The following is a 68715-nucleotide window of genomic DNA, read 5'->3' on the forward strand; positions in this document are numbered from 1 at the left end:
GCTCAAAATAAATGAAAAAATGGAGGAACATAAATGCAATATAGAGTCGTCATGTAGTTGTGTAAATATTATGGTTACCTAGAAACTGAATTCCCACTATATTGACAAATGTCAACACTAGGTGCAGACAAAACCTGACGCGCCACTTGAATAAATAAACCAGGGTTATTTATTCAAAGGGCACAGGGCTCAGTCAGAGAAATGAACAAATTTTCCAATTTAGACAGAAGTATAAACATCTTCATTCCAACACGTTCATCAGAAGGGTGCATTACTACTGAAAACTCCTAAGTAAGTGAGGATGCTCTATGCAAATAATCTCTCTTGGTCCAGCCTATCTATATGCATAAACAAATGTGACTGCAATTAAATAAGTTTCATACTTTGACAGAGTTGGTGAGACAGTAACAATGTTGGTAGCTATGTATTATTATTTTGGGAAGAAGTGAAGATTAATGTAGTGAGCTGGAATTGACATTGGACAACCTCCGATGGGTGAAAGAAATCAAAATATTTTACCCTAAAATATATTTCTATGACATATTTTGAGATGGCTGTCAGAGAGCCAGCAAACAGAAGTAGCCCTGTAAAACTATCTTTTGTGGGGGAAATTTGCATCTGCAGAGAATCGGCATTGACACAGCCAGGTCCTTCCTTGTCCAGATCTAGGAAAGATTCACGGAGAGTCTGATACCTTAAAGATCTGAAAGAAACATTTACCATCTATCCTCTCTGAGGACTGTTGCCTCTGAGGTTCCATCTGTATAACAAGACCACCATTGCTAGCCAATCCTCCTCTTCTCTCCCTCCCATAACCTGTCTTGCCAATTACCTAATTTACCACTATAATCTATTTTGGGTCTCTGAGCCCCCATTCTTTCTGTAACCTCAAGACCGTATATAAGCTGCTGAACGCCACCGAAGGATTGAGCAATCACTCTGTGGTTCTCCCCATATCCACATCAATCAATTTTGTTTGCTTCTTCTCCAATTGATTTGCTTTTTGTGAGTTGATTTTTCAATGAACCTGTTAGGTAGTTAGCAAGGGATTCTGGGTCTCCTAAGGACGAAAGTGGGTGCTAATGCCTTGGTGCAATTGCCCCACCTGGCAAGAAGGACAAGAGTGGGCCCCAGGCCCCATCTTGGTCCTACCCCACTTTGATCCTACCCTGAGCTACTGCCATACCTAGGGGAGGAGGGAACACCCTACAAATCTGTCAATCAAAACTTAGCGCACCAGTCGCAAAAGAATACAGAGGACTCTCTAGCCCACAGGCCAAGCAGCAAAGGTATCATAGAGTCCGGAAGTGACCTAGAACAGCCCACATACATAATCAGGTCATGCAACTTCCAACTGTCCGGTCAAAGTGGTTTCATGGTGATGTCTGAGCCACAGACAGTCCCAATCCGGACACTTTATAGCAAGACTGAGACCATAGCCAGATCCTTTTTGCACCCTTCCTTTTGCTCTCCCTTTGCTTCAACAATGGGTTGGTTCGTCACCTGTGGCGTTTGTATGACGCTTTGTAAATCTATACCTTGCTCTTGCTCTGTAGTCCTATCTTTCTCTCCTCAATAAACCTCATTCTGGTGCTTGCCTTACTTTGGTGTGTCTGGTCTTTCTTCGGCCATTAGCACCCTAAGAACTGACATTTCAGACTGGAAACTGACAAACCTTCTAAGGTTCCATATGGATAAAAAGAACACTTGATAAAACTAGATCAGGTCAGGGTACACATAGAGTAGTACTATAGCCTATGAATCTTTCATTAGAAATTATAGCAGGAGCTCAGGTACAAGCAATTCAAAATAAACTAGGAAAAGAAACAACCAGGCTGGTGCGGTGGCTCACGCCTGTAATCCTAGCACTCTGGGAGGCCGAGGTGGAAGGATCACTCAAGGTCAGGAGTTCAAAACCAGCCTGAGCAAGAGCGAGAGCCCCGTCTCTACTAAAAATAGAAACATTCTCACCATCCATGGAGTGAAAAAAAAAAAAAAAAGAAAAAATAAAATAAAATAAAAATAGAAACAAATTAATTGGCCAACTAAAAATATTTAGAAAAAATTAGCCGGGTATGGCGGCACATGCCTGTAGTCCCAGCTACTCAGGAGGCTGAGGCAGAAGAATTGTTTGAGATTGCTGTGAGCTAGGCTGACGCCACAGCACTCTGGTCCAGGCAACAGAGTGAGACTGTCTCAAAAAAAAAAAAAAAAAAGACAAAACTCAAGGCCAAAATCAAATAGGTAACAAGTGAAATGACATTAAAAAATATAAATAACAGGAAAAAAAGAACAAGGAAAAAAGAGATTGACAAGTGAGATAAAGTAAAAGCTTCCTAGAATGAACACAGAAAGGAAACAAAAGTGAAAGCTCAGTGGCGTAGAGTTGTGTGACCTGAAAACAAGAGAACAAAGGCAGATTAATCCCAAACAGTGTCAAATCTTCTTTAGGCCAAAACTAAAAATCAGGCAAAAAGATTAAAGATAGGAAAATTTCCATTTTTATTAAAAATTTAAATTCATAATAACAGAAAAACTAGGCAGATAGCCAGTGTTTGTTTAATGGTTTTCCTTAGAAATAAAATGTTATTATGAAATGCAGAGACCTATTTTACAAGAGAAAAAGGCAACACAAATCTAAGCCAAATCAAATTTAGACAGAAGACACAGTACAAAATGAACAGCTGTCTTTGCTGTACTTTCTTGCTTTAAAGGGGTAGCAGGTAGCATTATCTCTTTGTCTCTATTTTTTTTTTTTTGAGACAGAGTCTCGCTTTGTTGTCCAGGCTAGAGTGAGTGCCGTGGCGTCAGCCTAGCTCACAGCAACCTCACACTCCTGGGCTAGAGCGATCCTTCTGCCTCAGCCTCCCGAGTAGCTGGGACTACAGGCATGCGCCACCATGCCCGGCTAATTTTTTTTTATATACATATCAGTTGGCCAATTAATTTCTTTCTATTTATAGTAGAGACAGGGTCTCGCTCTTGCTCAGGCTGGTTTTGAACTCCTGACCTTGAGCAATCCGCCCGCCTCGGCCTCCCAGAGTGCTAGGATTACAGGCGTGAGCCACCGCGCCCCGCCTCTTTGTCTCTAATCTTATCAGTAATCAACAAACAGACTGGGAAGTGGCTAAAAAAAAAAATTAAGACCATATTCTTTCTTTGCTTCTAAAAAATTGAGGCGACAGACATGTATCCTTGTCGATGAAGGAAATCAAAATATTTCACCCCAAAATATGCTTCTTTGACATATTTTGAGATAGCTGTTCAGAGATCCTGCAAAGATCTCTAGACCAGCAAAACTATCTATTGTGGAGATTTCCATCTGTAGAGACAATGTGCATTGATGCAGCCAGATTTTTCCCAAGGCCTGCCTTTGTCTGGATCTAGGAAAGATTAAAGTCTGACACCCTTAAAGGTCTACAAGAAATGTTTACCATCTACTCTCTCTGAGAATTGCCACCTGTGTGATTTCATCTACATAACAAGACTACCTCTGCTAGCCAAGCCTCCTCTTCTCCCCCTCCCATCACCATTTTGCCAGGATCCAAGCCTCCCATTCTTTCTGTAGCTTCAAGATGGTCTATAAGCTTCTAAGTCCCATTAGGAGTTTGGGGGTAATCACTCTCTGCTTCTCCCCTGTGTGCATGTTAATAAATTTGAATGCCTTTTCTCCAATCAATCTGCCTTTTGTCAGTAGATCTTTCGGCAAAACCACAGAGGGTGAAGAGAAAGTTTTCCCTTGCTCCCTATAACAGCATTGACCTAAATTATCAAGAAAGCACAATTACTTACTGATATGAAAAGATCAACAAGATATAAATTAAAATAAAATAGCAAGATGCAGAACAGTATATATAAAACATGCTAACTTTCATTTATAATAAGAGAAGAAAAAACAGAAATTGTATTTGTGTGTATTTGTACAAATCCTGGAAGAATGTCAAAGAAACTAATAAAAGTGGTTACCAGTGGAGTGGGGAAGGAAGGGTATATGGGACACAGGATGGAGGTGAGACTTTTCACTGTATACATTTTATGTTGCTTAATTTTTGAGCTATGTGATTGTATCATGTATTCAAATTTTTAAACTGAAAAGGAAACTACTAATTTTATGTAAGGGTATATTTTTATCTCTGTTTGCACTTTGTCTTTACATCATATTTTTGACAGTTTATTCTTTTTGCTGTGAGCTAGGCTCACAGCTAGGCTCACAGCAACCTCAAACTCCTGGGCTCAAGTGTAAGGCCCAAACTAGCCTAAAGGCCCAAACTAGCCTAACCAGCTTTTCGCTTCTGTAACTATGCTTGCTTATAGGTAATTAAGACCCCTACCCCTCCCTTTCTCTTTATCTTTTCCCTAAGTGTCCCTTGCAAGTTCTCGGAATTGGGTAGTGGTCGTGCAACTGGTTGTGCAAGATGGAGCTACTGGAATTTCCCCACCCTAAACTCCCCGGCCACCTGCGTGTGGTCTTGCCCCATAAAAACCCTAAGCTTGAGAGCTTCGGGGCGGCAGCCTTCCCATCTTGGTGATGCTGTTTAGCCCCTGCGCGCGCTGGAAATAAATCCTCTTGCTCTCTTGCATCAAGCCTCTGGACTCTGAGTCTTTTTGGGCGGTCGTCTCTCTCCCAAACGGGCTGTACATTTCTACGGCCCAACACAAGCAATCCTACTGCCTCAGCCTCCCAAGTAGCTGGGACTACAGGCATGTGCCACCACGCCCAGCTAATTTTTCTATATATATTTAGTTGGCCAATTAATTTCTTTCTATTTATAGTAGAGACGGGGGTCTCTCTCTTGCTCAGGCTGGTTTCAAACTCCTGACCTTGAGCGATCCGCCCACCTCGGCCTCCCAGTGCTAGGATTAGAGGCGTGAGCCACTGCGCCAGGCTGGCAGTTTATTCTTTAAAACACTACAAAAGCCCTCAATCTGGCTAAAAATTAAAATTTTAATTTAATTTGTAAACACCAACAATTATGCTATTCCGTGCAGTTAATTTGGGGTGAAGGAATTCTAAATACCAAAACAAGCCGTTCTGCTTCCAGTTAGGCTTCTATCCATCCAAACGCTACAATTTCCACCTGTCAGTCCTTAGTGTAATAGCCTTCAGTGGCTGTCCATCTTGCCTAGAGAATAAGATTCTCACTCCTTGGCTGGAATCACAGCCCATCTCATCTTACTGTTAGGTAGGGATGAGGGGTATGCAGATGGCAGGGCAAGTGATAGGGCAATGTGGTCAAGGGCCAATGGTTGGGACCAATAAAAACAGAGAAAAGGAATGACAACAACAGGAAATGGTGGTTCAGGGACTTTCCCTCCTTTAGGGCATGCTACAGAGGAATGAAAAGCCTGTCCCTGGGTAACCTTTCCCTCTAACACAGTGAAACTCACACCCCCTAGTGCCATGACAGTTCTGGAGGGAGGGTCCATGATTCCAGGAATTTCCACCCACTTCCCCAGAAAGGCATGAATATTCCACCCCCAGCTTAACACATAATTAGGGATTAGCATAAAGGACAGATCCTCACCCTGGGATGGCACTGTTTCTTACTGGAGCAGTCTGTTCTCTATGGACTTTGAGACTGTACTATACTCTCTATATTCTGTCTTTAAACTCAGGTCATCTCCACTCATGGGGACAGAACTGTTCTTCTCTCTGGAACTTACTTCCTCGCTTTGCAATAAAAGCTGCTTCTGTGGAAGTGCTTCGTGTCCGTCATCACTCTGTCTCACTGGCCCTGCTTGCAATTCTTCCAAGCAAGGAGCCAAAGAACCAGGATAACTCTCCCTACCTACACCTGACTTTACCTCTCACCCTTCCATTCAGTTCTTCAATGTAACCATTTCAGTCTGTTAAATGACTAAACATACCTGGATTCACCTGCATGTAGAGCCTACTGCCACATCCTCTTCGCCTGTCTTTTCCATAAGGCCTAAATCAAGTCTCAGCAATCTTCCTATTCCAACTCCAGCCCTGGTTCTCTCCTCTGACTTACTATAGCACACACCATCATACCATACTTTTCGCATATTACTGTATTCCTTTTTTAAAAAATTAAGCCTTACTCTTCACAATTCAGTGGAAAATGCTGATTCTAAACAATGACAATGTAGCACATGAAAAGACTAGTAATAGTCTTTAGCAAACAGATAGGGCACAACTAACTCAGCCTAGTTATTTATCTTTTTATGCACATATCCTGTTTCACATCTAGATTACGGGCAGTTTGCCTTATACCAATTTATGTTACAGCTTTTAGAACAATGTTGTATACATAGCACATGATTAAGAAACATTTATTGATGGTGAGAAACATGAGGATGATGGGTCAAGGAAGAAAGCCTGACTTGAGTGTGTGTTTTGACACTTACCATGAGACACAGGAAAACCAATTTTGCAAGTATCCTGCAGGCCCCTCTAGAAAGGAATAGTTTCATTACCAGTTTTTTTCAAGAACAGTCTTTCTCTAGGGGGCCCTCCCAGACCTACTTCCCTTAACTTTGTGCTGTTACTCTCTTGCTCTTATGAAATGATACACCCAGTTTTGGCTGGGTAGGTGGGTACTTGTGAATTGAAAACACCTGATAAATAAAATGTGGTGTACGCATATCATGAAATATTATTTGGCCATAAAAAGGAATGAAGTACTGATCTATGCTACAATTTGGATGAACCTTGAAAACATTATGCGAAATGAAAGAAGCCAGTCACAAAAGGCCAATTCCACTCATAGAAAAAGTCCAAAATAGGCCGGGCGTGGTGGCTCACGCCTGTAATCCTAGCACTTTGGGAGGCTGAGGTGGGCGGATTGCTCAAGGTCAGGAGTTCGAAACCAGCCTGAGCGAGATCCCGTCTCTACCAAAAATAGAAATAAATTAATTGACCAACTAAAAATATACATATACAAAAAATTAGCCAGGCATGGTGGCGCATGCCTGTAGTCCCAGCTACTCGGGAGGCTGAGGCAGTAGGATCGCTGAGCCCTGGAGATTGAGGTTGCTGTGAGCCAGGCTGACGCCACGGCACTCACTCTAGCCTGGGCAACAAAGTGAGACTCTGTCTCAGAGGAAAAAAAAAAAAAAAAAAGAAAAAGTCCAAAATAGTTAAATTTTTAGAAACAGAAAGTAGATTAGTGGTTGTTTGGGGATGGGGCAGGGGAGCAGATAGCAGATAAGGTTTTTCTTTGAAGTGATGAAATGATCTAAAATTGACTGTGCTTGAGGAGAGGAAGGGATGGGTATATTCATACCTAGTGGGTGTGGTGCACACCGTCTAGGGGATGGACACGCTTGAAGCTCTGACTTTCCTGGGGCAAGGGCAATATACATAACCTAAACATTTGTACCCCTGTAATGTGCTGAAATTTTAAAAAATTAATTAAAAAATAAAATTAAATTGACTGTGGTGATAATTGCACTTATCTGTGAATATACTAAAGGAGACAGAATTGTACACTTTAAATGGCTAAACTTTATGGTATGTGAATTTTATCTCAATATAGCTGTTTAAAAAAAGAAACTGAAGACAGTTTATATCTTCATATGAGTAAATATGAATTTAGTAAATCCAGTTACTATATCTAAAAAGCTAAAAATGTTCCTGTAGATCATATTGGGCAGAAAAAAAAAAAAAAAGGAAAAGCTAAAAATGCCCTTAAATATTCTACTCAAGGAAAAAAATACCCACTCAAGTTAACTCTAGGGCATATTTTTCAGGTGATACCATTCTGGTTCTTGATCAATCTGATCAAAGGGCAGATGGGGTAAGAAAGCCAAGCATCAAATGTAGCCCTCCTCTAAGCTCCAATTCCCTTCTGCCTGCCTCACTAGAGACTTTAGTACCATGGCGTCAGCCTGGCTCACAGCAACCTCAAACTCCTGGGTTCAAGCAATCCTGCTGGGACTACTGGCAATCACCATCACTTCCACCTAACTTTGTTTTATTTTTAGTCGAGACAGGGTGTCACTCTTGCTCAGGCTGGTCTTGAACTCCTGACCTCAGTCCACCCAACTCAGCCTCCTATAGTGCTAGGATTACAGGCGTGGGCCACTGTGCCCGGCTTCTTACTATAGACTTTCATGTCCTGTTCTAGACACACCAGTTTTGACAATGACTTATGAACATATCTAGTATTTTTCACAGCTCTGTGCTTTCGCTCATCTGGATGTGAAAGCCTCTTCCTCCCTTCCCAACCTTCAAGACTAAGCTCAGTTTTCTATGAAACTAACCAACCCAGGTAATCCTCACTGTACTGTGTATACAATCAGTCTCTCCTTCAGGCTCCTACATGTGACTTGTACCTATTTTATACTAGCCTTTTACCAACAGTGGTTTCGCAAATGTATCTTAAGATTGTAGGGCACTTAAGGACCATTTTTATATTTTCAAGTTAGCATTTTCTTAGCTGAGAGAGTTATACAAAGAGATGTTCAAGGCCGGGCATGGTGGCTCAAGCCTGTAATCCTAGCACTCTGGGAGCCCAAGGCAGGCGGATCACTCAAGGTCAGGAGTTCGGAACCAGCCTGAGCGAGACCCTGTCTCTACCAAAAATAGAAAGAAATTAATTGACCAACTAAAAATATATATACAAAAAATAAGCTGGGCATGGTGACACATGCCTGTAGGTAGTCCCAGCTACTCGGGAGGCTGAGGCAGTAGGATTGCTTGAGCCCAGGAGATTGAGGTTGCTGTGAGCTAGGCTGATGCCATGGCACTCACTCTAGCCTAGGCAACAGAGTGAGACTCTGTCTCAAAAAAAAAAAAAAAAAAAAAGAGATGTTCAATAACTTGATTAAAGAGAAATGTCTACAAGCCAATGCATTAGATGAACAAGTTATAGTTGTGTACATCTAAATGATGCATAGTACTTCCCTCTAAACCAGCTCTCAGAGACAAATAATAGATGCTAGCAGATTGCCTAAAGGTCCAGAGAGGGTTTTAGTGGTGGATGAAGATATTAAATAGAAAGAACTGATGAAAGAAAGAGTAGTGACAGAGCCACTCTGGGATGCTCTTTCTTTGTGCTGAGCTGAGCTAAGTAGGTCAGTTAACCAAACAAAGGATGAGTTGAAAGAGTTCTCAAAAGTTGCCTGTCCAAAATAGCTCTTCCATATGATACCACTAACAACTGAAATGTCTTCAGTATTACAATCATATCCAGCACTATCTTTTCTCAAAAGGCACATAGACCTGGCAGGATAGTGTGGTTTTCAAACATGCCAGCCAGCTGAATGCAAGTTGATAAGCAAAGAAAATAGTGCAGTGAGCCAACAAAGGGCAATGCCCGGATGCTGCGTCACAGGAAGGTTCTGACCAAGCAGAAGTGAAGAGAGAGACTGTGGCCCAGAAAGGAAGTAGCAGGAGGAAAGGAGGTGCTTAAAGAGAAGAAACCAAATATGAATCAACTTCACAGGTTTACCTATGGCTGGCAGCAGAGAATGGGATATTTGCCACTGCAGTATCAGAATGGAATGAAGCAAAGTATAATTGCAGAAATCCAAAGAGTAGAGGAGAAAAGGAAAACAAGAATATGATTAGGGCCTTAACCCTTTGCACTCGCTTGCTTTTTTCTCATTATCCACTCCACATTATTCACACTCGACATCCTAGTACAAAGGGTTAATAAGTGGCAACTAAGAAACAGAAGCTGAGATCGATGAACTAATTCAGAGAGATATTCATGATTGAATAGATGGGGTGCGGAGGGTGTGAAACAATCAGAAGGCAAGGGATGGAGGCATACCTGGTCTGAGGGATGTGGTTTTCAAGTGCCAGAAATCAGCTTTTCCTTCTCATCTCGTGATGTCTTTCCCCATCTTTCACCATTGTGCCTTTCCTTCATCCTCTGCTGCATTCATACCTCATCTCCGCTCCTAGCTACTTGTCTGAGAATCAGAAGTTACACAGGACATGTGGTTTCTTCATATCCTTTAATGTTATTCTTGATCTGTGCCTCAGACTCACCCCATAACTGCACAACAAATTCAGAAAATTATTTCATCTTTATCTTTATTCTCAAAACATTATGGTGTTAAATAAAGTCCAAGAGGCATCGGGCTGGTCCTTGTTTGGTCTCTAGCACTTTAGGTGAGGCATAACTGAGCCCCTAGGAATGTGAGAGTATTATCTGAAAACATTAGTAGCAGCTACTGTGCAGAGTCCGAGGGCCCAAGACAAATCCTGGGCATATCCACAAATGCATAGTAGGGCACGAGCTCCAGCTATTGGGGAAGAACAGGGGTGGAAGCTGCTTTGAGAAGACAGCTGAGCAAAAGAAGACCTGGCACCAGAGGGTCTGGTGGGAAAAAGTAGGGAAGGTGAAAGATAGGGATAATCTGCTCCTTTCTGTTACTACCCAAGCCCAGAGGCATGTGACCCCTGCAAGCAGCCAAAGTAGGTAGCAGCTACTTGGAACTCAAATGGGAGATGACAGAAGACTCCAGGGCTGGTCAGCTGGCATTCTCAGGGAGTGGAATGCTGGCCATAAGAATGGAGACAAACTGTTCCAATTTCTGTGCAGCTTGTTTCCCAGCCTCTAATACTTCCTCGTGATTGGCCTTCTCAAGGGTTTCATAATCCATGATGACCTTGTTAGTGATGAGTGAAAAGCCAAAGACTCGAAGTCCACAGTGCCGTGCAACTATAACTTCTGGTACTGTGCTCATGCCTGATGGGGAGAAAGAGGGAAACCAACTGTCAGGGTCCTCAAATGACTCTTTTCCTTGCCCTTTAGCCTCACCTTCATCTATAACTTCACTGAGAATTTAAAATCTCAAAAAACATCCAAAGCAGCAGTTATTAATGACTTAGTGTTGAGGTAGGTTGTTCCATATTGCTTAAAATAAGTGGGGCCTCACACATTTCTTATAATGATCAATGCAATGCTTTACCTCTATATTTGTTTGTGGTAATTTTGAAGTCAGTTGTAATGATGTAGTTCTATCTTTCAGCCAGAAGTACAGAAGATGGCTGTGGTGTAATTTGTTAGAATAACTTCTAGAAACAGTCATCAAATTATGGCTAGGTCATTAGCACTGTAGCTATTAAAGCCTTGGTGCTCAGTGGGGAGATTTGATGCTGCAACAAACCAAACCTTATCACTTTGCCTTCCTAGAAGTCAGTTTAATTCCCCCTTCCCTTAAATCAGATCCTCTCTTAATGCAACTAGGTCTGTAATCTCCTACTCCTTCCCATCCCTATTTTATCAGATCCCTCCCTTTTCAAGCCTCCAGCCAAATTCCCCTTCTCACCAACAGCGTCTGCCCCCAGCTTCTGCAGCAGGCGACATTCTGCGATAGTCTCAAAGTTGGGGCCCCCTAACATCACATAGGTGCCCTCCTGTAGTTCTCGCTGCTCCCCCATTTGTTTCCAGATACTGAGAGCCTTCTGCCTCATAGTCCGGTCATAGGCATCAGACATGGCAGGGAAACGAACTCCAAACCTAGGGCACAGGTTGGATTATCTGAGATAAATGGAATTAATAAACCCTCCCACCTCTTAGACAAATCTTTTAAACCCTACCCATCTAGACATAATGGCACAAGATACATGCCTTTCATCATTCGGCCCTTGGAGGGGGTTCTGACCACAAAAACCAGGTAGATTGATGTGATCGCGGATCAGCATGATATCTCCAACCTCAAACTTGGGGTTGAGTCCCCCAGCTGCATTGGTGACCACCAGGGTGTCCACACCCATAAGCTGGAAAACCCTCACAGGGAATGTCACCTTAGAAGCAAAACAGGAGAAAAAAGTTTTGCAGAATTTCATCAGTCCACCTATACATCTATGTACAATATCTATCAGGAAAGAGAAAGGAGGAGAACAAAACCCTACCTAGCTCAAATAGCTAGTAATAAAATAGGATAGTTCTCTCTCCCTTCCTCTAGATTCAACCAGGCTTATACCCCTGATTTACCTTCCAGAGCGGGTACCCTTCATATCCGTGGAACCTGCCGTTCATCATCACACAGGCTCTGCCATTGAGGAATCCAAACACCAGCCGGCCAGCATGACCTGGCACTGCACACAAAAAACAAAGAGAAATGGGATTACATTTTTATGCAACACATATCCATCCCGCACCTAGTGAGTCACTCAATGTGCTCGGCATGTGAGGGTATAATTAAAGTAAACAGAAGACATTATCTCTGCTTTCAGAGAGTTCAAATCTGATGGGAAAGAGAGACATTAATCATAATTATAAGGCTGGGGGTGGTGGCTCACACCTGTAATCCTAGCATTCTGGGAGGCAGAGGCAGGCGGGTTGCCCGAGGTCAAGAGTTCGAAACCAGCCTGAGCAAGAGGGAGACCCCATCTCTACTATAAATAGAAAGAAATTAATTGGCCCACTAATATATATAGAAAACGTAAGCTGGGCATGGTGGCACATGCCTATAGTCCCAGCTACTCGGGAGGCTGAGGCAGCAGAATCGCTTGAGCCTAGAAGATTGAGGTTGCTGTGAGCGAGGCTGATGAACCGGCATTCACTCTAGCCTGGGCAACAAAGTGAGACTTTGTCTCAAAACAAAAAAAAAATCATAATTATACAAATATAACCTGAGATTAGAGCTATGAGGGTAAGGATGGTTGATGTGAACATACAAAGAAAAAAGTAGACTTTCTTTTTTTGAGACAGAATCTCACTCTATTGCCTGGGCTAGAGTGTTGTGGCATCAGCCTAGCTCACAGCAACCTCAAACTCCTGGGCTTAAGCAATCCTGCTGCCTCCCAAGTAGCTGGGACTACAGGCATGTGCCACCATACCCAACTAATTTTTTCTATATATTTTTACTTGGCCAATTAATTTCTTTCTATTTTTAGTAGAGACAGAGTCTCGCTCTTGCTCAGGCTGGTCTCAAACTCCTGAGCTCAAACGATCCTCAGCCTCCCAGAGTGCTAGGATTACAGGTGTGAATCACCATGCCCAGCCAAAAGTAGACTTTTTTTTTTTTTTTTTTTTTGAGACAGAGTCTCACTTTGTTGCCCAGGCTAGAGTGAGTGCCATGGCGTCAGCCTAGCTCACAGCAACCTCAAACTCCTGGCTCAAGCGATCCTTCTGCCTCAGCCTCCCAAGTAGCTGGGACTACAGGCATGCACCACCATGCCCGGCTAATCCTGGCTCAAGCAATCCTCCTGCCTCAGCCTCCCAAGTAGCTGGGACTACAGGCATGCACCACCATGCCCGGCTAATTTTTTGTATATATATTAGTTGGCCAATTAATTTCTTTCTATTTATAGTAGAGACGGGGTCTCGCTCTTGCTCAGGCTGGTTTCGAACTCCTGACCTCGAGCAATCCGCCCGCCTCGGCCTCCCAGAGAGCTAGGATTACAGCCGTGAGCCACCGCGCCCGGCCCAAAAGTAGACTTTTTAAAGAAATTTTGAAAGAATAAAAACCATCCTGCAATAGAGTAAAAGTGAATAAAATAAATAAGTGAAATAAAATAAAAGTGAATAAAAAAGTAGGTAGTAGTGTGGTGGCTCATGCCTATAATCCTAGCACTTTGGGAGGCCAAGGCAGGATTGCTTGAGGCCAGGTGTTCAAGACCAGCCTGAGAAAGAGCAAGACCCCGTCTCTGCAAAAAATAGAAAAATTATCCGGGCATGGTGGCATTCACCTGTAGTCCCAGCTACTTGGGAGGCTGAGGCAGGAGGATCACTTTAGCCTGGGAGTTTGAGCTATGACACCTGGGTGCCTCTAACCTAGATGACAGAGTGAGACTCTGTCTCAAAGAAAAAAGTAGATAACAGTGAATGCAGTAATTATAGACCTCTTCCAAAATTTCTTTTTTTTTTTTTTGAGACAGAGTCTCACTTTGTTGCCCAGGCTAGAGTGAGTGCCGTGGCCTAGCTCACAGCAACCTCAAACTCCTGGGCTTAAGCAATCCTGCTGCCTCAGCCTCCTGAGTAGCTGGGACTACAGGCATGCACCACCATGCCCGGCTAATTTTTTCTATATATTTTAGTTGGCCAATTAATTTCTTTCTATTTATAGTAGAGACAGGGTCTCGCTCTTGTTCAGGCTGGTTTTGAACTCCTAACCTCGAGCAATCCGCCCGCCTCGGCCTCCCAGAGAGCTAGGATTACAGGCGTGAGCCATCGCACCCGGCCCCAAAATTTCTTAAAAACTCTCAAAACGTACTATTGCCCTCCTCACTCAAAACGTACTACATGCCCTCCTCACTGCAGCAAGGGAGCTCATGGTGTACTCTGCCATTCTCAAGAAGCTGCTGAACATGGAGGGAAGGGGCTGAATTTGGATCCAGGCAAGCCTCCTTCCTTATGACTCACAAAACAGTCCTGTGGGAATACATGACCACGTAGGGGAATGAAGGGGCCTTGGAGTGCAAAGATAACTCTCACAGACATAACAACCATTATTACCATTTTCCTTATTTGGCAGACTCCTCTAATGGATGGTCAATCTGTCCCTTAAGGAAGGGATGGTCTGGGAGAGGGACCAGAGCCAAGAGGAAGAGTTGAGAGATTCTCAGAGATAGAGGAACTTATGTATTAAAAAAAAAACGTTAGCCGGGCGCAGTGGCTCACGCCTGTAATCCTAGCACTCTGGGAGGCCAAGGCGGGCGGATTGCTCGAGGTCAGGAGTTCGAAACCAGCCTGAGCAAGAGCGAGACCCCCGTCTCTACTATAAATAGAAAGAAATTAATTGGCCAACTAATATATATATATATAATTAGCTGGGCATGGTGGCGCATGCCTGTAGTCCCAGCTACTCGGGAGGCTGAGGCAAAGGATCACTTGAGCCCAGGAGTTTGAGGTTGCTGTGAGCTAGGCTGACGCCACAGCACTCACTATAGCCTGGGCAACAAGTGAGACTCTGTCTCAAAAAAAAAAAAAGTTACTAGTAATGGAGCAAAGTTCACTCAGGAAACAGGAGTATAAAACATAAACAGGTTGATAAACGTAAAAAAATTAATCCACTTATCACTTCATGCAGTGCCCTTTTAACTGGGAGTAGGAGTGGCCTCTTGAAGCCATTGTCACTACTATCTCCCTCAGAGAACCATGCCCTCCACCTTCCCTCTCTGACTGAATAGTTCCTTCTCTGACTAAAATTCCCATACCTCCCTGCTCTGAACTCCCAGTCTTGCACCAAAGGGTTTAAAAAATAACTTTTGTTATTTTTTAAAAAGTCACGCTTTGTTGCCCAGGCTAGAGTGAGTACCGTGGCCATCAGCCTAGCTCACAGCAACCTCAAACTCCTGGGCTCAAGCTATCCTTCTGCCAGTCTCCTGAGTAGCTGGGACTACAGGTATGTGCCACCATGCCCAGCTAATTTTTTCTATATATATTAGTTGTCCATATAATTTCTTTCTATTTATAGTAGAGACGGGGTCTTGCTCTTGCTCAGGCTGGTTTCGACCTCCTGACCTCGAGCAATCTGCCTGCCTTGGCCTCTCAGAGTGCTAGGATTACAGGCATGAGCCACTGAGCCCAGCCAAAAAATAACTAATAAAGTCTTAGCTCTCCAGGGAAAAGAGGAAGATAGAAATCTTAAAAATTAATAAATAAACCAAAGTTAGTTATTTGTGAAACTACATGAACCAAATAAATTACCCTTGTCCTTTACTTGACCTTATTTCACCTGGCTCTCTCAAAGTCTTAGCCTTAGAACTTCCCAGCTGCTACTGGAATACCGGATATGCCATCCTCAGATCCCCCAGCTCCACTGTGCATAGGGAGCATCTGCCCTTTTCCCCCTCCCATAGGGTCAGTGTGAACCAGGCATTGGGTATTCATGTACAGTTGTCCCTCTGTAGCTGTGGGGGATTGGCTCCAGGACCCCCCATACCAAAATCCTTGGATGCTCAAGTCCCTTGTATGAAAGGGCAGAGTATTTGCATTTAAAATATACACATCCTACCTTATACTTTAAGTTATCTCTGATTACTTATAATACCTAACATAATGTAATTGCTATCTAAATAGTTATACTATATTTTTATTTGTGTCATTTTTTTATTGTTGTACCGTTAATTTTGGATTTTTTTGAGACAAAAATCTATCTCTGTTGCCTTGGCTAGAGTGCCATGGGAGTCAGCCTAGCTCACAGCAACCTCAAACTCCTGGGCTCAAGCAATCCTTCTGCCTCAGCCTCCTGAGTAGCTGAGACTACAGGTGTGCACCCCCACGCCCAGCTAATTTTTTCTCTTTTTAGTTGTCTGCCTAATTTCTTTCTATTTTCAGCAGAGACAGGGTCTGGCTCTTGCTGAGGCTGGTCTCAAACTCCTGACTTCAAGCGATTCTCCTGCCTAGGCCTCTCAGAGTGCTAGGATGACAGGTGTGAGCGACCACACCCAGTTGTACAGTTAATTTTTGATTCAGTTGAATCCACAGATGTGAAACCTCAGACACAGACAGAGGGCCAATTGTATTATCTGTGTATGTGTCTGCAAGAACATGAATCTGTGTGTTCATTTGTTGCTCTGTCATATCCTAAGTCTGGAGGAGACGGGAAATGGCAGGAAGACATTGGACAGAGAAGCCTTGACTTTGTCCTGGGAGGCTAGAGACACTGCTTTTTCCATGTAAGCTATAGGCTGGAAGAAATTCGGTGTGTGGTGATGATGGTGTATGGAAGGAGGCACATGTAGGGGAGAGGCACATGCTGGAGATGTTGTAGAGCTTTAAGGAGTTGAGTCAGTAAAACATAGGAAAGATGTCATCATGGCCCACTAAACACACACACACTGTCTATTATGAGATTTCCACTAAAGGAAATCCTTCCATCATTCTGATTCATTGATGGGCTTTTTTCCCTCTTACTTGTCTTCAGTCAAACACCAGATCCAGGAGTAGAAACACTGGCCTCCTTGGTTGGGTTCCCAGAAACTCATCAACATCCCTCAGTCCCATCCCCTTCTTTCCCCCACTCTTGCCCCCACCAGTACCTGTACTTTGGGGAAAATTGGGTATCTCGCTGTAGTGAAAGACTTGGGCCTCAGTTACTTTATCAGCCAGACCGCCTAATCCAGAACCACAGATCACTGCCACCTGGGGTCGGTGTGTAGTGCGACACAGAAGCCATTCTGCAGTGTTCTGATAATCCTCATATGTGTATCTAGGAGAAAAAAAACAAGAAAGTGAATTCTGTTCCAAGGGCATCATAGACAAATGACCTTCAATGCAAAAAAGGCTGGGAGGTATACTGAGGCAGCAGGGGACGGAGAAACTTCCACAGACGGGAAGGCCATACTGTGCTCACCCACCCACTCACTCACCCCTCTGAATCAAGCCCACTGAAAATCTGACATGAAACTCCCTGTACTCCAGAGCCTGGCAAAAGTTTATGAAGCCTAGGTTTCCACTAGCAGCCCCAACTCCAGTGTTGCTTCCATTGGTGGGTTTAATACCTCTCCTTATGACAAAGATTTAGAGAGAGGAAGAGACCAGTCTACAGAGAACTGCAATGAAATAAATAGTCAAATCAAGGTGAGTAAAAGAGCTGGGACCATGGAAGGAGGCCAGGGGGAATAGTCGAAATGGGATTAAGACCCTCCTGAAGGCTGTGACAAATCTAATATAATCCTCCTTAGTACTCTCCCTACCTATGCCTTAAGCACACCCAAAATGTAATTAAGACTAACTTGAGGGCAGGGATAAACCCAGTTTCTTTTCCAACTCTCATCCCTCCAGTTCCTTCCTAAGTCCAAGACTAGGCTAAATCTTTTGAATGTCAAAAAAAAAAAAAAAAAAAAGGCCGGGCGCGGTGGCTCAAGCCTGTAATCCTAGCTCTCTGGGAGGCCAAGGCGGGCGGATTGCTCGAGGTCAGGAGTTCGAGACCAGCCTGAGCAAGAGAGACCCCGTCTCTACTATAAATAGAAAGAAATTAATTGGCCAACTAATATAGAAAAAAAAAAAATTAGCCGGGCATGGTGGCACATGCCTGTAGTCCCAGCTACTCGGGAGGCTGAGGCAGGAGGATTGCTTGAGCCCAGGAGTTTGAGGTTGCTGTGAGCTAGGCTGACGCGTCACTCACTCTAGCCTGGGCAACAAAGTGAGACTCTGTCTCAAAAAAAAAAAAAAAAAAAGGCAACACAACACTCCTAGTAGAGGTCTATATGCCATTCTTGGCTTCCCTGGATCCTTAGTTCTGGGATGCCCAGGCCCACACAGATGCTTGCCATATGAAATTGCAAGGGGTAATTCAAGACCAGAGACCAGATAAGCTACTGAACAAAAAAGCATACCTAATCCACAACACTGGCTGTCAAAGGCTAAACCAGGACTGACAGCACAAATTCTCAGCAGAAGCTTGTAAAAATACAGATTCTGGTTCCCACCCTTACAGATTAATAATTCTGGGGAGAGGCCCCAGAATCTGCATTTTCACTAAAGTGCCTCAGGGAATTATGATTCAAAAGCTAAATTTAGTAATTTCTGATCTAGAAGGAAGCAGAACTCAATCTGGATTCTAGTTCAATTTTGTCTTTTTAGGTAAGTAATTTGTGCTTAAATTTCTTTCCTCAGGTATAAAGCTTTCTTTCCTCAGGTATAAAGCAAGGGAAGGTAATTGGCCCCATCTACCTTATAGGCTTAGCTTGAAAATGATTTTAAAAATTGTTAACAAGCTCCAAAGACCTATGGCTCTGTTACACACAGTACTTGAACCTTTCTCCTGCTTTCCGCCTGCCTGTGGGCTCCTCCCTGACCTTCTTCTCCCTCCTTGCCTGCTCCCATCTTCCCTTCTCTCCACCAAGGCTCTTTGCTCTTCAGGAACCTAAGGACAAACACCCAGAATCCCTACATCAGCAAGAATCAATCCGGAACTTTTCTCACAGTTCCGAGTCCAATTCTCTCACACCCATCTTGGAAGACCAAAGACTGCCTTCAGACGTGGAACCGAAGTGTAACAGAGTTGGACATTACTAAACAAGCCTCCAAAGGAAATTTTCTTCAGAAGCAAAGCCTGGGAAACCAGAACTGACTCCACAAAACAACAGGTTACTCTTAGGAAAGCAGCTGGGCAAGGAGTCAGTGGGTGGCCAAGACACAGGAAGCTAGTAAAAAAAAAAGTTAATCAAATAGCATCCCCAAGAGGTGCAAAGAAAATGAATGGATGTGAAGCTGTGGCCATCTGCCATGTCTAGCCACAGCTCATAGGACTTACTCATTGGTTATCAGTCCCCCAGGAACACTTTGAATCCCTGGGCATCCAAATGCAACTGTGATCCCTAATGCTAGTCACTTGAACTGGAAATTCCAGGACCAAAACAGAGAAAGGTTGGGTTTTTTTCTCGTTGTTTTGAGACAGAGTCTCACTCTGTTGCCCGGGCTACAGTGCTGTCAGCCTAGCTCACGGCAACTTCAAATTCCTGGGCTCAGGTGATCCTCCTGCCTCAGCCTCCCGAGTAGCTGGGACTACAGGCACGCCCGGCTAATTTTTTCTTTTTAGTTGTTTGGCCAATTTCTTTCTATTTATAGTAGAGACAGGGTCTCGCTCTGTTTAAGCCTGTTTCGAACTCCTGAGCTCAAGCAATCCTCCCAGAGTGCTAGGATTACAGGTGTCACCGCGCCCAGCCGAGAAGGGTTTTTAACAGTGTGGGGTGGGACAGGAGTGGGCAGGAGTCTACTGTTCAGTTCGATGAATAAGATTTCCCTTTTCTCAGTGGAGACTCCATTCCCAGCTGGTTAATTGGACCTCCAATTTGGAGGGAGGGGAGGAGCGGAGCTAGCAAGGGAGGTGAGCAATCTTTCCTCCAACGGAGGAACTCCGGATTTGGGCACCAAAAGTACCTCGCGGCTTTACCTAGACCCTAGAATGGGAATTTGTGAAGAGCGCATGAGGTCAGGAGACCTCTTGGCCTGGAGTGGGGGCTATGCTTCCCTCTCCACTTGCATCCCTAACACACACACCGACACACAACGGCTCCTTTTATGGAGTAGTCTACACCGCACTAAACAGTTCCCTTCCTGCTCCGGTGGCGCCACCCCAGCTCGATTCCCACGCCGGCTCCCGCCGGCGCTGGCTGTCGTGCTGTTCTGCCGCCGCGCCCCTGACACCAGGCTCTGTGGCAGGCCGCTCGGCATCTCCAGGGCACTCGCGCCCTCCCCGGACCCCCTGGGGGCCCAGCGTGCCAGGCTTCTGGGTCTCACAGCCATTTCTCCCCTCCCCAAGGGCCTCCGGGGCTCCCCGGGCCTGGTGCCCCCCTTACCTGCCACCGTCCTCCATGGTCCAGCAGACGCCCTCTGAATGAGCCCGCTGCTCTCTGCAGCTCCGATCCGCTCCGCTGAGCCGGGCAGGACTGCCGCCGCCGGATCTAGCCAGCACAGTGCCCGGGTGGCTGCGCCGATTTATATCTCCAGCCCGGGAGTCCCCAGCCAATGGCAGACGAGCACGCGGGCCGGCCCGTCTCCGTGGTAACACACCCTAATTCTGTGGCCCGAGGCTGGAGTGTAAAGCTAATCAGAATTCTTCCCAGACCCCCGCCCCTCCAGAGGCATCCAGCATTTCATCCCTGCACCCACTCGCGTCCGCAGGGCGGGAGTGCCCAGCAAGGAGGCCTGTTCGGGAAGAGGCGAAGAAGCCCAGAGGAGAGATTCAGAAGGAAAAAATGTCAAGCCTTAGATCTTGCAATCTCAGACTAAAAACGAAGTTAGCCTGTGGCTGAGTTGCTTCCTGACTAGGGAAGCAAGGTTACCCCTGGCAACAGGTCTGACTTGGAGGTCAGCCCTATTGTTACAGGGCTTGGGAGAGCACACCCAGGTCCGGATGGAGAGAAGAAAAAGTTCTAGGACAAGAATTCCCGGATCCTGGACGGGCGCGGTGGCTCCCGCCTGTAATGCTAGCACTCTGGGAGGCTATATATATATATATATATATATTTTTTTTTTTTTTGAGAGAGAGTCTACTCTGTTCCCTGGGGCTACTGGGCAGGCTGAGCCAGGAGGATCCCTTGAACTAGGTTGACCCCATGACACTTTACCCCAGGGAACAGAGTGAGACTCTCTCTCAAAAAAAAAAAAAAAAAAAAATATATATATATATATATATATATATATCTCCAAGGACTAAGCAAAATTAAATTAGACAAAAAGAATATTGAAACTTTAAAATCTGTACCCCCATAATATGCCTAAATAAAAAAAAAGAATAAATGAAACAAAAGAAAAAAAAAGAATATATACATAAATTCCTGGATGCGAGATACAGAGAAAGGATGGGGATAGGTTTGGTGGGTGGGCACACAGATAATCCCTTAATTTATACAGTATTAGATCCAAGCAGTTCAGATAAATAAAGAACTCCTCTCTAGATGAAAATTCCTTTAACAGACTACACAGTATTATGTCTTTGTAAGAATTCAGCTATTTCTTCTCCCCACTTTTACAAGTTTAATTAGTCTCACATCAAATTACAAATCAATGGCCCTTCCTTAGCTATTGGACTCCTCTACCTCTTCCCTCTTCTGCACTCTAATCTTTCATGCTTGCCATTCTACCCAGCATCGTGACCCAAGCCAGTCTTCCAACACTGTTTTTCTGTTTAACATTCTGTTTAACATTTGTTAAATATTCATTTAACAAATATTTATTGAACATCAACTATGCAACAGAATTGTTCTAGTGCTAAGGGACACAAGAGGAAAAACAATATCGGCAAAGAAAAAAATAATATATGTAAAGAACTGAGAGCCCAATGCTAAATAAATGTTTTATTCTATCATTAATGTTATTGTTGCATTATTACTACTGTTATTATCCTTATTCAATATTATCCTTATTCATCCAGTAATTTCAACAAAGGTAACAACAAGTTGATCTAAAAGTAGTTTCACTTTAGTAGTGAGACTATGAAGATTTGGAACACTGAAAGCATTATTTATTTATTTGTTTTTTAGACAGAGTCTCACTGTGTTGCCCAGGCTAGAGTGCCTGGGGTCAGCCTAGCTCACAGCAACCTCAGACTCCTGGGCTCAAGCTGATCTTCCTGCCTCAGCCTCTGGAGGAGCTGGGACTACAGGCATGTGCCACCATGCCCGGCTAATTTTTTTTTCTCTATATATTAGTTGGCCAATTAATTTCTTTCTATTTTTTTTAGTAGAGACAGGGTCTCACTCTTGCTCAGGCTTGTTTCAAACTCCTGACCTTGAGCAATCCACCTACCTTGGCCTCCCAAAGTGCTAGGATTATAGGTGTGAGCCTCCGTGCCCCGCCTAAAAGCATTATTTAATTTAATTTAATTAATTTATTTACTTATGGCCGGGCGCGTGGCTCCGCCTGTAATCCTAGCACTCTGGGAGGCCCAGGCGGGTGGATCGCTCAAGGTCAGGAGTTCAAAACCAGCCTGAGCAAGAGCGAGACCCTGTCTCTACTAAAAATAGAAACAAATTAATTGGCCAACTAAAAATATATAGAAAAAAATTAGGCAGGCATGGTGGCGCATGCCTGTAGTCCCAGCTACTCAGGAGGCTGAAGCAGAAGGTTTGCTTGAGCCCAGGAGTTTGAGGTTGCTGTGAGCTAGGCTGACACCATGGCACTCACTCTAGCTGAGGCAACAGAGTGAGACCTTGCCTCATAAAAAAAAAAAAGAATTTATTTGAGACAGAGTCTCACTCTGTTGCCCGGGCTAGAGTAAGTGCTGTGGTGTCAGCCCAGTTCACAGCAACCTCAAACTCCTGGGCTCAAGCAATCCTTCTGCTTCAGCCCCTGAGTAGCTGGGACTACACACATGCACCATCATGCCCAGCTAATTTTTTTATTTTTTATTTTTGCAAGGATTATATAAAATACCTTTTAAGTGTTTAGATAAGTATCTGGCATTATAATAAGCACACAATAAATGTTGGCTATTATTATTATTCTCCATTGTCTCTTTCTTTCTGTTCTTTCTAGACCCACCTAACCATGAAGTGGATCAAAAGAAAAACCAGAGGCACATTCATCCTATCAACATCAATGAATTTTTCACTGTTCAGAACAGAAGCCACTAGCCACATGTGGCTATTTAAACTTAAAATTAAGATGAAATAAAAATAAAAATCCAGTTCCCTGGTCATATTTACCACATTTTAACTGCTCAATAGCCATATATGGCTAGTGGCTACCATATTGCAGAACATAGAGATGTTTCTATCATCACAGAAAGTTCTATTGCATAATGCTGCTCTTATCTTTTCTAGTTACTACTGTCCTGTTTCCACATAAAAGAAGCTGAAATTGTGCTTTATTCTTTACTTTCAGGATAAAGGTAACTTTAGGGTTTCTATGGCCAGGAACCAAACAATAAGCAAACTTTGGGTGATTATACGTGATTACTGCCTTATTACTTTTTTTCCTTATAACTTGTTTTATCTTTGGAGGGACTCCTGTGTCCAGGAACATACTTAGTAACACACCCACCCTCCACCCTCAAGATCAAGGAAACTGAAATAGAAGTGGCAGGGACAGGTTCTAAGTTATTCAGTATTGCCCTATGGGGTGGGGAGACTTCTCTGCACAGTGACTCCCAATGTCAACAATTCAGAGAAGCAGGCTCAGCCTCTCAGAATTCTTAGGTGAGGAGCCTATTTTATTCCTGACCTCTCAACTGAGATCTCTCATTCTTTCTAGACCACAAGATAGATATTCTCTTCTTTATATACCTATCTCCACAGCCACCAATAATCTTTGACCTTCCATTTTCTCCAATCACTGAAGATAAAATATTATTTTAATTTAGTTTCTTTTTTCCTATTACAAAGATCACTTTCATTTCTCTTTTCTAAGAATGAGACTCCCATTTGTGCCTCCTTTGGTGGCAGGAAGAATAAAGTATAAAGGACTGGCCTACACCCTCAATTCCAAAGACCTTGGTTCCCAGAGTGGGATCCTGGCCATTCCTCAAAGGAAAGGAGAAAAGAACTGGGGCCCAGGAAGGGCATGGAATACAAAGGAGCAAAGGCTCCATGGAATTAACATAAATTAATCCCTTAAAACCAGACCACACCTACTCTATCCCATCCAACCTCCTATACTCCCTCTCATCTTGGTTAGCTCACTCTGTATATTACTAGAAACATTCTTTGCTCTGGAAATAGAGTAAGGCATTGTGTTGTTTCATATAGGTGATAAACCACCACCTCAGGGGAGAGGAAAAAAGAAATACGGTATGTGAAATATGTGAAAAAAGAGAAATCAAATTGGAACATTTTGGGTCACAGAAGCCAGGAAGGTATTTTCTACCCCATTCTCTGCCCATGCACATAGTGTACTAGTTGCCACTTGGATGGAAGCCTAAAGAATATATATCCAAGTCTTTGCAGTTTCTTTCTTTATATCCTCCTATTATGGAGTGAATTGTGTCCCCTAATTTTTTTTTTTGAGACAGAGTCTCACTCTGTTGCCTGGACTAGAGTGCTGTGGCATCAGCCTAGCTCACAGCAACCTCAAACTCCTGGGCTCAAAGCAATTCTCCTGCCTCAGCCTTCTGAGTAGCTGGGACTCCAGGCATGCACCACCATGCCCGGCTAATTTTTTCTATATTTTTAGTTGGCCAATTAATTTATTTCTATTTTTAGTAGACACGGGGTCTCATTCTTGCTCAGGCTGGTCTCAAACTCCTGACCTTGAGCAATCTGCCCGCCTGGGCCTCCCAGAGTGCTAGGATTACAGCCATGAACCACTGTGCCCGGCCCTTAATATTCTTATGTTGAAGCCCTAACCTCCAAGGTGGCTGTATTTGAAGATAAGGCCTTGAAAGAAGTAATTAAGATTAAATAAGGCCAGGTGCAGTGGCTCATGCCTGTAATTCTAGCACTCTGGGAGGCTGAGTTGGGCGTACTGATTGAGCTCAGAAGTTTGAGACCAGCCTGAGCAAGAGTGAGACCCTGTCTCTACTAAAAATAGAAAATTAGCTGGACAACTAAAAATATATATATAAAAAATTAGCCGGGCATGGTGGTGCATGCCTGTAGTCCCACCTACTTGGGAGGTTGAGGCAGAAGGATTGCTTGAGACCAGGAGTTTGAGGTTGCTGTGAGCTAGGCTGATGCCACAGCACTCTAGTCCAGGCAACAGAGTGAGACTCTGTCTCAAAAAAAGAAAAGATTAAATAAGTTCATGAAAATGGAACCACAATCTAACAGGACTGGTGTTCTCATAAGAAGAGGAAGAGAGACCACGGAAGTGCCCAGAGAAAAGGCCATCTGCAAGCCAAGCAGAGAAACCAATCCTGCTGACACCTTTTTTTTTGAGACAGAATCTCACTCTATTGTCCAGGCTAGAATGCCATGAGGTCAGAGTCAGCCTAGCTCACAGCAACCTCAAACTCCTGGGTTTAAGTGATCCTCCTGCCTAAGCCTTCTGAGCAGCTGCGATTACAGGCGCACACTACCACTCCTGACGAATTTTTTCTACCTTTTAGTAGGGCCGAAGTCTCACTTTTTTTTTTTTTTTTTTTTGAGACAGAGTCTCGCTTTGTTGCCCAGGCTAGAGTGAGTGCCATGGCATCAGCCTAGCTCACAGCAACCTCAAACTCCTGGGCTCAAGCAATCCTCCTGCCTCAGCCTCCCGAGTAGCTGGGAGTACAGGCATGCACCACCATGCCCGGCTAATTTTTTCTATATATATTAGTTGGCCAATTAATTTCTTTCTATTTATAGTAGAGACGGGGTCTCGCTCTTGTTCAGGCTAGTTTCGAACTCCTGACCTTGAGCAATCCGCCCGCCTCAGCCTCCCAGAGAGCTAGGATTACAGGCGTGAGCCACCGCGTCTGGCTGAAGTCTCACTTTTGATCAGGCTGATCTCAAACTCCTAAACTCAAGGGATTTCCCTTGGCCTCCTAGAGTGCTAGGATTACAGGCGTGAGCCACCATGCTGGGCCCCTGCTGACACCTTGATCTTGGACTTCCAGCCTCCAAAACTGTGATAAAATAAATATTTGCCATTTAAGCCATCCTGTCTGTGGTATTTTGTTATGTCAGTCCTAGCAAACTAATATACCCAATAGCCTAATTTTTCTCAATCTAAGTGAGAAGACCCATTCCACAAGTAAAAACCGGGCAATATTTAAGATGCCAGATATTTATTAGAGGTAATATTGAAATGATTTACCTGTATAATACAGGCATCAATAAATCGGAACCAGTGCCAGCCATAAACAACCGATGCCAGCCACACTGAAGTGCCTCACCCTGCTTGTAACTACAGCTAACAATATTGCTCAGAACCTAGCAAATTTATCTCAACATGAGGCTTGTTACACTCTTCTGTCATAGTAAAAAGAAAAAAATGATGAGGCTTGTTACTTCATTAATTAGTAGCTGTTCACCAAGCAGTTTCTATGTGCCAAGCATTGAGCATAAAAAGGGCTCCATCCCAAGCACCTTACTCTCTGCCTCCTCTGTGCTTCTTCCCTTATTATTCAATCTCCCTAGCAGATTATGTGAGTGTAAAACATTAAATCATAAATCAGAAGATCTGTACTTATAGTCCCATTTCAATCTCTCACTTAGCTTACATGATTATGTCCCATTTCAATCTCTCACTTAGCTTAAATGATTATGGTTTATACAGCTTGTTTCCACATTTGTAAAATAAAGATAGTGTTGGCTTCCCTGTCCATCTCACAGTGAGTTCCGAAATCAAATAAATACTAACATAAAAGTGCCTTTGTAACTGCAAGCAAGTTACAAATATTATCATTACTTTTTTCATTTCTCTGCCTATTAACCTACTCAAGACAGAACTCAAATCCAAGTTATCCATGCACAATAATATAATAATTTTTCTTTATATTTTACATTTTCTCTGGCTGCTCTGGCTAGAAGTGATCTGTCTTTTAACTTGTATTACATTGTTTGATTAATTTATTATGAGACATGTGCTATATCATTAATTTCTAGTATTGATATTTTTCCATGTAATAGAAACTATTAGTGTTGATATTTTATACTGTCAATGTTTATATTATTATGTCTCCCTGTCCATAGTGCTAAATTCTTAAGGACTATCTTTCAGAAAGAGTAGACATTTAACAAATATTTGTAGGACAGTTTTTGGAATGTATGTGTAACCAGGTGCAAATAACAAAACCCACTCCAACCTCAGAATGAATGCTTGAGCATCTGTGTGCCAGAAAGAGCAGATAGGACAGCAGACTGGCCTCTGCCTATAGAGCTGCAAACACTTCCTCATTTTGAATGGGGAGATATCTTAGTTCTTTCTGTCTGTTGTGATCTGATTTGTAGACATAACTGGTTGAAGGATACTAGCTTCTAAGTATAAGTTGGCCTGGGAAAACTGTCTCAAAATCAGGAGCAAGGTAAAGTCTCCAGCTACAAGTGCTAGGACAGCAGTGGTTCTTTTATTATTAATTATTTGGGGCTGGCTGTACTTTCTTAAATATTAGGCTCAGTGGAAAGGCTGTTAACTAACCAACCTGGTAATGGTCCTCAGAATTTATTGTTTTTTTCAATTTCCTGTTGCTTCCCACATTAAAGCAGTCACAATTTGGTGTGACTTGGGGAAAACCCAGGTGTGGTTCAGGCTCCCATAAAGACCACATGAGACTGTTGATGGGGGAGGAGGCACTCCCCCTTTGCTGGGAGCAACGTTAAGTGTAAAGACTGTTCCATGTGCCAAGTAAGGTGACTAAAGCACCCTTGAATTTGATTAATGAACAAACACTAATGCGTATGCGTTGAGTGTTGGTGGTCATAAAAATTGAGTAAAACAGGCCGGGCGCTGTGGCTCACGCCTGTAATCCTAGCTCTTGGGAGGCCGAGGCGGGCGAATTGCTCAAGGTCAGGAGTTCAAAACCAGCCTGAGCAAGAGCGAGACCCCGCCTCTACTATAAACAGAAAGAAATTAATTGGCCAACTGATATATATATAAAAAAAATTAGCCGGGCATAGTGGCACATGCCTGTAGTCCCAGCTACTCGGGAGGCTGAGGCAGAAGGATCACTCGAGCCCAGGAGTTTGAGGTTGCTGTGAGCTAGGCTGACGCCACGGCACTCACTCTAGCCTGGACAACAAAGTGAGACTCTGTCTCAAAAAAAAAAAAAAAAAAAAAAAATTGAGTAAAACAAGATCTTCTAGTGATTGTGACATTCCTAAAGGTATAATTTCATAGTGCGATGGGGGTGATGGGAGGAGTCTGTAGGGACAGCTTGCAGGAGAACACAGTCTTGTGTCCTTTCCCAGAAGTGACTCCAGCCAGAAAGGCTGGCGTGGTAACTTTTTAATCATTTTTCATTATACATCATTACCCTGACTTTTTAAAGGTATCTTTTTTAGTGGCTAACACCGTCCCTCCTCCCACTGCCCAGACAACCCAAGCTTCTGCGCCTTTATTGCCTCCCCTTTAAATAAGTAAGCCACGCCCCACCTGTTCTGGCGCTAAGTTCGGGCCAATAAAATTGCACCCCACGAATCACAGGACTAAGGAAAGGAAGTCAGCAGCCAACCGGAAACCACTTATAACGCAAAGCCGGAGAAAAGTCCTCAGCGGTGTCTGTGGGCCAATGAGGAGCTGAGCAACAGAGGCCGTGCCTCCTCCCGGAACACGTGACCAGCGAGCAGCGGCATCCCGGCCCCACCTCCTGGTCTGGAGGTAGCGCCATGGGCCACGCTGCCAATGGCTTGCGGAACCCCGAGTCACGTGCAAGTTTTGCAAGCCCAGCGACATCTGGCAGGTCATGTGACAGTTGACGTTTGCGCGCCACTTCCCAATGGAAAAGGAGAGCTGCCTTCACAGGCCCAGGAGTTGGTTTCACCTCCACGAATAACAGCATGGCGGGGGCGGGGATAGCCTATCACGTGCTACGGGACGGAACGGGGCGGGGCAGGCTGCTGGTTGCGGAGTGAGCGGGGCGCGCGGTGCGCAGGCGCCCTGGGGACCCGGTAGCGGCGGCGGCGGTGGCTGCGGCGGCGGCGGCAGGCGAAGGGAGCCGGATCGCTGACCCGGGCGGGAGACGGCGGTGGTGGCCATGGCGGCGGATGGAGAGCGCTCCCCGCTGCTGTCTGAGCCCATCGACGGTGGCGCTGGCGGCAACGGTTTAGTGGGGCCAGGCGGGAGTGGGGCTGGGCCCGGGGGAGGCCTGACCCCCACCGCACCACCGTACGGAGCCGGTAAACATGCCCCTCCCCAGGGTAAGCCGGGGCGGGTCCGAGGTGCTCCTGGGTGTACTCTCAGAGGCGGGGAGGGGGCGGGACTGAGGGCGGAGGCGGGGCTCAAGCGGCAGGTGCGGGGCTGTAGCACCTGTGATGGGTGAGGCTTCCTTCCCTCTGCTATCGCGATCAGAGCCTGGGAACAGAAGGAGGTTCTGATCGAAGCGCCGATTATGAGAAGCCCTGTAAGCTTGGTTAGAAGGGTTGAAGACTAGAGAGTTCACTACCCCTGTGGAGCATTAGTGGGGGCTGGCTACAAGTGATCCCAGGCTTTCTTTTTAACTGCTTTCTTTCTAGCATTTCCTCCATTCCCCGAGGGGCATCCAGCCGTGTTGCCTGGGGAGGACCCACCCCCCTACTCACCCTTGACCAGCCCAGACAGTGGAAGTGCCCCCATGATCACTTGCCGAGTCTGCCAGTCTCTCATCAACGTGGAAGGCAAGATGCATCAGCATGTAGTCAAATGTGGTGTCTGCAATGAAGCCACTGTGAGTTATGCATATCTATGAAATGGGCCCTGTTTCCTGGATCTTCTTTCTGGTCTCTTGATTCTAGACCCTTATCTTCAGGCATTGGCCAAATATTCATGATGCAACACAGGTTTCAGTTCCAGGAGTCTCATACAGCCACTTCTCCAAAAGCCACGCACCAAAACTCATATTTACCATCCCTCACCTTCATACCTATCCTGGATGCTGAAGTCTAGTTCTCACTTTCAAATCCCATGATACATGTCTTTCTTTCATTTCTCTCTCCTGGACCTTATTTCTGATCTCTCCTCAGCATTTTTGGAGGCAAATTGGAAGGGATTTTGGATTAGAGGTTTGCTTGCTAATGTCCCCATTATTCTCTAGCCAATCAAGAATGCACCTCAAGGGAAAAAATATGTTCGATGCCCCTGTAACTGTCTTCTTATCTGCAAAGTGACCTCCCAGAGGATTGCCTGCCCTCGGCCCTACTGGTAAGAGGCATAAGGTGGGGAAGAACATAAGAGGGGAAATTTGGAAAGCCAAAAAATGATGAGTGTTTATAGAGAATGTAAAGATGAGAGAGCCTAGTGTTTATTTAGGAGAAAAAGCTGTGGAGCATTGTGTTTCCAGAATGTTATAGTCATCTTTCTCATTTCCACAGTAAAAAGTTTGGGATGAATTAAATGGTGACTTTTAGGAGAATGGAGGGCCTTTGAGGACTGGGTGAATTATCTTCAGGTCAAAGGGAAATTAGGGACCTAAAGTTTAAATAGTGCTCTTTCAAAGATTCTCTGGGTTAGGATTTGGGAACAGAGTATCTAAAACGTACACAGTAGAAGAACTTGGTAGAGTGGCACGGAGTAGGGTATGTGAAGGAGAGACGGCGTGGGGATCCTTAGGATTAAAACCTTTTCAAATATAGTCTTTTTCTTCTATCCAGCAAAAGAATTATCAATCTAGGGCCTGTGCATCCAGGACCTCTCAGTCCAGAACCACAACCTGTCGGTGTCAGGGTCATCTGTGGACATTGCAAGAATACTTTTCTGGTGAGGAAAGGGATTGGGAAGTCAAGGTGGGAAGAATAAAAGATGAGAGTAATTATATTTCCCTTTGCAATGATGATGACTCCTGAAAGATCTGTCCTATAGTAACACATTCCCATTCCCTGCCCCTGTGTTCTCACTGATGAGGACCTTGCTTTTACTATTAGTTTCTTTTTCTTTCCCCATAGTGGACAGAGTTCACAGACCGTACTTTGGCACGTTGCCCTCACTGCAGGAAAGTGTAAGTGATTAGGGATTGAGCTTGTAATTGGGTGATGTGTGTAATGAAAACTACAGGGCCATCACAAGCATCTGTTTCTGTTTGCCTCCCCACAGGTCATCTATTGGGCGCAGATACCCACGAAAGAGATGTATCTGCTGTTTCTTGCTTGGCTTGCTCTTAGCAGTCACTGCCACTGGCCTTGCTGTGAGTACCCCTGTCCCAACCCCTTTCATTCTTCAGCCTCATCTCCATAGGCTAAGATTTGGAAAATGGCTGCTTTAAAAAAAGTAAAAGAAACCAGGTGGAGGGTGTTTGTTTGGTTTTAAGGTAAGGATGAGCTGAAGTTAAAAATGATAAAAAGGAGTAAAAAACAGTCATCTGCTTTCAGGACAATGAAGAAGTGGCTTAATTTAAGAGTTGCTATCAGGAAGCTTGGCTCAGTTGTCAGATACTAAGAAAAACTGACAGATGTCCGTCTGCCATAGTATGAATATGTTCCCGCCTAGGGGAAGGGAGCTAAAGAACCTGGTCTTTAAGAAGGTCTCTTTAAGGCTGGGCCGGTGGCTAACGCCTGTAATCACTCTGGGAGGCTGAGGTGGGCAGATCACTCAAGGTCAGGAGTTTGAGAGCAGCCTGAGCAAGAGCAGGACCCCGTCTCTACTAAAAATAGAAACATTAATTGGCCATCTAAAAATATATAGAAAAAATTAGGCCGGGCGGAGTGGCTCATGCCTGTAATCCTAGCACTCTGAGAGGCCAGGGCGGGTGGATTGCTCGAGGTCAAGAGTTTGAAACCAGCCTGAGCAAGAGTGAGACCTCATCTCTACTATAAATACAAAGAAATTAATTGGCCAACTAATATATATAGAAAAAAAAATTAGCCGGGCATGGTGATGCATGGCTGTAGTCCCAGCTATTTGGAGGCTGAGGCAGTAGGATTGCTTGAGCCCAGGAGTTTGAGGTTGCTGTGAGCTAGGCTGACGCCATGGCACTCAAGCCGGGACAACAAGAATGAGACTTTGTCTCCAAAAAAAGATGCCGGGCACGGTGGCTCATGCCTGTAATCCTAGCACTCTTGAGAGGCCGAGGCGGGTGGATCATTTGAGCTCAGGAGTTTAAGACCAGCCTGAGCAAGAGCGAGACCCTGCCTCTACTATAAATAGAAAGAAATTAGCCAAACAACTAAAAACAGAAAAAATTAGCCAGGCACGGTGGCATGTGCCTGTAGTCCCAACTACTCGGGAGGCTGAGGCAGGAGGATTGCTTGAGCCCAGAAGTTTGAGGTTGCTGTGAACTAGGCTTGACGCCACGGCACTCTAACCCAAGCGAGAGAGTGAGACTCTGTCTCAAAAAAAAAGAAGGTCCCTTTAAGAAGGTGGCTGCATGTGGATAGGGAACAGGGATTGAAGCTTGAGTTCTGCGTTACTGTTTCTAGGGCTTCTAGGAAGTAGTGGGAGATGAATAGTAACTCTTTTTTTCTCCTCCGTCATCAGTTTGGCACATGGAAGCATGCACGGCGATATGGAGGCATCTATGCAGGCTGGGCATTTGTTATCCTCTTGGCTGTGCTCTGTTTGGGCCGGGCCCTCTATTGGGCCTGTATGAAGGTCAGCCACCCTGTCCAGAATTTCTCCTGAACCTGATGACCCACAGACTGTGCCTGGCCCCTCCCTGTTGGGGACAGTGACACTACAAAGGGAGCTGGGGTAAAAGGCTCCCTGGGCTTCAGTAAGGAAGCCAAGCAGCTGCCTTCCTTTTCCCTGGGGAGAGGTAGGAAGGAACCAGCCCTCACATAGGTTGGAGTGGTAGATAAGACCACTGCTGACCATCCGCTTTCCTCCAATGGTTGCTGCTTAGGGTGAAGTAGGCAAAATGTTGCCCCTAAACCCGGGTTGGGTCCTAAAGACGGTTCTAGCCTTGTCCTTCCTGTATGCTCCCTGAGAGCCATTCCTGTCCCTTACACATTCCAGGGCAGGGTGGGGGTGGGTAGCCCTGGGGGTTCCCCTCCTTCTTGTGCTCCATTAGGACTTTGCTGCTGCTATTGCACTTCACCAGGGTTTGGCTCTGGCCTCAGAACCCTCCAGTCTCCTCTCCCCACATTGTGTCCTGTGGGGGTGGGGGTCAGCTGCTGCTCTGTACAGAACCACAGGAACTGATATGTATATAACTATTTAATGTGGGGTATGTTCCCCTAGTCCTATATTTCCCTTAATTCCTCCTTCCAATTTTCCTTACCCACCAGTTGCAATATTGAACTGGGCTGGGTAGGGTTACTCTGTTTTGGGGGAGGCTAGGGATCATCCTGTGCTTGTAAATAAATAAGGTAATGATCTACCCTTTTCCAGTTGTTAACGTGTATGTATGAAAACATGAGGAAGGGAATTTGTAGCCCCACAAAGAGGGGAAAAAACACAATGAAAGACAGCAAAGCTGAAACTATGGCTTTTTATTTTCATGTGGATAGATCAAAGGAAGTAGGAGGTAAGCAGTAGCCTTTGTTCAACTTAAGGAAAAAGAAAAGAAAACCCACAAAACAAAAACCTTGGGCTTTGGGCTTAAAAGAAACCTAAGTCTGTCATAGGACCCTGCTTGGAAGATTCATTTTATAGATGAGAAACAAGTGATCTTGGGGGAGGCCTCACAGTGCCAGATATAGGGTGATGGGACAGTGATCACTGCCAAGGGCCTTGGAACGGATCTTACTGTCACACAATGCAGGTAACAGAGAGTGGGACAACAAAAAGTAATCAAGGCGCCAACCAACATTCTTGGATCGAGCATTCATCATGTAAGTCCAAAAGGTGTAGGCATAGGCTGTGTTAGGGTAGAGGTGCCGAAAGCTGTCTGCCAGTGGCACAGCCTGCAGCAATTCCCCAAAACCTTGGCGCTCTTGTGGAGTGAAGCCAGCATTCTTTTTGTTTCCCTTGGGGTTTCGAAGGTCAATTTCTTCATGAGCCACGTTGAGGTCTCCACACAGCACAAGGGGCTTCCGAGAAGCCAAGCCCTTCAGGAACTTACGAAAGGCTTCATCCCAGCGCTGCCGGTACTCCAGTCGTACCAGACCACGGCCTGCATTAGGTACATAGGCCGTTACCAGCACAAACTTGTCATATTCGGCTACAATCACCCGTCCTTCCTGATCATGTTCCTCCTCACCTACAGAAATGATGAAACATAAAGAACTGTAAGAAAAGGAAGAGCAATCAAGAGTTGGGGCAGGGATAAAGTATTAGCAGTTGGTTTGGAAGAATGCAGGCATTAGGGATCAAGAGGGTCTCACCAATGCCATAAGAAACTTTGAGTGGGCACTGGCGGGAAAGTAGGCCCACACCACTGTATCCTTCCTTGTCCGAGGGAGCTGACCAGTACTGATGGGATAGTCCGGCCAGCTCTTGAAGTTCAGTGGGTAGTTTGTTCTCTGAACATTTGGTCTCTTGGAGGCACAGGATATCTGGGGCTTCTTCCTTTACCCACTGTGAGTGAAAACAAAGGTGGAATAAATAATCAATTTAGAACATTTGTTGAACAATCTGTGCTAAGTACTAGATATGCATAAGCTAGACACAATCCCTGTCCAGCAGCACAATATTTAAACAATATAACTGACAACTAGTAGAGGCAGGTAAGAAGAAAGCCTTACGTGCTACACTAAGAAGATTGTGTTTTTTTCTGTATCCAGTGGATAGCCAGCTAAGACTTTTTAGTAGTTATTGGAATGGAAAATAAGTTGGAGATAAAACCAAGGAAGTCCAGTAAAGAAATTTTGGCAAAATTCTGGGTTAGAGAGGACAGTAAATAAAACAATGGCAATGGAATGAAAAGAATAGACATTTAGGAAATGCAACTGGAGAGAATTGGGGAAGCCCCACTTGTACCTCTCCAACAAAACTACAGGCAGGAGGGAAGTAAAACTTAACATGGAGACTAAAAAGAGAAAAGGTGATTAAACCCCAAGATCATTTGATACTAACTAAATGTCTCTTCCCCTCCTTGATCCCACTCACATCTAATCCTTTCTTCTTAATCCAGGCCCGAAGCCCATCCACGTTCCAAGAGCAGATCTTGAGTGTGGCAGATTTGCCGCTTGGTGAGGTTTTCTGATCAGGGGGGTCCTCATATAGGACTGGGCCCTCTCCTGCTGCCTCTTTTTCGTTTTTCTTTGCTCCCGTCTTACTCTTCTTGGTCTCTGGCTCTATAAAATGATTAACATATAGTGATAAAAGCTTGCGGTTTCCAAGCTCGATCTGGAGTTAACTACAGACCCTACCAGAGCCTACAGTTACCGCGACCTTTCCACAAATTCCTGCAAAATGAGTCGGTCTGTACTTACTGTTCATCAAGGGAATTAGAAATACCCCCACCGCAGCTTGTAGGGAGAGGGACTCATTTCAGTCTCTTACCCGTCTTGGGGTCTTCCCCGTCTTCTGCCACCGCTCCCTTTTTCCCGCGCTTCGGCATCCCTGAAACGAACGCCCTTGAGCACCTGTACCACCTCGCCCACCGATGCAATATTTTTATCACGTTGCCTACAGACACAAAGACATGAAACCAGCTATGGCTAGGAAGACTCCTCCCTAGGGCGTCCCCGCACCAGGTCCCGCCTTGCAAGGCACATTATCTCTGTCTGAATCTTTTACCCGCCTCCGTGAATCATAGGCCCTTTGAGCCCCTCACCCACGTAACTAGATCATTTCATAGTGCCTTGTCCCCTACTTGCAACATTTGCCCTACGACCAACCGAGGACCTTAATTAAGAGTACCGACAGGATTGCCGCTCGGACTGCCAGCGAAGACGCTACTGCGAGCAGAACAGCAATAGTGTATCTGCCCTACCGGGCCCCAGCCTGGCTCCTCCTTACCCGAGCACAAAGAATGGAACACGCTGTGTCCCCACGTGGGTGAGTGGCGTGGTCACGTGGGCCCAGACATTCGTCACGTGACCAAAGAATGTGATGATTGGCCTGCCTGGCACCGCGTGACAGAAGCTGGGCCTTCCCTCTCTTCTATCTCTCCAGGGTGCTTAAGGCCCCAGAGCTCCGTTCTCGGGCTGTTTGTCGCTGTGCCAGATGCACGGCTTCTTCTGCGAGCCCAGCGAAGGTCCTAACGCTGTGCAGGAGGGGGAAAACATCAGTGGGGAGGGCTGCGCTGAACCGTGCAGAGAGGTGGGGAAATGGGTAGGAATGTAAGGCGCAAAGGCCAGCTCAGCGTCCCTGGCAGTTAGGAAGACAGGTCCTAAAGGGGCCTTGAGAGGTAGCCGTGGGAGTTGTGTCGTGTCTGTCCCTGTGCGAGCTGCTGTCTAGCACCTGCGGGCTCGTTTCCTTCCTCTGCGCTTGGGAATCTGCAGTCCAACACGGACTGGTGAGGGTCTCCACAGCTTCTAAGTTACTAGGAGTACTGCTGGCATTTTCTGCCCGGCTCCGCCATGCCGGCGGTGCTGGGTTTTGAAGGTAGCGCCAACAAGATTGGCGTGGGAGTGGTGCGCGACGGCAAGGTGCTGGCGAACCCCCGGCGGACTTATGTCACTCCTCCGGGCACAGGTGAGTGGGAGACTTTGGCGCGCTTCCCCGCACAGCGTCACCGTCCGTCATCCTAAACACTGGTGAGTAGGGTCTGGGGCGCATGGTCCCTTTCTATAGCTTTTGATCCGAGTCTCATTGAAGTTATGTGACTATCTTAACGTCACAAGGCTGAGGACTGGAAGAGTCACAGGCACTTGGACGTGAGTCTTCTGGGTTCGTTCAGCCTTTATTGAACACATACTATGTGCTAAGCATTCAAAAATAGATTCTATGAGCCTGCTGTGAAGTCAGACACATAAGCAATCTTTGCACTACAGCATGATAAATGAAATAATAGATTTGAATCGAAATATTTTGAAATAAGGAGAGCTGGGCTCCGTGGCTCACGCCTGTAATTTGGGAAGCTGAGGTGGGAAAATTGCTGGAGGCCAGGAGTTCCAGACCAGCCTGGAAAACATAGGGCAACCCTCCTCTCTTAAAAAAAAAAAAAAAAAAAAAAAAAATATATATATATATATATATATATATACACGTGTGTGTGTGAAATATGAAAAATAACCAGGTGTAGTGGCTGTGTCACCGGTGTGAATGTTCTTGCTAAAGTCACAGGAATTTCAGAACCCGCACACAACTGAGTGATAATGGCAAATTTATTGAGTGAAAGCAGATAGACTTAGGATAAACTTGTGTAGGAGCAAAAGCATGCTCTCAGGAGAGTAGGCAGGCTGGAAAGTAGCAACTGCGCAGAACCTGAAGTGGTTGTTGTTTTTATTTGTTTAAGTCAAAGAAGTCTGGGCACTCTGTTCATTCTGTTCTTACTCATATATAATGGGGGGAAGATCACTTTGTACCTGTGCAACGCTGGGAAACTAATGGCTCTTTTCGTCTTAGGTCTGTTCAAGGGCTGTTTGTTTGAGCCAGTTGATTAACTTTTCTGTCTTTCCTTGCTCATACCTTACTGACTACCTACTCTAACAGCCCATGCCTCTAGTCCCAGCTTCTTGGGAGGTTGAGGTGGGAGGTAGGCTTGAGCCTAGGAGTTTAAGGCTGCAGTGAGCTATGATCACTTCACTTCATTTTTTAGCATGGATGGTTGCCCGGGCAATCTTGTCTCAAATAAAAGGAGAGAAAAGAGTGGAAAGACTCTGAGGTTAGGTGTCAGAACTGGCTGGCCTTGCAATATTCATATTCAATATTTGTGTTTTGGACATCTGTTCCTTACTCTTTTTCTTTTTAATTTATTATTTTTTTGAGACCGTGGGACAATCATAGCTTGCTGCAGCCTTGAACTCGTGGACTCACGCGATTCTCCTCCCTCAGCCTCTTAAGTAGCTAGGACTAAATAAAGGCTGGCACCACCATGCCTGGCTGATTTTTAATTGGGTTCTCACTATGTTGCCCAGGCTGGTCTCAAACTCTTGGTTCCCCCCGGGCCTCCCCTGCTGGGATTATAGATGTGAGCCACCACGCACAGGCCCTGTGGTCCTTACTCTTTATTTATTTATAAATTTTTTTTGTTTTCTTTTTTTTTTTTTAACCTGAGACTTCTGCTTTGACCAAAGGTCCTTACTCTTAAAATGGGAATATTAATACCGATATTGAGTTTTTACAAATTTTATTTTTTCTCCATTTTAAAATTTTTTTGTATTATTGAGTTTTGAGGATTAAATGAAAGTACCAAATTATAACTTTTAATTAATATTACTTAAAATTTATTATATCTTGCCTACTCTCCCCTTGAAACACTTGCACACATAAGAGGGGCAGCTGACTTGGAGCATGTACCTGAAAAGCTTCCCTGGACAGGTGATGTTGGGACAGGTTACTCATTACAAACATATATGTTTAGCATTCACCCTTCTAGGCATGTGGGTGCTGAAAAATAAAAAGAATAGCCACTGCTTTGAGATACTTGTAGTTAAATCGGCCACAATACAAATAATTATAATGCTGTAATTGTTATATGTTAAATACAATGTCATCATGCATAGGGTTCTGTAGGGTCATAGAGAAAGAAGATCACCAAGGGACATGAGGGTGGGCATCACATGCAGGGAGTCCTGAAGGCAGAGTAGGAGTCGGGTATGAAGAAGGGTATTTTTTGAAAGCTGAACAGCTTATATAGAGGCTGGAAAGAGTATATCTGAAAATCTGGAAGATAGGATGCTTAAGGAGAATGAAAGGATACTTCCTACATTACTAAAACTGCTGTTGCTTTTTGCTTTTTCTTTTCCTACCTACCTTTGTTACAGAAAAACCCTATGATCTTTGAACTGTGTCCATTTCCTAGGATTCCTTCCAGGTGATACTGCCAGGCACCACCGAGCTGTTATCTTAGACCTACTGCAGGAGGCACTAACAGAGGCTGGATTAACCTCCCAGGATATCGATTGCATTGCCTATACCAAAGGTAGGGCTGGAAGAGTGGTCAATAACGGAGGGATATACCTGGAGCCTGGCTAGGTCAAAATACCCTATAATTGCCTGCCACCAGCACTACCCCTACCCCACCTTTTGCATCCCCTACTTCCCCTACCTGTTTTTTTCTAATCTAGAATTTTAATTCACATTTCTATCCCCCTAGGCCCCGGCATGGGTGCCCCACTGGCTTCTGTGGCTGTTGTGGCCCGAACTGTGGCCCAGCTGTGGAATAAGCCATTGCTGGGTGTGAACCACTGTATAGGCCACATTGAGATGGGCCGCCTCATCACTGGAGCCACCAGCCCAACTGTGTTGTATGTCAGTGGAGGAAATACGCAGGTACTTAGAGTACTCTACCTATTCCATCTTAATTAATTTCTAAGGCACTGAACCAGCAACTTCTTGTTCTACTTTTGAGTTTCAGGAACTGCAAGAACAAAGCTGGGCTTATCTCAACCTAAAATATACCAGAAAACCCACAGAGTTTATAACATTGCAGATTTTGGCAGGATGATTAGAACATTAGATGACTTTTATATATGTGTTTATAAAGATTAGGAATTTTTTTTTTTGAGACAGAGTCTCACTTTGTTGCCCAGGCTAGGGTGAGTGCCGTGGTGTCAGCCTAGCTCACAGCAACCTCAAACTCCTGGGCTCAAGCAATCCTACTGCCTCAGCCTCCTGAGTAGCTGGGACTACAGGCATGCGCCACCATGCCCAGCTAGTGTTTTCTATATATATTAGTTGGGCAATTAATTTCTTTCTATTTATAGTAGAGGTGGGGTCTTGCTCTTGCTCAGGCTGGTTTCGAACTCCTGACCTTGAGCAATCCGCCCGCTTCGACCTCCCAGAGAGCTAGGATTACAGGCGTGAGCCACTGCCCGGCCAAGACTAGGAATTTCTAATGTAGAAAAGGAAAGAATGGTAAGGACTGAAGCCTTCAAAATGATAAAAGGTCTTTTATCATTTTGAAGCTTATTTTTTCTATAAGTCTTAGCAATTAAAGCTAGGGAGTACTACCTGACTTATTTTTTTTTAGATAACTACATGTTTTGTTTTTAAATTACTGGGGATAGATTTTTGAGACAGTCTTGCTCTGTTGCCCAGGCTAGAGTACTGTGGTGTCAGCCCCACTCACAGAACCTCAAACTCCTTGGCTCAATTGACCCTCCTGCCTCAGCCCAAGTAACTGGAACTATAAGCATGCACCACCACCCTCAGCCTCCCAGAGTGCTAGGATTACAGGCGTGAGCTACCACGCTCAGCCTATATGACATTTAAAGTTGGGATTGCATTCTTTTTCCATAGAATACCTGATAGGGTTATTATTATTTTTTTAAATTTAGGAGCAGACCTTTTTAGCCAGACCTGAATGATCATTGACAAAACATCTGAAAAAGAAACTTTAGGCTGGGCGTGGTGGCTCACTCCTGTAATCCTAGCACTCTGGGAGGTCGAGGCGGGCAGATAGCTCAAGGTCAGGAGTTCGAAACCAGCCTGAGCAAGAGCGAGACCCCGTCTCTACTATAAATAGAAAGAAATTAGTTGGCCAACTAATATATATAGAAAAAAATTAGCCGGGCATGGTGGCACATGCCTCTAGTCCCAGCTTCTTGGGAGGCTGAGGCAGCAGGATTGCTTGAGCCCAGGAGTTTGAGGTTGCTGTGAGCTAGGCTGATGCCACGGCACTCACTCTAGCCTGGGCAACAAAATGAGACCCTGTCTCAAAAAAAAAAGGAAAAACAAACTTTAACCGGTATTCTTATACTGATTAATAAAATAATCAGACTCAGATAAACAATATAGACTATACTAAAGTTAAATAACAGGTGAGATTGGTAATTCATTTCTAGCTCTTCAGCCTACAAATTTAATACCTACTGTCCAGAAAGCCTGATAGGGTTATTATTAGAAATAGTTCAGCATTTTCCCCAGCTCACGAAAGGGTCGTGTTTTAAAGCTTCATTTTGTGAAATAGTTATTAAAGATGCATACCTTCCCATAAAAATGATGTGGGAACTTCAAATAGCTGGTTGAGGCCTGAAGGATGGATGACATGCAAAGTTAGGGACTTGGGTTGTAGAAAGTAGCAATGGAGACTGCAAGAGTTGATGAAGAGGAGCAGTGGTAGAGTTTTCTCTTCCTCTTTCCTTCAATGTTTGCTTAGGTGTAAAAAACAGGGATGGCAGTTGGGTGGAGAGGAGTGGATAAGAAAAGTAGAAAGGTAGGATTGTTTTTTCCCCTTTTGTCACCAGCTTTTTGACAGAAGATCCACTTCAGAGAGGAAGGAAATTCATAACAGCATCAGGAAGGGAAAGGGACTTTTTTTTTTTTTTTTTTTTGGAGACAGAGTCTCATTATGTTGCCTGGGCTAGAGTGCCGTGGCGTCAGCCTAGCTCACAGCAACCTCAAACTCCTGGGCTCAAGCAATTCTTCTGCCTCAGCCTCCCAAATAGCTAGGACTACAGGTATGCGCCACCATGCCCGGCTAATTTTTTCTATATATTTTTTTTTAGTTGGCAATTAATTTCTTTCTATTTTTAGTAGAGATGGGGATCTCACTCAGGCTGGTTTCGAATTCCTGACCTTGAGCAATCCTCCTGCCTCAGCCTCCCAGAGTGCTAGGATTACAGGCGTGAGCCACCGCGCCCAGCTGGAAAGGGACTATGGTCCCTAGGAAGCCCTCAGTGTCAGGAGTATAGAGCATATGTGTCAGTAGATGACGGATGTTCTGTGTGCTAAAAGTTGGTCGCATGTAAAGGACGGGCTTAAGTGGATTGCTATTTCTGAGTTGGGTGGGCCATTAGTCTGACCCCATATGAGAGTGTTTGAGTTCTTTAACTCTACCTCTCGTCTTGTTTCCAAATACCACTGCCCTTGCAGGATGGTCTAGAAGGACTCTCATTTTCTGCCTCCAGGCAAGAAGGCCTGTTCACTAGTCTGCACTGTCAAGACTGCTTCTAAGGGATATATCAGGAACCTCTAAGCTAGAAAAACGTGTTTGCAATGATGGTTTGCTTCTGCCCTGATCTAGGCTATCTTTTGTAGGTTAGGAATCAGCTCTGGGAATCCTTGGGGTATATGAAATTCTTCTGATGTAAGAGCTGTAAAAAAATTACCCATTGGGAGGCCGGGCGCGGTGGCTCATGCCTGTAATCCTAGCAGTCTGGGAGGCCGAGGCAGGCGGATTGCTTGAGGTCAGGAGTTCGAAACCAGCCTGAGCAAGAGCGAGACCCCATCTCTACTATAAATAGAAATTAATTGGCCAAATAATATAAATATGGAAAAAACATTAGCTGGGCATGGTGGCGCATGCCTGTAGTCCCAGCTACTTGGGAGGCTGAGGCAGGAGGAGTGCTTAAGCCCAGGAGTTTGAGGTTGCTGTGAGCTAGGCTGACGCCACGGCACTCACTCTAGCCTGGGCAACAAAGTGAGACTCTGTCTCAAAAAAAAAAAAAAAATTACCCATTGGGAAAGCACTTTTTGTCCATTTCTTAGTGGAAGCTCTGGTGGCCATGTTGATCCTCTGCTTTGTTCTTCCCCAAAGCCAAATAATCCTCTTTACAGACTTGAGGTCTCATGGACATCCTCATCACCCTTAGGTGATTGCGTACTCAGAACATCGTTACCGCATCTTTGGGGAAACCATCGATATTGCTGTGGGCAATTGTCTGGATCGTTTTGCTCGAGTGCTGAGGGTAAGCCATTGGGGCTGCAGAAAACATTAGACGTGGGTGAATTTCTGGGAAGCCATGGAAGTGGAGGGAGGGAGTAGTAAATTAGCTTATGCTTTTTCTGTATCTGATTTTATCCTCTTTTATTCACTTTCATATTTTTTCTTCTGCTAGATTTCCAATGACCCAAGTCCAGGCTACAACATTGAACAGATGGCAAAGCGGTAAGGGGACATAGAAAGGAGGCTGGCTGCTTGGGCTTCAGGGATTTCCCCATATACCGGATATATTAATGAGATTTGGGAGGGGCTTTGGATCGTGAGCGGCCAGCCGACTATATACTTGGTGCTTCATACATTCATTCCCACTTAGAGGCAAGAAGCTAATTGAGCTGCCATACACTGTAAAGGGGATGGACGTCTCATTCTCAGGGATCCTGTCTTTCATTGAGGTGAGTATTGATGTATGAGAGAGGTAAGAAGACAGGAGCACTGTTGTGGGTTTTTTTGGTTGTTTTTTTTTTTGATAGACATGACGTCTTGCTATGTTTCCCAGGTTGGTCTTAAACTCCTGGCCTCAAGTGATTCTCTTGCCTTGGCCTCCCAAAGTGCTGTGATTACAGGCATGAGCCTGGCCTCTTTCATGCTTTTTAAATGAAGCATCTGTTTTGCTCACTATTGTATTTCCTGTGTGTTGCATAGTATCGACCCATATCAGATGCTGAGTAAATTGATTTTTCAGATATTTACTGAATATCTTCTATGTGTCAGGCACTGTTCTAGACAACAGGGATGCAGCATGGAGCAAAATAAAAATCCTGCCTACATAGAGTTTAGATTCTAATGAGGAACAGACAAATAAACATAAAAGGAAGGAAGGAAAATACAATGTGTCAGATGGTGATAAGTGCAATGGCAAGCAATTAAGCAGGGGAAGTAAGGGGCAGGAGATGTCAGGGCAAGCATTCAAGAAATAATTATTGAATCTTAAATGATTGCTGCCCCTTCTATACCTTGATGCCAGTGAAGGAGTATGTATGGTACAGGATGTGCTGGTAAGCTGAATTGTAGTGAAACACGGTGATCCTCTAAGTGCATTGATTTTTGCTCTTGTGTAATCCCCAAAGCACTGTTGTTTTGTTTGTTTTTCCCTTTAATTGTAGGATGTAGCCCAGCGGCTGCTGAGCACAGGCGAGTGTACTCCTGAGGATCTGTGTTTCTCCCTGCAGGTAATGAAGTAAAAAGCTGGGACGGGAAGTTGGGGTTGGAGAAGCTTTTATATATATATAGTAGAGCAGAACTAAGCTGGGATGCCCCTCTGATGTTTTCACCTTTTCTGTCCCCCACAGGAAACTGTGTTTGCAATGCTGGTAGAAATCACGGAGCGAGCCATGGCACATTGTGGCTCCCAGGAGGCCCTCATTGTGGGAGGTGTGGGGTGTACGTATCATTGAATGGTATTCTTCTTTCCTCTTCTTGGATCTGTGCATCTTCCTTGCTAAGTCGAGTTTGTACTAAATTGCTGAAGGTTTGGAGGGAATTATTAGTTTTTTACTTGTCCTATGCTTCCTAGTCCTTACCACTAGGCCCCTACTTCATTGTTATCTTAAGTATGTACGCATGTTGTGTGCTGTTGAACATGACGTGAGAGATGGCTAAAACTAAGCTAACCCTGCCCCTCTACCTCTTTATAGGTAATATGAGGCTGCAGGAGATGATGGAGACAATGTGCCAGGAACGGGGAGCCCGGCTTTTTGCCACAGATGAGAGGTAAAGATCCTTTCTGTTTCTTGACATCTTTTTACTTCTCCCATTATTGTGATTTTCCACCCTTAGATCTCAGACTTCATCTCTCTTTTCCATCCTAGATTCTGCATTGACAATGGAGCCATGATAGCCCAGGCTGGCTGGGAGATGTTTCAGGCTGGACACAGGACCCCCCTTAGTGATTCTGGGATTACGCAGAGGTGAGTGATTCACTCCTTGGAGGGGTATAGATAGGATTATATGGGAGGTAAGCAAAAATCAGCAGGGAAGACAGTCTAGGAGCATGATGGTAGAGAAGTGTGGAAGATGCTAAGGGGTAGCCCTCCACCATGCTTTTTCTATTTTTCCACAGGTATCGAACAGATGAAGTAGAAGTGACCTGGAGGGACTAACAAGATTAACAGGATCAGAGTAGATCGTTTCCTAAGTGGAGCCCAAGGACGCTGGATCTTAATTTATATTCCGATGTAGGAATCCTAGCAAAGCTATAGACTCCGAGCAAGGCTTGGGGTCCCTTTTGGAAACCCAAGATGACTCAGCAATAAAATGTTTTTGGTTTTGTATGTTGGTAGTTGGGTTGTGTTGGACCAGTATAGAGTTGGCACTAGGTAAGTTCTTGATGAGGTGAATGGATAAGGAGGAGGGGGTCAGAGCAGCACCCCGGCTCACTGCAGGTAGCTTTGGAAGCTGCCACTCAGGAGCCAAGAATGAGAGGAAACCATAGGTGCTTTCCCAATTTCTCCTTAACAATAATATTGTCATAACTAATACTGTTTTTTTTTTTTTGAGACAGAGTCTTGCTTTGTTGCCCAGGCTAGAGCGAGTGCCGTGGCGTCAGCCTAGCTCACAGCAACCTCAAATTCTTGGGCTCTAGCGATCCTCCTGCCTCAGCCTCCCGAGTAGCTGGGACTACAGGCATGTGCCACCACGCCCGGCTAATTTTTTCTATATATATTAGTTGGCCAATTAATTTCTTTCTATTTATAGTAGAGACGGGGTCTTGCTCTTGCTCAGGCTGGTTTCGAACTCCTGACCTTGAGCAATCCGCCCGCCTCGGCTTCCCAGAGTGCTAGGATTACAGGCGTGAGCCACCGCGCCCGGCCAAATACTGTTTTAATATCAGGCTTTCACCTTATATACACTTCTACTGGCAGGTTTATGGAGTGCCCCAGATACACAACCCTCCCTGCCACAACCACCAGAACTAATCTCATCATGCCCTTTATATCACAAGAAGTACTGAAGTACTGAATCACCTCATCTTTTACATTCTAGTAACCATTTATTTCCTCCCCATTTTTTGTCCCCATCTACATCCCTCTTCCAACTCCTGAAACTCTTCTGCTGTGCTGTCTGGAACTAATAGCCAGTAATTTGCCAAATTCTCTATGCTCACCTGTTTTCTGAATGTTCCCTTCACATTCTTGCTGAGTCCTGGTTTCTTGTGCGGACATTCTGCTTCTCCTACCACTTTGTAGTGGTGTTTCCCACGCCCATTGGTACAGGTGTCCTCATTTTTCCTCATGGTATTTCCAGACCATTCTCCCTCATCCCTAATATCCCTCAGCTTTGAAACTCTACCACACCAACCTACTCTTGCCATAAATCTTTTTTGGGTGTTTTATTTGTTTTTATTTTTTGAGACAAAGTCTCACTCTGATGCCCAAGTTAGAGTGCAGTGGCATTATCATAGCTGTCTGCAACCTCCAACACCCAGGCTCAAGCGATCTTCCTGCCTTGGCCTCCCAAGTAACTGGGGCTATAGGAGTGTACCATCATGCCCCACTAATTTTTTTTTGTTTGTTTTTGTTTTTTTGAGACAGAGTCTCACTTTGTTGCCCAGGCTAGAGTGAGTGCTGTGGCGTCAGCCTAGCTCACAGCAACCTCAAACTCCTGAGCTCAAGCGATCCACCTGCCTCAGCCTCCCAGAGTGCTAGGATTACAGCGGTGAGCCACCACACCCGGCCTTGTGGTTTCCTTTATCAAACTGAAAACTGGTCTTTTTAAAGGTCTGCAAGTCCCTCCATGATTTGCCCTGCCCTTGCCCAGTTACCACTTTCAACTCCTGCTACTCCTTGTTTGTTCAGTTCCAGCAACATTGACCTTTTTGTTGTCCCTTAAACACAGGCATGCTGACCCGCAAAGCCTTTACATTTGCTGCTACCCCTGTCGGGAAAGCTTTTCCCCTAGGTATAATTTACTCCATCATATTCTTTTTTTTTTTTTTGAGACAGAGTCTCACTTTGTTGCCCAGGCTAGAGTGAGTGCCGTGGCGTCAGCCTAGCTCACAGCAACCTCAAACTCCTGGGCTCAAGCAATCCTGCCTCAGCCTCCAAGTAGCTGGGAGTACAGGCATGCGCCACCATGCCCAGCTAATTTTTCTTCTATATTAAGTCTGCTCAACTCTTTTTAGTGAAAGCTTCCTGAAAATCCTACTTAAAACTGTACTCCTCTAGCACTTCTTTTTTTTATTTTTTTGAGACAGAGACTTTGTTGCCCAGGCTAGAGTGCTGTGGTATCAGTCTACATCACAGCAACCTCAAACTCCTGGGCTCAAGCAGTCCTCCTGCCTCAACCTCCCAAGTAGCTGGGACTACAGGCATGCGCCACCATGCCCGGATAATTTTTTCTATATATTTTAGTTGGCCAATTAATTTCTTTCTTTAATTTCTTTAATTTTTAGTAGAGATGGGGTCTCGCTCTTGCTCAGGCTGGTCTCAGCTTCCCAGAGCGCTAGGATTACAGGCATGAGCCACCGCACCCAGCCTTGAAAAGTATTTGTAGAGACAGGGTCTTGCTCTTGCCCAGGCTGGTCTTGAACTTCTAGACTCAAGTAATTCTCCTGCCTCACCCTCCCAAAGTGCTAGGATTACAGGTGTGAGCCACCACACCCAGCCAATTTATTTTAAAAATTGCAAATGCTGTGAAATCTGAATAAAACTCATTTGCAGGCAAGATTCAAACCATAGGCCACTAGTTTTCAACCTTGTGGTCTAAAGACTTCCTTAGCAGAAGTTCTTTTTTTTTTTTTTTTGAGACAGAGTCTCGCTTTGTTGCCCAGACTAGAGTGAGCGCTGTAGTGTCTGCCTAGCTCACAGCAACCTCAAACTCCTGGGCTCAAGCAATCCTACTGCCTCAGCCTCCCAAGTAGCTGGGACTACAGGCATTCGTCACCATGCCCAGCTCATTTTTTCTATATATATTAGTTGGCCAATTAATTTTTTTCTATTTATAGTAGAGACGGGGTCTGGTTTTGAGCTCCTGACCTTGAGCAATCCGCCTGCTTGGGCCTCCCAGAGTGCTAGGATTACAGGCGTGAGCCACCACGCCTGGCCTTCCTTAGCAGAAGTTCTTAACATAGTCCTGCACTTTGGTCAGGGTCACTGTGTGGGACAGCTCCATGTGATAGGTGCCCGCCTGGACTGAAGAGACCACGTTCACAACTGTGCAGAGGAAGGAGTGGTGTGGAATGATTGTGGGTGGGGCATCACTCGTCAGTAGTAAAGGAAACAGATTTACCTTTGGTAGCTCTGAGTTTCTTGTGCGGGTCAGCCTTCTGTTGTATCTCACTTCCTAGCCCCCATCCCACTCACCAGGTTTTTTGTAGAATATATACAGCAACAGCAGAAGGATAAGCAACACAGCCATGAGTGCTACCCACCAAGTGAGGAGGAGCAGGATGGGCAGAGCAGAGAGCCCAGGAGGGAGAGCCCTGCAGGTGAGAGTGAGTGCAACCCATCTTTGTCCCAGTCTCGGTTCCACCCACTCTTGCAGCCCAAGAATGCTCTCCCAACTTCCCAGGCCTTCCTAGCTCTGGACCTGATCCCAACACCTGCCTACACTAACCAGGCAGCTGGGTAATGGAGGCGTGGAAACAGCTGAAGTTGATTAGGGCATAGGAGCAGAGGAAGAAATTGGAGATGATGGGGGCAATGGTGTTCAGCTCTGCTTTGGAAGAGATAAAAGGTCAGGGATCAGTCTCCAAACTAGTGTCATGGGATCCAGGTCTGGAGAGTCTAGGACATCCTGGCTTTCCTTTCTCCATTCTCCCAATTCCCTACTCCCTACTGCTCCTCACTCTACCCCACACCCATGCCATCCCTGCCCCCACCAAGTTAGGAGACATTTTCATCGAGTGTTAGGACTAGAGAGACAGAAAAGAGGCTTTAGGCCAGGCCCTGGGGACCAGAGGTAGGGCTGAGAGGGCACGAGAGGAAAAGTGACTAATAGGGGCCTGTGGGGGTGGGTGGGTGGGGAGTACTCACTGGTAAGGATGAACCCTACAGCAATGAGGAAGGTGGGCAGATTAGCCCCACAGAGGCTCATGGTTCTTGCCATATCCTTTCCCCAAAAAGCCAATGACTGGGTACAGTTTATCCTGGCTCAGCCACTTTAAAAAGTCATGGCAATCAACAGGAGAGTGGTCCAGGGAAAGGGAGAATAAGAGCCCCTTCACCTGTAATCCTAGCACTCTGGGAGGTCGAGGCGGGTAGATTGCTCAAGGTCAGGAGTTCGAAACCAGCCTGAGCAAGAGCGAGACCCCGTCTCTACTATAAATAGAAAGAAATGAATTGGCCAACTAATATATATATAAAAAATTAGCCGGGCATGGTGGCGCATGCCTGTACTCCCAGCTACTTGGGAGGCTGAGGCAGAAGGATTGCTTGAGCCCAGGAGTTTGAGGTTGCTGTGAACTAGGCTGATGCCACGGCACTCACTCTAGCCTGGGCAACAAAGCGAGACTCTGTCTCAAAAAAATAAAAAATAATAATAAAAATAAAGAGCCCCCTATTTCTCTTCAGGGGCAGGAGAGTGGGGAACACAGAAGGAATAGTTGAGGGAGCTTAGGGGTCTCAACAGGAAGAAACGATAGGAGTAGGGTGTGTTGAGATCCCTAAGAATGTGGGATGGGAAAAACTGAGAGTGGGGAGGCAGAAGAGTGACACCCTCCCCATACTTTGCCTTATTTTGCAGGCAGACTTTGGATTTTGCTATGTGAGCTTGGATCATCTCTTAAACACCAGGCAGCCACAGTCATCTCCATCTTCCTGTGTCGCCATCTAACTCCTGGTTGCCAAGAACTGAGCTCTCTTTTGCCCTTCCTCCTCAAAAATTATAATTTTAGATTGGCCCTGTCTACTTACATTCTCTCCTTTTTCCTCCCAACCCTCTTGCTAAGATATCAACTAACCTGGAAAACTTTGGGGGCTGAAACAAAGCAGGCAAGGGCAAAGAACAGAGTGATACTGAAGATAGCAGAAGATGTCAGGGGACTGAAGACAGACACCATGCTCATGGCCTGAGGAGAAGGGCAGACAAAGGCAGAAATTAATTCACTCCTGAAGCAATGCATTTCACCCATATTTTCACCTAGCTTTCCCAAAAGTTGCAGGGCTTATTAAATTTTATCTGCATCTTTGAAGGATTTACCCCATCCTCATGAATCCCCTTGAGCATGTACTCTGTGCCAGGCAGTGGGCTAGTAAGGTTTCTCTTCCTAATCTTACCCTCTGGTTCACTCACCTGGTAGTGATTAGACAGCCCGAAGTGGCAGGACCTTTGCTCTCGGCAACTGCTGAAATCCCAAATCCCAGCCACACTGGCACACTGCGCCCAGGCAGCTCCCATTCTGCACACCTATGTCAGTCCTATTTCCTGAAGCATCACGAACCATACAGGAGCCTGGAAATGAGATTGGAGATACACATTTCTTCATGAGAAGAAAACCCCATCCCAAAGCAGTAGGGCTGCCTGGGTACCACTAGTACCAAAAGAGGAAATGGAAATGTTTGTGTATGGGGAGGGTGGGTATACCAAATTTGGTAATCAAAGAACACCATACAGTTCATCAACAGATATAAGGAATGGGGAGGAATTGTAAAAAGAGCTACCTGCATGTAAACTATCTGTTTGGTTTTGCTGTTTTTTTAGAGACAGTCTTGCTGTGTTGCCCAGGCTGGACTCAAACTTCTGGGTTCAAGTGATCCTCCCTCCTCAGCCTCCTAAGTAGCTGGGACTACAGGTGCATACCACCACACCTGGCTTTAAACTATTGTTAATGTGACTGATGAATACCTCTTGTTCATTTTATCACTTATTTATTTTATCCTTAGTCCCTTGGGGAGGCAGAAACTGGGGCTCCAGGTCATTCTGTACAGAAGGCAGGAGTGGAAGGCCTTACCAATGGTAGCAGAGATGCCCAGGGAGGAGAGTGTGGTCCACATGATGGCAAGGAGGGTTCCTTTGAGGATAGCTGTAGCAGGGTACTCGGGACAAAAGTTGGACCATTAGTGGAGAGAGAAGAGGGGTGGCAGAGAGTGTGCCCTATGCCTGGACACTCTTGTCACCTTAAGGTTCCCAGAGATAGGGGCCCCAGCCAGGACCCCAGTGGGTGAAGGGAAGAATATGGAAAACATGCCAAAGAAACTGCCTTCTGGACCATGCCACTGTGGGACTATATTTTCCCAGAAAATGCTTTCTATGTAAAAGAACAGAGAAAAAAAGAGGTTTTGAGGAGTACCTCCTGGCTTCCCTTCATTCAGCTAGAATCATTATTACCCCTACTCAGTTTTGTGCTTATGACTTGGGTTAGGCTGGTAAGAACAACTAGGCAGCCCAGAGACCTATAGGACTCTGGTCTGATCGTCAACTTACAAATGACATACAGAATCAGAAGTCAAGGGCTATTTTCTGATGAGGTTTTGGCTAATGAGGTCCTGTGCTCCTAGTGTAGGTGACATTCTGAGGCATTCATTCCCTTTAATGTATCTCTCAGCTTCTCGCTCTCACCTTGGTACCTAAAGAAGCCAGTGGCTTGTCAGCTGGGGTTTCTGGGGGGGTAGTGTCCCCAGCAGGTAGTTGATAAAAGAGAGGAAGTTCAGGAAGATGATTTAGGCCTAAAATACCATGGGTGACAAAAGAAAGGAGAAATGTGAGTGGAGGGGGAGGAGTAACTACTGCTCTACCTTCTCACTCTCCTTGTCCCATTTTTTTTTAGAGACAGGGTCTCACTCTGTCACCCAGGCTGGAGTGCAATGGCCCAATCATAGCTCATAGCAGCCTTGAACTCTTCGGTTCAAGCAATCCTCCCCCCTCAGCCTTCCCAGTAGCTGAGACTACAGGTGCATGCTACCAGGCCCCACTCCTCCTTGTCCCATCTTAATGCTTTTCCTAACCCTCTAGTTCCTTTTTCTACTGGCCTCTTCCACAAAGGAGTTCCAGCCAAATGGGTATCCTTTTCCTTCTTGCCTCAAACTGCAAAGCATACCTCCCCGTGCCACAGAGGTAGATCTTAAAATTGCAAATATCTGGTCTGGGAGCAATACATAGCATTTCTCATCTGGTGTCTCTCCCACTAGTCCTGTCCGGTGCTCATCCCAACAGATCCTCAGAATAAATCCTCTTTTCTTCCCCTTGAAGAACTGGGGTGTGAAGTCTCTTCCAACAAAACCATCTAATTTCAGGTTCCTCTCCCTGGGAATCTGCTCCACCACCTCCTTCCCCCATATTTAGCTTGGTCTTCTCAGGCAGCAGCTGCTTTTACCCACCACACACACATAAGCCCACCTCTCCTCCCATCGCCACCTGGCCCTGCCACCCCTCAGCCTCCTCACCCCCACCTAGATTTCCCAATACCTGCCTTAGACTCCCACTCTATGCCAGTCAGCGCCACACCCAGAAAGATAGTCACGGTGGCCACGCCCACCACTCGCAAATCGTTTTCAGGATCCATGTTTGGCAGCTGCACCCCATGCTCCTGGAAGGGCAGAACACTGAGGTCACAAGTATTTATTAGCTGATTTGATGCTTCCATATGATTGTTTAAATGATTTGCCTGGGATGGAGGATTAGACCTTCAGATAGAGGGTTAGACTTTCCAGGGTCAGCAGACTTAAGAGAGGAACACAAAAAGGAAAGGGACAGGCATTATCTGGAGTAAGTCTGAGAGGGTCTCTGCAAAGCCCACCATGTGCATAGCCACAGCTATGGCATTGGCAAAGGCGAAGATGATCCCAGTGGAAATGCCAAGCTCTGGATCCAGGCTGCGTGAGATGAGGAAATTTGTGCCACCTGAGAGGAGAGAAAAGAAGAACTGGTCTGTGGTCTTGGCAGTTCCTAATAGGACTGTGGACCCCTAGGGTTAACGAGGTCACCATAGACTCACCAACCTTGATTTTGCCATTGGTGGTGTTGGCTGAGATACACAAGCCACTACTGGGTAGTAGAGACAGAGGCCAAGAGCAGGACAATGAACCATGTGAGTCCTGGGGTAGGGAGAGAATCCACTCCTTCATGCTGCACCCCCGCATCCCTGCCCACTGCCCAGGACAGCTCTGAGCTCATACCTACGCCTGCCTGAGCAGTGATCCAAGGCAGCTGCAGGTAGAGGATGACACCCCAGATGTTGAGCATACAGTGGATCTGGGGAGCAAGGTGATGAAAGAGAAGCCGAGGTCTCAAGTGCAAAACTCCACCTCCTGTTCTCTTCTTCCTCAGAGGTACTCTCCAAGAACTCCTCTGGAGCAAAGTTCTCTCTTGCCTACCTAGATCCCCAAATTTTGGGAGCCCTGAGCTCCAGTCCATTACTACATCTCCCATGACACAGCTGAAGCACACCGGGGCCTTGTTGTCTTGGGATTGTGGCCAGGCTCAAGGATCCTCTGCAGAGGTGGAAGTCACACTGTCCCCTGGCTGAGATAGCACAGACATGACTGAGATGCCAAGACCCCTCCCTAGCCAGTGTGTCTACAACCAGGCAGATGGCTGATGGGCCTGGAAGGCAGTCCCAGGGTTTTTTTGTTTGTTTGTTTGTTTTTTCTTTTGAGACAGTCTGACTCTGTTGCCCAGGTTAGTGTGAGTGCCGTGGCGTCAGCCTAGCTCACAGCAACCTCAAACTCCTGGGCTCAAGCTATCCTACTGCCTCAGCCTCCTGAGTAGCTGGGACTATAGGTATGCGCCACCATGCCCGGCTAATTTTTTCTATATATTTTTAGTTGGCCAATTAATTTCTTTCTATTTATAGTAGAGAAGGGGTCTTGCTCTAGCTCAGGTTGGTTTCGAACTTCTGACCTTGAACAATCCTCCTGCCTTGGCCTCCCAGAGTGCTAGGATTATAGGCGTGAGCCACCTTGCCTGGCCTAGTCCCAGGGTTTTAATGGAGGGTGGGTGGTGGCCCAGATAGCAGATTTTATCCTTCCTTCAGGAGTTCGCTTTGGGGCATGGGTCTCACTGAGGTGGAGCCCCACTGAGCCTCCAGAGTTGAGTGGTTGCAGCAGAGCAGTCCGGAGTCTATGGAGTTGGCATAGAACTCATAGTGGGGTCCAATGTCCTTGTCCTTGTGGTCAGGTGGTGAACAGAGGCTGGCCCTGGGTGTGTCTCCACCAGACTGTGGTTCCTTCACTTCCTGGTAGGGGCTCAAGATGCTGGCCACATTATCTTGCAGGGTGAAGGCCATGAGAGGAGTCCAAAATATCTGAATGGGGGAAGGGGGTGCAGAGTCTGGGCACTATCTCCCTTTTCACTGGCCTGGACAACCATGAGCTGCCTCTCTGCCTAACCATTTTGGGGAGTGCAGCCTACAGACTAGGCTCACCCAGGGAGTGCTAGCTACTCTGAGTTCCCCAGGGTACCCAGGCCGCAAATGGGAAAATGGAGATAGCTTTAGAAGCTGGAAGGAGTGCTTTTTTTTTGAGACAGAGTCTTGCTTTATTGCTCAGGCTAGAATGAGTGCTGTGGCGTCAGCCTAGCTCACAGCAACCTCAAACTCCTGGGCTCAAGCAATCCTGCTGCCTCAGCCTCCCAAGTAGCTGGGACTACAGGCATGCGCCACCATGCCCGGCTAATTTTTTCTATATATTTTTAGTTGTCCAATTTATTTCTTTCTATTTATAGTAGAGACGGGGTCTCGCTCTTGCTCAAGCTGGTTTCAAACTCCTGACCTCCAGCAATCCTCCCACCTCGGCCTCCCAGAGTGCTAGGATTACAGGTGTGAGCCACCGCACCAGGCCTGGAAGGAGTGCTTTGTGAGTCAACACACCTTCCCACCCTCCACGCAAGCCCTCTCAGCTAAATTGTATGGGACAATCTTGCCTCATTCCCTTATTAAGTCTGCTTGTTGGGTCAATCTATCCAGTGTGGAGCAGACATGTTATAGTCCAGGGAGTATGCTCCTAGTAGCCCTTAGCCTGTCCTACCTCCCCCAGAGAGGGGAGGGCAGGCGCATCACTGCCCCCTCAACTAAATCCTTTCCCCAAGATGACACCTGAAACTGCAGCACAAAATGCCCAGTTTTAGGGGCTTCAGCCAAGCACTGGTCTCAGGATGGGAAAGAAGGTATTGTCCAGAGCAGTGTGAGTGGCTGTTGTCCCACCTCAAACAGAATACCTGCAAGCCCCCAGCCCATCTAGTCCAGGACTCTGGGCCCCGCAGCAGTGCAGATCAACCACATGTTCCACTGCCTGGTCCTTATCCTAGCGCCAAGGTGACAGATTCCTCTGGACTCTTCTGAAGGCACAGGGTTGGATCATGGGATCTCACTACTGGCCCCACCTCTGGAGAGAGAGGAGGCCCTGCACTGGGGGTGAGTCACCTAGGTCTGTAGCTCTGACCCCACCCCTTCACCTTCCCCACTCCTCTGCCCTCCATGGGGAGGGCCGGGCTATGTTTGCATTTCACATGGGTAGTGTTCATTCCAGGATCCCAGCTTTATCATGCACAGAAAAGTCAACAGCCCAACACACACACACACACACACACACACACACACACACACACACACACACACCCCTTCCCTCTTCTGGCCCAGCGTTCCTGCTGGCCCTGGCAGTCCAGACTTTCCTCACCTGCTCCCTCCAGCCAGCTCTGGTGAGCACAGCCCTTCTGGCCTGGCTCACCCCATCCAATCCCCTCATCCTCCTTGGCTTCTGAATTTGCCTAGCTCAGCATCTCTGGGTGACCTACAGATGAAAGGGTGGGGGCATCAATCCAGGATGGGGCCCAGGGGATTGGGTGTCAGAGTTCCGACACCACGAGCCCAGCACCTAGCCAGCGCTGGCTATAATTAGCAGGCCGGGATGAGGGGCAAGTTCTTTCTGCCACGTCTCCCCAAGTGAGAGGGCAAGAGCGAGCCTCAAGTGAGAGCTGTTGTCTCCTAAGGGTGGCTAAAACGATGGGGGCAAGACGGGAGGAGTATGGTCCGGGTTACTGGGTCTTTGCACATGCTTCTTGCACGCTTTGCTGCACTGCATGAGCCCCATAGTTGCACTGGAGAGCCCAGATACTCCAGTCTTGGACCGGCTGTGGGATCGGGAAGAGGGCTGGAGCAGGGGAGGGACTGACATTAGACGAGCTGGAGACATGGTTCCTCTGGCCTCTCTGGGTCCAGCTCTGACGCCCTGCTTTCTTGCCTCGCTCACCTACAGCTATCCAGCAAACCCGGGCCATGAGCGTCGTGGACACTGCACATCATTCCTTGGACCTGGAGAGTGTCTCTTCTCAGGCCCAGGACTGCCTTGAACTCCCTTTGCCGGTTCCGAGAGCCTCCTCCTGGCCTCCCTCCCCGGACAAGGATCCCACTTTGCCTTCCTTTCCTCGGGAAGAGCCTGGCCCCGAGCCCCTGGTCCCAGGGAACCTTCCATTTCCAGCCTTGTCCCTAGAGGAAGAAGAGGAGGAAGAGGATGAGGACGGTGACGACGCGGCGGAGCCCGAGGGGCTGCGCAGCGAGGAGCACCCGCGCCAGTTTTTCGCGGAGGCTCGGCGGCTGCGGGAGCAGAAGCTGCTGCTGGACGAAGAGGTGTCGGTCGCGGGGCGGGTGTACGGGCTGCATCGCGTGATCCTGGCGGCGGTCAGCAGCCTCTTCCGAGGCAGGCTGCTGGGCTGCGGAGGTTCGCGGGCCCCCCTCATCCTGGATGTGGCCCCGGGGGGCTGGGAGGCCGTGCTGACCTTCGCCTATGAGGGGGTGCTGGGCCCCGCCCCGCAGGGGGACGTGCTGGCCGCAGCCGAGGCGCTAGGAGCGCCCCGGGTGAAGGCCGCTGCCCTGCGGAGATGCGAGGAGGCCGGGGACGCCGGGGAGGACGGAAAGAAGCCCAGCCAGGCAGAGGAGCTGCGGGAGAACCTGCGCGGCGTTGAGCTCCTATACCGAGAAGGCGTCGGCTGTGATCTGAAGCTGGAAGCAGGCGGCTGCCAGCTGCGGGGTGAGGGCCTGCGGGGCATTAAATTACTGCAGGTGCACTTGCTGCCGGAATGATGTGTGCAAGCAGCAGGTGGTTTGATCCCCAGTATAGTGGTTTTGATCCCTGCCGCAGTCAGAATTTCCCTGCAGTGGCCGTTGATGCTTCTTTTGCCCGGCTGAAAGCTGGGCATGCGCAGTTGAGTTATTTTCCTAGGCGCATTGACAGATTTAAACTGACCCTCCAAGCTCCGGCTGTCCCTGTGTCCAGTAACAAGGAGTTTCCAGCCAGCTGGCTAGAACTAAGTAACAGTAGAACAGGCAGAATGTGATTGACTCAAACAGGGTTTAACCAAAGGCCCTTCTTGGGATCCTGTTCAGGACACAGGAAAAGCCAGAGGAACATGGTGGAAAACTCAGTGTGTCCTTTTATCTAAGCGTGCTTGACACCATGGCGGATTTATGGGTCCTGTGGCTAATGAGCAAGGGCTGGTACTCTTTTTCCAGAATCTCAAGGCTACCAGGCCATGGCAATTCGAAGTTAACTCTGCTCATCATCAGTAAAGCTAAGTAGGGTTGAGTAAGTTGAGTATTATTCAGATTCTACTAACACTTAGTGAGATACTGGGTGTCAGGAATTTTTACACATGACGTCTCTTTTAATGCTCACTGAAAGCTAGTGAAGTTGATACCATTATCTCTAAGTGCAAATAAGGAACATTAAATTCAGAGCTGTTGTCTAGTGAGAACCAGGATACAAGCCCACATCCAGTAGTCCAGTCTGCTTTCTGTGCCGTCATACCACACCACCATAGAACAGGGATCTTCAAACTTTTTAAACAGGGGGCCAGTTCACTGTCCCTCAGACCGTTGGAGGGCTGGACTATAGTTTAAAAAAACACTATGAACAAATTCCTATGCACACTGCACATATTTTGAAGTGAAAAAACAAAATGGGAACAAATTGTCCTCGGGGGGGCCACATGTGCCCTCGGGCCGTAGTTTGAGAACCCCTGCCATAGAACCTCGAAAAGGGAGTTGGAATGTGAACTTATAAAAGTTTAAAGTTACAAGGGATTAGTTTAGAGATTATCTAGTTCAGCTCTTACAATCACTGATGAAGAAATCAGACTCCAAGACATGTCCAAAGTCACATGGCTACTGCCCATTAGAGAAGTGACTGGGAACCACAGTGCTTTGGGGACTCCCAGAAGGAAAATGATTCCAAAAGTCTTTATTTTCATTTCTGATAGTACTAGATGAAGGGAGGATTTAAATTTTCATACTTACAAAATTTGCAGTAGGGTTTGGAATTTAAACATCTTCATATCACTGCCTTTATTTCCCTAAGAAACGTTCCAACTTAGTGTTTGGAATCCTTAAAATCCTAGGGGACAATCCTAGGGATGAGTAAGAAGTGAATACAAGTGGTTGTGAGCCCTTTCACAGTTGACTCTGAGCTATAGATTGATGATGTGGAAGCTGAGATGGCTTAGCTTGTTTCGAGGAATGTAGGATTATAGGAATTATAGGATTGTAGGAATGTAGAATTTTCTCAGATGATATATATTTGAAAGCTGACACTGATATTTACTACTTGGGAAGCACCATGTCACTACCTGCTTTGGATATGACATTGGAAAGCCATATCAACATCACTTGCCCTTGGGGAGAGGCAAACATACCACAATTGATCAAAGCAGCATGGAGTTCATAAACCTCCCTGGGAGCTTGGGCCCCCTCTCTGACCTGCCTGAAAGGACTTCTAGCAGCATTCTCTTTCCCCCCACCCCAGCTCTTCCTCCCTCCCTCCCTCTTTCTTTTTTTCTTTCTTTCTCCCTCTCTCTCTTTCTTTCTTTCTCTCTCTTTCTCTTTCTTCCTCCCCCCTCCCTTTCTTTCCCTTCCTTCCTTCCTTCTTTCCTCCTCTCCTCTCCTCTCCTCCCCTCCCCTCCCCTCCCCTACCCTCCCCTCCCCTCCCCTCCCCTCCCCTCCCCTCCCCTCCCCTCCCCTCCTCCCCTCCCCTCCTCTCCTCTCCTCTCCTCTCCTCTCCTCTCCTCTCCAGACAAGGTCTCTCTCTGTCTGGCTACATGCCAGTAGCTGGCTACTTGCCACTACACCTGGCTACTTTTTTATTTTTTGTAGGACAGGCTCTTCATATTGCCCAGGATGATCTCGAAATCCTGCCCTCAGGCAATCCTCCCACCTCCCAAAGTGCTAGGATTATAGGCTTGAGCTACCACACCAAGCTTCCTCCATTTTTCTTATGAAGCATTTCACATAGCGAAGTAAAGAGAACATTAAGATGAACATGCAATCACATCAACCAGAGTTAATTAAGATTTCACTATGTTTTTCATCTCTTCATTTTATTTACTTTTTACTAAAGTTTAAATTCCATGACATTTCATATATATATATATATATTTTTTTTTTTTTTTGAGACAGAGTCTCACTTTATTGCCCAGGCTAGACTGAGTGCCGTGGTGTCAGCCTAGCTCACAGCAACCTCAAACTCCTGGGCTCAAATGATCCTCCTGCCTCAGCCTCCCGAGTAGCTGGGACTACAGGCATGCACCACCATGCCCAGCTAATTTTTTCTATATATATATTAGTTGGCCAATTAGTTTCTTTCTATTTATAGTAGAGACAGGGTCTCACTCTTGCTCAGGCTGGTTTTGAACTCCTGACCTCAAGCAATCCGCCCGCCTCGGCCTCCCAGAGTGCTAGGATTACAGGTGTGACCACCATGCCTGGCCTCATTTATATTTTATTTATATATTTTTTCTTTCTTTTTTTTTGAGACAGTCTCACTCTGTCACCCCAACTAAAGTGCAGTGGTGCCATTATAGCTCACTGCAACCTCCAACTCAAGAGATCCTCCTGCCTCAGCTTCCTGAGTAGCTGGGACTACAGGCAAGCACCACCACATCCAGCTAATTTTTTCTATTTTTGGTAGAGATGGGAGTCTTGATCTTGCTCAGGCTGGTCTTGAAATGCTGACCTCAAGGGATCCTCCCACCATGGTCTTCCAGAATGCTAGGATTACAGGTGTGAGCCACCGTGCCCAGAGACATTTCATTTATAAATACTTGACTATGTGTTTCTTTAAAAGAGGACATTTTCTCATAACCACAGTACCTTTATTATGCCCAACAAAATTAATAATTTCTTAATATCACCTAGTCCACATTTATATTTTCCAACTTGTCCAAAAAGTGTCTTTTAGAGCTGATTTTTTTCAACCCAGGAATCAATCAAGGACTATTCTGTACTGTTATATGTCCCTTTTTTTTTTTTTTTTTTTTGAGGCAGAATCTCACTCTGTTGCCCAGGCTAGAATGCCGTGGCATCAGCCTAGCTCACAGCAACCTCAAACTCCTGGGCTCAAGCAATTCTGCTGCCTCAGCCTCCTGAGTAGCTGGGATTCCAGGCATGTAGGCATGCACCACCATGCCTGACTAATTTTTTCTATGTATTTTCAGTTGGCCAATTAATTTCTTTCTATTTTTAGTAGAGACGGGGTCTTACTCTTCCTCAGGCTGGTCTTGAACTCCTGACCTTGAGCAATCCACCCGCCTCAGCCTCCCAGAGTGCTAAGATTACAGGAGTGAACCACTGTGTGTGGCCAGTTATATGTCTCTTAAACTTCTTTTAATCTAGTATAGTCTTCCATCCCTGTTTTTATGACTTGACTTGAAGAAGCAAGATTAGTTAGTTATCCTATAGAATGCTCTATTTCGTACATTTATATGATCTTTTTCCCCCTCAGGGCTTTGTTTAACTTGTTCCTTTCGTCTCTCAACTTCCTATAAACTTCACTTTAGATACAAAAGATTGAATAGATTTAGGTTAAATATTTTGGCCAGAAGACTCCATAGGTGACGCTGAGCATAAGTTCTAATTGTTTAACAGCATTTGTTAATAGTACAGTTTCATTGTCACGAGAGCCATGCAGATAACTAAGGTATTGGTACACAAGCATGTATTTTGCGGGCTAATGTCACTAACAGTGGACAGGAATGATCTGCCCAGACAGTCACTGCATGAAAATAATTGAATTAGGTGATTTTTAAGGTCTCAAGTTTCAAATGTCATGATTCCATGAACTATACCGAGATGGGGAGAGAGTTATGCAGAGGTAAGCTGGGACACATGAGAAATCTTAAGCACTAAATTTTCGGCAAGAGGAGATGGCAAGCAGATGAGGTTGGATTACAGCCATTCCTGAGTGGTACCACCTTCCCAGCAAAATCTAACAGAATGGCTGATGTCAGTGGCTCTGGCAGTGGCAATTAGAAAGAACTTTATTCTATGTACAATTTACAGAGACCTATATAAGTTGCACACTGTTCTTTGAAGTTTATTTTGTACTGCTCTTCGAAAATTCTGTCTTTTCAACTTGATTCCTAAAGACTCTTTTTCTAACTAACCTGGCCAAAAAGATTAAAGCAATGTTTATGAAAGTGTCTTCAGGTCACTAACATGAGGATCACATAGGGTGCTTGAAAATGTTAAAATACACATTCCTAGGGTCTCTGTCTAGAGCTACTGAATCAGAATCTTTGGGGGTGGGCCTCCGAAACCTGCATTTTAACAAGTAACCCATAGTATTTCAGTGCATACCACGGTTTGACCTGTAGCCTTGGGTGGTTTGGAGGCCAAAGTTGGGTTACCAAGTCGGGATAGTACCCAGCAGTCTTGTAACACTTTGGGTCCTCCTCTGCTTTTTCCCTCCTCCTGCAGTGCACCGAGCAGCCCTGGCCTGTGGCAGTGAGTTCTTTGGCGCCATGCTCCTGAGCGGGATGAGGGAATCCCAGGGCACGGAGGTGTCTCTACGAACCATCTCTAGCCAGGACCTGCGACTCCTCGTCTCTTTTGCCTACTCTGGGGTTGTGCGGGCAAGGTGGCCAGGCCTGCTGAGAGCTGCCCAGGCTGCTCTGCAGTACCAGAGCTCTTCCTGCCTGGATTTGTGTCAGAAAGCCTTGGCCCGGGGCCTCAGCCCTGCCCGTTGCCTGGCCCTGTTCCCCATGGCTGAAGCCCCCGGGCTGGAGATGCTCTGGAACAAAGCACGTCACTACCTCCTCACGCACCTGCCCGCTGTGGCTTTGTGCCCCACTTTCCCTTCTTTACCAGCTGCCTGCCTGGCTGAGCTGCTGGATAGTGACGAACTCCACGTCCAGGAGGAGTTTGAGGCCTTCGTGGCTGCGCGGAATTGGCTAGCTGCCAACCCTGAGATTCAGGAGTCAGAGGCCAAGGCCCTGCTGCGATGTGTCCGCTTTGGCCGAATGTCCACCAGGGAGTTGCGGAGGGTGCGGGCAGCCGGGCTACCCCCATCCCTGTCCCCAGACCTGCTGCACCAGCTGTTGGTGGAGGCGGACGTTCCAGGCCAAGAGAGGCGGAGGGAGCCTGACCGGGCACTGGTGGTGATTGGCGGTGATGAACTCAGATCGGACATGGCCCTAAGACAGCCATCCGGAAGAGTGTGGTGGGCCCGGGCCTTCCGCTGTGGCATGGGACTGGTACGAACCGTGGAGTGGGGGTGGCTGCCTGCGCTGCCTGCCCCAGGGCGCTTCCGGCATGGGGCTGCAAGCCTGGCAGGAAGTGAACTCTATGTGTGTGGGGGACAGGATTTTTACAGCCACTCCAACACCCTGGCTTCAACTCTCAGGTATGAGCCTCTAAGAGTGGACAGGGTGTAGTAGGCCCCAAGGTGGGCAGGTGAGAGAAATTGCTGACCCAGCCAACCACAGACCCTCAGAGTCACTCTTCCCATCTTTTGTCCTACTGTGTCCAGGTGGGAGCCAACTCAAGAGGACTGGGAGGAGATGGCACCTTTGTGCCAGGCTCGGAGCTTTTTCCCCCTGGTGGCTCTGGATGGACAGCTTTATGCCCTGGGTGGAAGAGACAATGGTGTTGCCCTCAACTCTGTGGAGACCTATAACCCTGAGCTCAATGTCTGGAGGTGAGCAGGCAAGGGGGCATCCAGGAGAGAGTAAGGGACTTGGAATAGGAGAGTTGAGGCCAGGTGCGGTGGTTCACGACTGTAATCCCACCACTTTGGGAGGCTGAGGCAGGAGAATCACTTGAGGCCAGGAGTCTGAGACCAGACTGGGCAACATAGTGAGACTGTGTTTCTTCAAAAATTTAAAAATTAGCCGATATGATGGCACACTCCTGTCCCAGCTACTGGGAAGGTTGAGGTGGGAGGATCACTTGAGCCTGGGAGTTTGAGGTTGAAACAGTGAGCTGTGATGATGCCACTGCACTCCCACCTGGGCAACAGAGTGAGACCCTGTCTCTAAAAAAAAAATGAGAGAGAGAGTTGAAGACGCCAGTTGCCTGATCTTGTGTCCTGTTCTCCTTTAGGCCAGCACCTGCACTTCCAGCACCTTGCTTTGCCCATGCAGCTGCCATTTTGGAGGGACGATTGTACGTGAGCGGTGGCTGTAATGGAACTGGCCAATACCTGGCCTCATTGCTACACTATGACCCCAAACTTGAGAAGCCAGGGAGACTTCTGAGCCCTATGGGGATACCTCGGGCTGGCCATGTCATGGCTGCTCTGGGTGGGCGGTTGTATGTGGCCGGTGGGCTAGGTGAGACTGGGGACCTGCTGAGCTTTGAGGCCTATGAACCAAAGACTGATAGTTGGACTCAGCTGGCACCCCTGCCCTCCCCCCATGTGGGGGCTGCAGGTGCTGTGCTGCAGGGGGAGCTCCTGGTGCTGGGGGGCTACAGTCACCGTACTTATGCCCTCTCCCACCTTATCCATGCCTACTGTCCTGGCCTGGGCCGATGGCTCTGCCTGGGAACTCTGCCGAAGCCTCGGGCTGAGATGCCTGCCTGCGTCCTGACACTGCCCACAGTGCAGCACATAGCTTTGGTTCCCACCATGCACCAAACCAAGCCTGCTGGGTGAAGGGGGAGCACCAGTGCAGGGCGGGAGGAAGGGATGAGAAATATCATGAGAGAAGAACAAAGATTATGGGAGGAGGGAAAGAAGACTTCATCTTGGTAGTATTTTATTCTCAGACAGTACTTTACAGCTTATAAACTGCTTTTGTATATGTGATCTCCACTGAGGAAAAAGTGGTTCCAGAACTCTTGAGGAAATGGCATTGTGGAAAGGGAAGTACCTGGGTGAGGAGAGGAGACCCAGGAGCAACTCCAATAGGCTGGGGACTCTTGGCGGAGAAAGTGCATCTGGTTGGGAAGAGAGTCAAGAAGCTCCAGTAGCTGAAGTGTGGAGGCCATGAGAGGACAGTCATGATCCTGACCCATGGATCAAGGAAAAAATGTGGAAAGACCCTCCATGAAAGAGTTTAAGGAGATGGAAGGAAGGATTGAAAATTGTTCAGCCCTTCCCTTTCCCAGCACCTGCTCCTTTCTACTCCCCAAACCCTGGGATATCCAAACCCTCTTGACAATATTCTCTCTCAGGAGACTTTGTGGGCCCAGTCTAGCATTTTCCCAGCCTGGACACCACAGGCTTTCCCTGAGAGCTTCTTTTTTTTTTTTTTTTGAGACAGAGTCTTGCTTTGTTGCCCAGGCTAGAGTGAGTGCTGTGGCGTCAGCCTATCTCACAGCAACCTCAAACTCCTGGGCTCAAGCAATCCTTCTGCCTCAGCCTCCCGAGTAGCTGGGACTACAGGTATGTGCCACCATGCCCCGCTAATTTTTTTCTATATATATTAGTTGGCCAATTAATTTCTTTCTATTTATAGTAGAGACGGTGTCTCACTCTTGCTCAGGCTGGTTTTGAACTCCTGACCTTGAGCAATCTGCCCGCCTTGGCCTCCCAGAGAGCTAGGATTACAGGCGTGAGCCACCACACCGGGTCTCCTGAGAGCTTCTTGGTTTCCTTCTGAGACAGAAGTTCCCACCTGGACCTGGACAGCTTGTGGGCCCTCCAGGGCAATGAGGTGCAGTGTTGTGTGGGGGAAGATGAGGAGGGCAGAGGCCACAGAGAGAAGGGCCCACAGTGGAAAACAGATGACCCGAGGTTTGAGGGGATGGGGCGGAAGAAGTCAGGCGGCTGTCTGGCTTTTTTCCTTCCCTTTGGGCAAACTGAGAGATCAGGAGTGGAAGCAGGACAGTTGTGCCGTGAGGTCACAAGTCCTGAGAGGAAGTGGCAGAGAAGAGCAAGAGCCAGAGAAGACCCAGAAAAGTCATTTCTCCCTTTCAGTCCCTTTCCCCCAGAGTTTTTTAAAAATCCATTTCCCTTTTTCTTGGCCAGGGAAGGTTGTCAGATGCTTCCCCTTTCTCCTGTTCTCCATCCTGCTTCCCCGTTCCTCGCCCCCCTTGTTTCTCTTCTCCTTTCTCCCTCATGCAGTCATTAGTTATCTACCGTGTGCCAGGCACTGCAGGAGGCATCACGGATACAAAGGTCACTGAGCTTCTGACCAGCAGACAGACTTGGAAACAAATTCAAATTTTATAGTGAACTTGTAAGTGTGGACAAAGTCATCTGAGAACCCAGAGGATGCAGGAGTGAACTCTGCCCAGGACGGCTTCTGTTGGGAAGGTATCATCAGATGGGTGTGCTTGGAACTGGATCTTGAAGGCTGTCCAGAAACTCACCAGTTAGAGAAGGAGGAATGCATTCAAGATGGAAAAGAGAAGTGAATGGGACGTGCTGTGCCCTGTTTCTCCATAGCAAGGGGAAGTCGGTATTCCAGAGGTTCTCCAGAGAATTCTGCTGCTCTTGCCACCTACCTTCTTTTCTGGAGCCTTTCTGAAGATAATGGCTTGCATTGAACAGTTGTATAGTCCCTCCCACCATAGCTCCCCTAAATCTTTCCTGTCTGGTATTTTCATTTCTGCCCCCTGGGCAGCTCAGAGAAAAGAAGAGTCAGTTCTTTGTGCAGGTCAATTGTCCATTACCATTGTCTCTTTCAGATTTTCACACTCCTAAGGGATATACGATGGAGCCTCCCTCGCACCTTTCTTCATTCTGGTCCCAGAAGTACTTGTGTTTATTTATTTATTTATTTATTTTTTTTTGAGATTTCATTATTTTACTAAAGTTTTTTCTATATCTCTGTTTAAGTTAGACTAGGTATATAGTTGAAAATGAGGAGGGGTAAGTAGGATATATAAGAGAAAAGAGAAGAAAGAATGATGAAGAAAGAGAAGAAGGGGACAGGCACGGTGGCTCACGCCTGTAATCCCAGCACTCTGGGAGGCCGAGGCGGGCGGATAGCTCAAGGTCAGGAGTTCAAAACCAGCGTGAGCAAGAGGGAGATCCTGTCTCTACTATAAAAAAATAGAAAGAAATTAATTGGCCAACTAAAAAATATATATATATAAAAATTAGCCGGGCATGATGGCACATGCCTGTAGTCCCAGCTACTCGGGAGGCTGAGGCAGCAGGATAGCTGAGCCCAGGAGATTGAGGTTGCTGTGAGCTAGGCTGACACCACAGCACTCACTCTAGCCTGGGCAACAAAGCAAGACTCTGTCTCAAAAAAGAAAAAAAAGAAAAGAAAGCGAAGAAGGAAATTAGAGGAGATGAGAAACTATAAAGCTTGGGTAAATTTCTGTGAACATTTTCTTTGTGATTTGTACCTAAAGAGAGGATTAAATAAAGGTTTCACAGTGATTAAGTTATTCTTATCTGAGCTTTTTTACTATAACAATCATTCAAAATAAAATTCCCTATAATCTGTTTTTCTTTTCTCCACCACACTACTGAAACCACTCATTCCATTGTTGCCATGACCTACTTCTTACCAAATCTAACAATTGGTGGCCATCTTCATTCTCTTTCATCTTTTTGCAGGAATTGACTGGCTTGAAAACTGGCCCTTACCCTAAATGTTTCACCTCTCCTAGCTCCAGAGGTAACACACTCTCCTAGATGGGCCTTCTCTTATTTCTCCAATCCACAGGGGTGGCCGTAAGCCAGGTCATAGTGTCCAACGGGGTATGGCTCCATCTCAGGTGGAGCTGATAAGCAAGGACACACAGGTATGTGGTTGGGGGTGGTTGGTTGCAGAAGTTTCTGATTTTCATTATTTAGTTTTAAAATTGAGGGTAGGGTAGGAGAGAGGAGGAAGAGATTTCTGATTTGAAGCAGGACCCCAGTCAACAGTCCATTTCTCAGTGAGAGGGGACTAGATGTAGACAAGGTAGCAGCTTGGGGCCAAGCCACACAGACTGAGGGTCAGAATAGTATTCCAACCCCAGAAGGCGAGCGGAGGGAGAATCAGGAATCAGGACAGAAACCATTCATGCAGACTGCACAGCCATGCTGGGGACCTGGAAAGGCTACTTTAAGGACTGCCTAGAGGCCCAGGACTTCACTTGACTCATCAGGTAACCCTCATCTTTGGTAAAACAGATAATGAGCCAAGGCCTTTTAGATGCTCCCTGCCAGCTCCCTCCCCTTCCCTCAACCTCCTTTGTTGATGAGGGTGGAATTTCTAGTATCTGTCTCATCTCTTCAAGATTGACTCAGGTACTGGGTTGGACTGCAGGTTAATGTGTAGTACCAGTAAGTGTGTGGGACTCAACACATCCTTTGTCTCCTATGCCTGATTCTGGGTTGCATATGTTCTTTTACTTTGCTTTATGCTCCCTGTCAGAGAGCTCACCTCTCCTCTATCTGCAACCTTGTGATTCACCTGGGTTCTAGTCTGATTGTTTTCAGCGGCCTTCACCTCCACTTAGAGGTACCACCGTCATCAATTCAGTTGCATCATGCTTTGTTGACACTATCATTTTCCTCATTTCCTAAACTTGAAGCTTTGGAATCATTTGGAGCTTATTATTCCTTATCTTTTTTCTTTACTTGACTCGTCATGTAATTTTATTTACTGAAATGAAAATGGAATTAGTCTCTTCTCCCAATATTTTCTCTGTTGAATATGGTATATATATTATGCCCTAGACACCTGGATTGATAGCAAGATGGTTTAAAAAAAATAGAAAGACAAAAGTCATATGAAAATCCTACTAGCTGCAAAAGCAAGAATCATTTCTTACCAAGACACATACTCCAAGCTGTAGCAGCAACAATGTCCAATCACAAGATGAAAAACTGCTAGGCATGGTGGCACATGCCTGTAGTCCCAGCTACTCAGGAAGTTGAGCTGGCAAGATTGCTTGAGCCTAGGAGTTTGAGTCCACCTGGGCAAAATAGTGAGACCCTATGTCAAAAAAAAAAAAAAGAGAGAATGAGAAACTGCACAGATTGTTTAATAGAATTATGGAATGAAGAGATTTTGGAGGTTATATAATTCAAATCTCTCTTTACACAGGGTATGACATAAAAGTATGTGGTACACAGTCTAGATAATGAAGAGGAAGGCTTTCATTAGAGTAGTCTCTCATACAGAAGGACCAAAAGGCTGGTTAGGACAAACATTACAGAGCAGGTCTATAGACAGGACAGTCATAATTACTCTTAGAGGATCACAGACTAGATTCTTTTTTCTTTCTTTTTTTTGAGACACAGTCTCACTCTGTTCCCCTGGCTAGAGTGCTGTGGTGTCAGCCTCGCTCACAGCAACCTCAAACTCCTGGGCTCAAGCGATCCTCCTGCCTCAACCTCCCAAGTAGCTGGGACTACAGGCATGTGCTACCATGTCTGGCTAATTTTTTCTATATATATTTTTAGTTGGCCAATTAATTTCTTTCTATTTTCAGTAGAGACGGGGTCTCACTCTTGCTCAGGCTAGTTCCAAACTCCTGACCTTGAGTGATCCTCCAGCCTCGGCCTCCCAGAGTGCTAGGATTATAGGCATGAGCCACCATGCCCAGCCCACAGACTAGATTCTAAATCCTGGCTAATCCCTGGGATCAAGGAGTTTTAGGTGAAAAAGTGTGAATTTATCACCGCTCCTGGTAAAATGACTACCAAAAAGATTATGTGTAGATATACACATATATATATATATACATACATACATATATATCATTAGTGGTGAGATTATAGTCTTTTTTTCCTCTGAGAGATAGATGTTCGTGCTATTGTTACCATAGGTTTTTTTAGAATATAATAATCTATATTAGAATAATGAAAAAAAATATAGCTTTGAAAGCATACTGAGTTAGAATCAGTAACTTGAGTTCAAGTCTCAATTCAGCTGCTGCCTTGGTAAGTAAGTCCCTTAATCAGCTTGAATTCCAGTGTCTTCTCCCACAAAATAAGCATGATAACTGTACCATAAATGCCATAGTGTTATTATAGTGCATGAGCCCAAGAGCTTGGGGTAGTCCTAAGGACCTCTAGTCACTTTTGGAAAAGTGTGCCTTGGTCATCTGTAAATCAAGTTCCCAGGCCATATCTTTTTAGATTAGAGAGCTAAATGATGCCAAAT

The 68715-nt window shown here is 46.1% G+C and overlaps 5 protein-coding genes across 11 annotated transcripts; 3 read left to right on the forward strand and 2 right to left on the reverse strand.

The window, feature by feature from the left end:
• Positions 1-9989: 9989 nt before the first annotated feature.
• PNP (purine nucleoside phosphorylase) lies at positions 9990-20331 on the reverse strand. The gene is made up of 6 exons (XM_012752859.3): positions 20174-20331; positions 16910-17079; positions 11916-12019; positions 11550-11725; positions 11248-11438; positions 9990-10664 (listed from the first exon to the last, which is right to left on the reverse strand). The coding sequence occupies exons 1-6, from the start codon at positions 20188-20190 to the stop codon at positions 10447-10449; spliced, it is 876 nt and encodes a 291-aa protein (XP_012608313.1). The 5' UTR covers positions 20191-20331; the 3' UTR covers positions 9990-10446.
• An 8450-nt stretch (positions 20332-28781) lies between these two features.
• On the forward strand, positions 28782-33186 carry PIP4P1 (phosphatidylinositol-4,5-bisphosphate 4-phosphatase 1). 2 transcript variants are annotated; one of them, XM_012752769.2, is made up of 7 exons: positions 28782-29092; positions 29408-29598; positions 29965-30071; positions 30521-30626; positions 30812-30864; positions 30960-31050; positions 32340-33186. In XM_012752769.2, exons 1-7 carry the CDS (start codon positions 28930-28932, stop codon positions 32481-32483), a joined length of 855 nt encoding a protein of 284 aa, XP_012608223.1. In that variant the 5' UTR covers positions 28782-28929; the 3' UTR covers positions 32484-33186. The 2 variants fall into 2 exon arrangements, with proteins under 2 accessions (XP_012608223.1, XP_012608224.1); XM_012752770.2 differs by having other exon boundaries at positions 28783-29071.
• Positions 33187-33277: 91 nt separating this feature from the next.
• Positions 33278-35789, reverse strand: APEX1 (apurinic/apyrimidinic endodeoxyribonuclease 1). 6 transcript variants are annotated; one of them, XM_012752765.3, is made up of 5 exons: positions 35706-35789; positions 35247-35372; positions 34851-35038; positions 34127-34319; positions 33278-34002 (listed from the first exon to the last, which is right to left on the reverse strand). In XM_012752765.3, the coding sequence occupies exons 2-5, from the start codon at positions 35302-35304 to the stop codon at positions 33485-33487; spliced, it is 957 nt and encodes a 318-aa protein (XP_012608219.1). In that variant the 5' UTR covers positions 35305-35372; positions 35706-35789; the 3' UTR covers positions 33278-33484. The 6 variants fall into 6 exon arrangements, with proteins under 6 accessions (XP_012608219.1, XP_012608221.1, XP_020141484.1 ...); XM_012752767.2 differs by having other exon boundaries at positions 35247-35306; positions 35706-35764; XM_020285895.2 differs by having other exon boundaries at positions 35607-35732.
• OSGEP (O-sialoglycoprotein endopeptidase) lies at positions 35725-44789 on the forward strand. Its single transcript, XM_012752759.3, has 11 exons — positions 35725-36383; positions 38656-38775; positions 38950-39125; positions 42389-42484; positions 42635-42684; positions 42833-42911; positions 43623-43688; positions 43809-43899; positions 44154-44229; positions 44328-44426; positions 44579-44789. Exons 1-11 carry the CDS (start codon positions 36269-36271, stop codon positions 44616-44618), a joined length of 1008 nt encoding a protein of 335 aa, XP_012608213.1. The 5' UTR covers positions 35725-36268; the 3' UTR covers positions 44619-44789.
• Positions 44790-55627: 10838 nt separating this feature from the next.
• On the forward strand, positions 55628-64177 carry KLHL33 (kelch like family member 33). Its single transcript, XM_012752757.2, has 4 exons — positions 55628-56417; positions 61136-62060; positions 62187-62354; positions 62759-64177. The coding sequence occupies exons 1-4, from the start codon at positions 55667-55669 to the stop codon at positions 63309-63311; spliced, it is 2397 nt and encodes a 798-aa protein (XP_012608211.1). The 5' UTR covers positions 55628-55666; the 3' UTR covers positions 63312-64177.
• The last annotated feature ends 4538 nt before the right edge of the window (positions 64178-68715 follow it).

The sequence above is a fragment of the Microcebus murinus genome, chromosome 6 (assembly GCF_040939455.1).
Source record: "Microcebus murinus isolate Inina chromosome 6, M.murinus_Inina_mat1.0, whole genome shotgun sequence".
Classification (NCBI taxonomy): Eukaryota; Metazoa; Chordata; class Mammalia; order Primates; family Cheirogaleidae; genus Microcebus; species Microcebus murinus.

Excerpts from the sequence above, each read along its gene's own strand:
- KLHL33 (XM_012752757.2), top strand. The coding sequence starts at position 55,667 with ATGAGCGTCGTGGACACTGCACATCATTCCTTGGACCTGGAGAGTGTC. Across the intron at positions 56,418-61,135 it reads AGGCGGCTGCCAGCTGCGGG|TGCACCGAGCAGCCCTGGCC; the intron begins GTGAGGGCCTGC and ends CTCCTCCTGCAG. Across the intron at positions 62,061-62,186 it reads ACCCTGGCTTCAACTCTCAG|GTGGGAGCCAACTCAAGAGG; the intron begins GTATGAGCCTCT and ends TACTGTGTCCAG.
- PNP (XM_012752859.3), bottom strand. Across the intron at positions 11,439-11,549 it reads CAAGGGCCGAATGATGAAAG|GTTTGGAGTTCGTTTCCCTG; the intron begins GCATGTATCTTG and ends CCTGTGCCCTAG. Across the intron at positions 10,665-11,247 it reads GCTGGGGGCAGACGCTGTTG|GCATGAGCACAGTACCAGAA; the intron begins GTGAGAAGGGGA and ends TCTCCCCATCAG.
- OSGEP (XM_012752759.3), top strand. The coding sequence starts at position 36,269 with ATGCCGGCGGTGCTGGGTTTTGAAGGTAGCGCCAACAAGATTGGCGTG. Across the intron at positions 39,126-42,388 it reads TCAGTGGAGGAAATACGCAG|GTGATTGCGTACTCAGAACA; the intron begins GTACTTAGAGTA and ends CATCACCCTTAG. Across the intron at positions 42,912-43,622 it reads GGATCCTGTCTTTCATTGAG|GATGTAGCCCAGCGGCTGCT; the intron begins GTGAGTATTGAT and ends CTTTAATTGTAG.
- APEX1 (XM_012752765.3), bottom strand. The coding sequence starts at position 35,304 with ATGCCGAAGCGCGGGAAAAAGGGAGCGGTGGCAGAAGACGGGGAAGAC. Across the intron at positions 34,320-34,850 it reads TTAAGAAGAAAGGATTAGAT|TGGGTAAAGGAAGAAGCCCC; the intron begins GTGAGTGGGATC and ends TTTCACTCACAG. Across the intron at positions 34,003-34,126 it reads CAAAGTTTCTTATGGCATTG|GTGAGGAGGAACATGATCAG; the intron begins GTGAGACCCTCT and ends TCATTTCTGTAG.
- PIP4P1 (XM_012752769.2), top strand. The coding sequence starts at position 28,930 with ATGGCGGCGGATGGAGAGCGCTCCCCGCTGCTGTCTGAGCCCATCGAC. Across the intron at positions 29,093-29,407 it reads TAAACATGCCCCTCCCCAGG|CATTTCCTCCATTCCCCGAG; the intron begins GTAAGCCGGGGC and ends CTTTCTTTCTAG. Across the intron at positions 30,865-30,959 it reads TGCCCTCACTGCAGGAAAGT|GTCATCTATTGGGCGCAGAT; the intron begins GTAAGTGATTAG and ends GCCTCCCCACAG.